Source organism: Equus asinus, chromosome 27 (genome assembly GCF_041296235.1).
Source record: "Equus asinus isolate D_3611 breed Donkey chromosome 27, EquAss-T2T_v2, whole genome shotgun sequence".
NCBI lineage: Eukaryota > Metazoa > Chordata > Mammalia > Perissodactyla > Equidae > Equus > Equus asinus.
This window is the reverse complement of record NC_091816.1, coordinates 40533273-40605361: the sequence shown is the minus strand read 5'-3', so window position 1 is coordinate 40605361 and position 72089 is coordinate 40533273.

The following is a 72089-nucleotide window of genomic DNA, read 5'->3' as shown; positions in this document are numbered from 1 at the left end:
TTTCACTGTGGATTATTCAGTTGTGATTTCTGTTTGCCTTACATTTTCTGGGACCTTTTTTCTTTTCCATAGGCTAATCATCATGGTATTGCTAAGCTATCTCCCTTCGATATGCTTATCAGTTTGTTCAATTTTCATTCCAAGTTATAAATTTTGCATTTCTTTGATCACGATATGCTCTGTTGGCCGTTGTGAGAGTGCTTTCGTGATTGTTGGGTGTTGTCTTTGAATTTCCATCGGTCACTTGAAGGAATCTGTGCTATCCTGGCCGAGGTGACACTGAGCACTGAGAACATGTGGTCATCTTCCTTGGTTAGAGATTCTGAGATCAGAAACTCCAGATTTGAGGTTGTCCTGGCAACCATCTTCACGGAAACAATGGTTCCGCAACAAATTAGATGAATCTGATGAATTTCTCTTTCCAGGTGAGCGATCCTTCTGTCGATTTCTGGATTTGGAAAGTTCGAACTTCACCCCTGATCCTTGAACACTCTCCTAGATTATGTCTAGATACTGGCTTACTTTGTTTCCACAGGGTTTCTTATTTGTTTGATTTATATCCTTACCTGTGGCATGTTTATTTTTCTTTAAATATAATGATAATGTTCTAATTTTCAGGCAACATCGTTACATGTGGTGTTGAAACACATAATCAATACTCCTTCTACGGCAAGAGAAGGGGGAGAGATTCTCATTGATCCCAACTTAGGACTCCAGCCTTGGAGTGCAGCATTCACCAAGGAATGAACCCCTCTGCAAAAGGGTGCTTTTGAGCAAGTTCTAGAGTCCTTCCAAACCAAGAGACATACCCCAAGCATGACAGGGGTCCATTCCTTCCAGGCTTCAAAGAGGTGTCTTGTGACACATTAGCATGTAGCCAGTGGGCACCCGTGATGCCAGAGCTATGGAAAGTGAGACTTCTCTTTAAAAAATGCTAGTGGCCTAGGACGGCGGCCTTGATTCTTCTCTACAATGACCTCAAGAGATCATTCTTGACTTTGGATTATGAGTGAGGCAGAGGGACAACATAGGTCTCATAGTTCCAACCTCTTGTTTCAAATCAAGTTTCAAGCTTGAATCAGAACAGCCTCCTCTTCGACATGAGGAGATGGCAATGTTCTCCTCTCAGTGCTTGTCCCTCTATTATGGCTTCTTCCCAATGATTCCTGTCTTATTCCTTGAATTAGCGTATCTTTGATCTCTTCAACTTTCTGTGCCCTGTTTCTGTGGGCAAAAGCTGTTTCTGAGTATCCCTCACTTGAATATCCTAGCATATGCCAATCCTCGGGCTGGAAACCTGTGGCCATCTTGGGTGACATGTTCACCGTGATGTCATAAACCCCTCAGAATTCGAAGTTGTCCTGATGACGTCCATGCACACAGTTCTTCAGAACCATCTCATCGCAGTCTGATTACTCCCCCTTTCCAGGTAGGATAGTTTTCGTCGTTATGTATTTCTTGTCTGTTTCTAACTTTCTCCTCAAACTTGAAAAGGTCTGCTACCTTCCCTCTAGACACTGGTTTCTTTCCTTTCGGATTAATCTGGGTTTTCTCTCTTATCTTTTGTGGATGAGGCCAAATGGGTGGACTTTCCCAAGAGAAAGTCAGGGAGGCCCTCCCAAGATGACTTTTCCCAGGCAATCCTCTGATGCGCAATGATCATGTCATCTCCTAGCAGTCTGACAATTCCACTTTGGCAGGTCACATGTTTTCCTTCCTTCATTATTTGGGGAAGTTTTCCTGATGCGTTCATAGTTTGTAATATTCCCATGGTTCTTTTTCTGGTGTGTACTCATAACGTCTCTTCAAAATTTCGATTTCTTTAGGATGTCTGTCCGCACTATACCGTGAAATCTATATTTGCTAATGCTACTAATCTGATCCACACCCATGGTGCTAACCAATGAAGCCATGGCCGCCCAGGCGGAACGTGGGCACATACCCAGTACACCGCAGGGCCGGCACTGAAATGGACTTTTGGATCAAACTTTTGCCTGAATTAGGGATGATGTTGGCCTGCTTTGGTTATTCGTAATGGTAATTAGTAGAAATTCTCTCCCATTATCTCTTGCCGTAGAAAAAGTACTGACTCTGTGTTTTGACATCATATGGAAGGGGGTTGGCTGAAAATTAGAACACTACCATTATATTTAAAGAAAACTACACATGCCAGAGCTGAAGATGTAAGTCAAACCAATAGAAAACCCTGTGGAAGTAAAGTAAGCCAGTATCTAGACCTAATCTGGTGGAGCGCCCAAGGATCAGGGGTTAAGTTCGAAATTTCCCAAATCCAGAAAAGAGACAGAAAAATCTGTTACCTGGAGAGAGGAGTTCATCAGATTTTGCTAACTTGTCTCAGAAACATAATGTCCATGAAGGCGGTTGCCAGGACCCCCACGAATCTGGAGTTTCTGATCTCAGAATGTCAACCCAGACAAGACGACCACGAGTTCTCAGGGCGCAGTGTCAACTCGACCAGGATAGCAAAGATTCCTACAAGTGACCTATAAAAATTCCAAGACAACACCCAACAATCACGAAAGGACTCACACTTCTGCCTACAGAACCTAAGGTGATTAAAGAAATGCAAAATTCATAACTTGGAATGAAGGAGAATGCACTGATAAGCATACCAAAGGGAGATACCTCAGAAAGACCATGACGATTGGACTATGGAAAACAAAATAAGGTCCTGTCGAATGGAAGGCCAACAGAAATCACAAGTGAATAGTCCACAGTGATAGACGTCAGTCTTTAGACAGATTCTGCTTGAACACTATGCAGTAGTGTTTCCGAGTTCTTTGGATCAACACGCCGCAGAGGAATAGCTGGATCATATGGGACATGGATTCTTAAAGTTCTGAGGCAGTTCCACACCGCTTGGCGTTGTGGCTGCACCGGTCAGCACTCCCACCAACGGTGCAGGAGGCTTCCCTTCTCTCCACCTCCTCTCTGACACTTGTTGCTTCCTGTCTGCTTCCTTATAGCCATTCTGACCACAGTGAGCTGCTGTGCCCTTGCAGTTTGCATTTGCATTGGCCTGAGACTTAATGACGGTGAACAAGTGTTCATGCACCCGTTGGCCCTCTTTTGATCTTCTTGGCAGAAATCTCTGTTTCCATCTTCTGCCCAGGTTTTCATTGGCTTGTTGTTTTTTTTTTTTCTTGTGGGGACGTGTGAGTTGATTGCATCTTTGTGCTTTTCACCCCTTGTCCGATGTGTGGTTTGCAAACATCCTCCCCCAGTCGTTGTGCTATCTTTGCATTCAGTCGATGGTTTCCTTCACTGGGCAGAAGCGTCCGCATTTGACGTGGTCCCGTTGGTTTCTTGTTGACTTGGTTGCCCTGGCCCAGTCGGACTTGCTTCTTCCAAACAGGCGGCTCAGACAGATGGCAAAGAGCACTCTGCCTAGGTCTTCTGCTACAAGGTTCACGGTTTCAAGTCTGCCATTCAAGGCTTTGATCCATTTCAGGTGGTGTGTGTGCCAGGTGTAACATCATGGTGTACTCTCGTTGTGTTCCATGTGGCTGTGCAGGCTTCCCAGCACCGTTTATGGTAGAGACTCTCCTTTCTCCGCTGTCTCCTCTTGGCTCCCTGGTCGAAAATGGGCTGTCCATGTACGTTTGAGTTGGGCTCTGGGTTCTCGATTCTGTTGCATGGGTCTGTGTGCCTGTTTTGGGGCCCAGACTGTGCCGTCTCGGTACCTAGTGCTTCGTCCTCTATGTTGAAATCGGAAAGTGTGCCACGTCCTGCTTTTATCGTTTTCCTGAGGATTCCTTTGCCTAGTCAGGGTCTCTTGTTGCTGGCTAGAAAGTTTAGGATTCCCTCTTCTGTCTCTGTGGGAAACATTGCTGCAACTCTGAGAGGGATTGCATGGAATTCAGAGATTCCTTGCTCTGGTAGGGACGTTTCAAGTGTGTTGATGCTTCCATTCCTAGATCCTGGAATCTACTTCTTTCTCCTTGTGTCTTCTTGAATTTCATTCCCCCAACGTTTGTTAGTTTTCCATTGACATGGCCTTCGCCTGTTTTGCTAAGTTTCTTCCTAGAGATCTTATCCTTCTCACTGGCATGCAGTTTTTCATTTTGTCTTTTCAGCTTGTTTTTCTATTCTTTGCAACTTTGAATCGGTTTTGATTTGGCAGAAGTGCATTGCTGAGCTCACATCTGCTGGCAATGCTCCTGTATTTGCTGTGGAAGTCTGGCCCTGTCTAACGTCCCTTCCCATCTGCCTCTGCACTACCTCGGATGCCTGCCCCAGAATGACTGAAGCAGTTTTGAGCAGGCTCACCCGAGGGCCCACCCGGCCCACCACGGGCCACCGACCCAGAAGGTGCGGACCTCACCGCTGCACCACCGGCCGGCCCCTTTCATGTTCCATTGGCAACCTGCAGTTGAGGGCAATGGGACTTGAATATGCTACTTGAGCCCAACTCTGGAACTGTATAGATGAGGCCAGGCTGTTGTTCGGGTCCACTGTGATGTCAGAGGATTTGTCATAATCGTGTCTCTGCTGTCCCGGCAAGCTTCATGGGCACACGGTTTCATGGCCCGCTTGGAGCAGCCTCATAACTCACCCTTCCCACTTAGCCCAGGCTTGACCTTCGCTGCCGTCTTTTGGCTTCTGAATTTCTCTGATTTTCAAACGTTCCAGCAGAGTCTGTCTAAAGACGGACATCATCTTTCATTGTGGATTATCCAGGTGTGATTTCTGTTCACCTTCCATTTTCTGGGACCTTATTCTCTTTTTCATAGTGTAATCGTCATGGTATTTCTCAGCTATCCCCCTTAGACATGCTTATCAGTCCGTTCCCCTTCATTCCAAGTGATTAATTTTGCATTTCTTGAATCACCGTATGTTCTCTAGGCCGAGGTGTGAGTGCTTTCATGACTCTTGGATGTTGTCTTTGAATTTGCACCAGTCACTTGAAGGAGTCTTTGGGGTCCTAGCCCAGGTCAAACTAAGCACTGAGAACACGTGGTCATCTGGGTTGGTTTGACATCCTGAGATCAGAAACTCCAAATTCGAGGTGGTCCTGGCATCCCCCTTCACGGACACAATGTTTCCAAGACAAATTAGACAAATCTGATGAATTCCTCTCTCCAGGAAAGATATTTTTCTGTCTCCTTTCCGGATCTGGGAAGTTTCGAACTTCACCCCTGATCCTGGAACGTTCCCCTAGATTCCGTCTAGATACGGGCTTACTTTATTTCTATAGGCTGTGCCATTTGTTTGCCTTACATCCTCAGCCCTGGCCTGTTTATTTTTCTTGAAACAGAATTCTAATGTTCTAATTTTCAGGCCACTTCCTTAGATATGGTGTCAAAACACATAATCAAATATCCTTCTATGGCAAGAGGTAGGGGGAGAGAATTTCATTGGGGGCAAACTGAGCACACCAGCCTGGGAGGGCAGCCTTCATGAAGGAACGAAGCCCTGTGGAAAAGGGTGCTTTTCAGCACCCTTGTAGAGCACTTCCAAACAAAGAGACATACCCCAAGCGTGACAGGGGTCCATTCCTTCAAGGCTTCCAAGACATCTCTTTGGACACATTAGCTATGTGACGCCAGAGCTATGGAAAGTGAGACTGATCTGCAAAGAAAGCCAGGGGCCTAGGAAAGGAGGCATCGATTCTTCTCTTCAACGTCCTCAAGACATCATTCTTGACTTTGGCTTATGCTTAAGGCAGAAGGACCACGTAGGTCTGATAAGGCCCAAGTCCGGCCTCTTGCTTCCAATCAAGTTGCAAGCTTGAATCAGCATGGCCTCCCCATAGACTTGAATAGATGACAACGTTCTCCTCTCGGGGCTTGTCCCTCTATTCTCGCTTCTTGCCAAGGATTCCTTTCTTACCCCTCGAATCAGCGTCTGTTTTATGTCTTCCAGTTTCTGTGCCCGCTTTCTGTTTTTCAAAGCTGTTTCTGGGTATCCCTCCCTTTAATAGCCTAGCCTAGGCCAATCCTCAGTCTGTAACCGTGCGGCCATCTTGGCGGACATGATCCTCGTGATGTCATAAACAACCTCAAAATTCGAAGTTGTCCTGACAACCTGTGTGCACACAGAGTTTCAGAGCCATCTCAGGCCAGTCCGACTCCTCACCCTTTCCAGGTAGGATAGTTTTCCTTTTTCTCGATTTCTTCTCAGTTTCTGACTTTCTCCTCCAACTTTGAAAGGCCTGCTACATTCTCTCTAGACACTGGTTTCTTTCCTGTAAGATTATCCTGGGTTTTATCCCTTACATTTTATGTAGATGGGCAAGTGGGTGGACGTTCCCCAGAGAAAGTCCTGGAGTCCCTCCCAAGTTGAAGTTGCCCGGGCAATCCTCTGATGCGCAATGATCGTGTCATCTCCTAGCACTCTGCCGATTCCACCTTGGCAGGTCCCATGTTTTCCTTCCTTCTTCCTTTGGGGAAGTGTACCATATGCGTTCATGGATTGTAAAAGCCTCACGGTTCTTTTTCTGGTGCATATTGATAAGGTGACCTCACCATTGCTACTTAGTTTATGATCCCTGTCCGCACCGTACCATGAAATCTATATGTCCTAACACTGCTAATGTGATCTGTACCCGTGATGTGAAACAGTGAGGCCTGTGCCGGCCAAGCGGAACGTGGGCACTTACCCTCTCCACCACAGGGCTGGCCCTGAATTGGACTTTTGGACCAACCTTTTGCCTGAGCTTGGGAACACGTGGGCCTGTTTGGATTATTCGTGAAGGTGATTAGTAGTATCGTCATGGACGGTAACCTTTTCCGTTGGTGCATGGGTTTAGCACGCATCATGTTCTGTGGGTAGTATTCCTCTTCATCTATTTGGAATGGTCTACCTTTCTGTAGCATCTGTATGCATTTTGAGGTGATTTTCCAGCCTTGGAAGTTCACCTTCTCCAATCTCTTTCAGCCCCAAAGCTTTATACCGTCATTCTGGACCCCATTTTGGATTTTTTGCTTTTAGGTGAATTTATTGCCATAACCCTGCATTAGAACATCCCATATCTTTCCGATTTGCATCCTCATCGATGTAGACTTCCGTGTAGCTTACATCATCTTCACCTGCGTAAGCCTAATAGCAGGCCCTCACCACACACTTGTGCCTCATCATCTGTTTCACCCTCTCACACCTCCCCGCTTTGTCTCTGGGAACCCCCAATCAAATGTCCTGTGCCACCTGTTCCTGACCGCTTGTTTTTTCTTCTCCTCTTAAGTGAGGTCCTACGGTATTTGACTTTCTCCCTGGGGCTTGTTTCACTTCCCTAAAGCCCTCACAGCCATTCTGGTGGTCACAAATGGCTGGGTTGCATCCTTTGATCCGGCTGACTGGTATGCCATTGTGTGGCTATAGCCCATCTTCCTGTTAATTCTTCCATTCCTAGATCCCGTAATATCCTTCTTTTTCCTTGTGTCTTCTATAATTCCTTTCTCCAAAGATTTGCTTGTTTTCGAATTGACATGGCTTTCACCTATTTTGCTAAGTTTCTTCATAGAGATCTTATTCTTCTTACTGGCAATGTGTTTGTTTTCTTTTGTTTTGTTTTTTTTGAGCTTCAGTTTTTGTATTCTTTGCAACTTGTAATCGGTTTTGTTTTGGCAGAAGTGCATCACTGAGCTCACATCTGCTGGCAATGCTCCTGTATTTGCTGTGGAAATTTGTCCCTGTCTAATGTCCCTTCCCCTCTGCCTCTACACTACCTCGGCCGCCAGATCCAGGATGACTGAAGCAATGGTTAGGAGGCTCACACTCAGGATTCCACCAGGCCCATCCCGGATCACCGACCTGGAAGTTGTGGACTTAACCACTACATCACTGGCAGGCCGCTTTCATGTTCCTTTGGCCACCTGCAGTTGAGTACAATGGGATTTGAATATGCTACTTGAGCCCAAGTCTGGCACTGTGTAGATGAGAACAGGTTGTTTTTTGGGTCCACCCTGATGTCAGGGGATTTGTCATAATTGTGTCTCTGCTGTCCTGGCAAGCTTCATTGAAACAGGGCTTCAGAGCCTGCTTGGAGCAGTTAGCGCAGGTTTGACCTTTGCTGCCGTCTTTTGGCTTGTGAATTTCTCTGACTTTCAAACGTTCAAGCAGAGTCTGTGTAAAGACTGACATCTCTCATTGTGGATTATTCAGGTGTGATTTTTGTTCACCTTCCATTTTCTGGGACTTTTTTCTTTTCCATATTATACTCATCACGGTCTTTCTCAACTATCTCCCTTAGATATGCTTATCAGTCTGTTCTCCTCAGTTTGTAATGATTAATTTTGTATTTCTTGAATCACTGTATGTTCTCCATTCCAAGGTGTGATTGCTTTCGTGACTCTTGGTTGTTGTCTTTGAATTTGCACCGGTCACTTGTAGGACTGCTTGCTATCCTAGCTGGGTCAAACTAAGCACTGAGAACATGTGGTTATCTGGGTTGATTTGACATCCTGAGATCAGAAACTCCAAATTCGCGTGGTCCTGGCAACCCCTTTCACGGACATACTGCCTTCACAAAGAAATGAAGCCCTGTATAAAAGGGTGTATTTCAGCACACTTGTAAAGCCCTTCCAAACAAAGAGACACATTAACATGTACCCAGTGGGAACCCATGACGCCAGAGCTTTGGAAAGTGAGACTGATCTTCAGAGAATGCTAGAGGCGTGGGAAAGGTGGCATCGATTCTTCTCTTCAATGTCCTCATGAGAACATTCTTGATTTTGGATTATACTAAAGATAGAAGGACACTGTGTCCATGAAGGGGGTTTCAAGGTCCACCTCGAATTTGGAGCTTCTGATCTCAGGATGTCAAACCTACCCAGATGATGAACAGGTGGCATGGAACATTTGATTGGGGATTCCCAGAGGCAAAGCAGGTCGGTGGGGGGGTGGGGGAAAGAGATGGTGAGGCACAAGAGTGTGGTGAGGGCCTGTGATTAGGCTTATGCTGGTGACTATGATGTAAGCTATCTGAAAGATATAGGATGTTTTAATGCAGGTTTATGGAAATAAATTCAGCAAAAATCAATGATCCAAAAAGGGGTCCAGAATGATGGCATAAAGGTTTGGGGGCTGAAAAAGAATCGCTAAGGTGACCTTCCAAGGATGGAAAATCACCTTAAAATTCTTACTGATGCTACAGAAAGGTAAACCATTCCAAACAGATGAACAGGAATACTCCCCAAAGAACATGATCCGTGCTAAACCCATGAACAACAGGAAAAGGTTACTGTCCATGATGTTACTACTAATCACCTTCACAAATGATCAAAACAGGCGCACGTTTTCCCAAGCTCAGGCTAAAGGTTGGTCCAAAAGTACAATTCGGGGCCGGCCCTGTGGTAGACGGGGTAAGTGCCCACGTTCTGCTTTGGCGGTCCGGGCCTCACTGATTCACATCAGGGGTGCAGGTCTCATTAGCAGTGTTAGTAAATATAGATTTCATGGTACGATGCGGACAGAGATCATAAATAAGTAGCCCTTGTGAGGATAGCTTATCAATACGCAAGAGAAAAAGAACCACGAGACTATTACAATCTATATACGCATTTGGTACACTTCCCCAAAGGAAGAAGGAAGGAAAACATGTGACCTGCCAAGGTGGAGTTGGCAGAGTGCTAGGAGATGACACGATCATTGTGCATCAGAGGATTGCCTGGGCAACTTCAACTTGGGAGGGAGTCCAGGACTTTCTCTGGGGAATGTCCACCCACTTGGCCGCCTACACAAGATATAAGAGATACAACCCAGGATAATCTGATAGGAAAGAAACCAGTGTCTAGGGAGATTGTGCTAGGCCTTTCAAAGTTCGAGGAGAAAGTTAGAAACCGACAAGAAATCCAGAAAAAGGAAAACTCTCCTTTCTGGAAAGGGTTAGGAGTCAGACTGGTCTGAGATAGCTCTGAAATTCTGTGTGCATGGAGGTTGTCAGGACAAATTAGAATTTTGACGTTATTTATGACATCATTGTGAACATGTCTCCCAAGAGGGCCGCATGGTTACAGTCTGAGGATTGGCCTAGGATAGGCTATTAAAGGGAGAGATAACAAGAAACAGCTTTGACAAACAGAAAGCGGGCACAGAAAGTAGAAGAGATCAAACCGACTCTGATTGAAGGGATAAGGAAAGAATCCTTGGCAAGAAGTGAGAATAGAAGGACAAGCACTGAGAGAACATTGTCATCTGTTCAAGTCTATGGGGGCGGCATGCTGATTCAGGCTTGAAACTTGATTGGAAACAAGATGCCACACTTGGGCCCTATCAGAACTACGTTGTCCTTCTTTCTTAAGCATAAGCCAAAGTCAAGAATGATGTCTTGAGGACATTGAAGAGAAGAATCGAGGCCTCCTTTCCTAGACCCCTAGCATTCTTTGAAGATCAGTCTCACTTTCCATAGCTCTGGCGTCACGGGGGCCCACAGCGTACATGCTAATGTGTCCCAAGAGATGTCTTGGAAGCCTTGAAGGAATGGACCCCTGTCATGCTTGGGGTATGTCTCTTTGTTTGGAAGTGCTCTATAAGTGTGCTGAAAAGCACCCTTTTCCAGAGGGCTTCATTCCTTTGTGAAGGCTGCCCTCCCAGGCTAGTGTGCTCAGTTTGCCCCTAATGAAATTCTCTCCCCCGACCTCTTGCTGTACAAGGATTATTTATTATTTGTTTTCACACCATATGTAAGGAAATTGGTTAAAAATTAGATATTAGAATTCTGTTTCAAGAAAAATAAACAGGCCAGGGCTGAGGATGTAAGGCAAACAAATGGCACAGCCTATAGAAATAAGTTAAGCCCATATCTTGACGGAATCTAGGGGAACGTTCCAGGATCAGGGGTCAAGTTTGAAACTTCCCAGATCCGGAAAGGAGACAGAAAAATATCTTTCCTGGAGAGAGGAATTCATCAGATTTGTCTAATTTGTCTCGGAAACATTGTGTCCATGAAGGGGGTTGCCAGGACCACCTCGAATTTGGAGTTTCTGATCTCAGGATGTCAAACCAACCCAGATGACCACGTGTTCTCAGTGCTTAGTTTGACGTAGGCTAGGGTACTAAAGATTCCTACAACTGACCTGTGAAAATTCAAAGACAACAACCAAGAGTCACCAAAGCACTCACACCTCGGCCTAGAGAACATACGGTGATTATAGAAATGCAAGATTAATCACTTGGAATGAAGGAGAACGGACTGATAAGCATGTTTAAGGGAAATAGCTTAGAAAGACCATGACCATTATACTATGGAAAAGAAACAAAGCTCCCAGAAAATGGAAGGCGAACAGAAATCACACCTTGATAATCTACAATGGAAGATGATGTCAGTCTTTAGACGGACTCTGCTTGAACGTTTGAACGTTTGAAAGTCATAGAAATTCACAAGCCAAAAAAGGGCAGCGAAGGTCAAGCCTGGGCTAAATGGGAAGGGTGAGTTATGAGACTGCTCCAAGCGGGCTCTGAAATGGTGTGTCCATGAATCATGCAGGGACAGCAGAGACACGATTATGACAAATCCTCTGACATCACAGTGGACCCGAACAACAACCTGGCCTCATCTACACAGTGCCAGAGTTGGGCTCAAGTAGCATATTCAAGTCCCATTGCCCTCAACTGCAGGTTGCCAATGGAACATTAAAGGGGCCAGCCGGTGGTGCAGTGGTGACGTCCGAACCTTCTAGGTGGGTGGCCTGACGTGGGGCACGTGGACCAACACGGTGTGCCTGCTCACCACTGCTTCAGTCATTCTGGGGCCGGCATCCGAGGTAGTCTAGAGGCAGATGGAAAGTGACATTAGACAGGGCCAGACTTCCACAGCAAATACAGGAGCATTGCCAGCAGATGTGAGCTCTGCGAGGCAGTTCTGCCAAAATAAAACCAATTAAACGTTGTGAAGTATAAAAAAACTGAAGCTAAAAAAAAATAAAAACCAGCTTGCCAGTGAGAAGACTAAGATCTCTATGAAGAACCTTAGCAAAACAGGGGAAAGCTATGTCAATCAACAACTAGGAAACGTTTGGGAAAGAAATTCAAGAAGAAACAAGGGGAAAGAAGGATATTCCTGGATCTAGGAATGGAAGCATTAACACACTTGAAACGTCCATACCAGAGAAAGGAATCTCTGGATTCCATGCAATCCCATTCAATGTTGCAGCAATATTTGGCACAGAGATACAACACAGAACCCGAAAGTTTCTAGCCAGCAACAAGTGACCCTGAATAGGCAAAGGAATCCTAAGGAAAACGAACTAAGCAGGACGTGTCACACTTTATGCTTTCAACATAAAGGACGAAGTGCTAGGTTCCAAAACGGCACAGTCTGGGCCCTAAAACAGGCACACAGACCCATGCAACTGAATTGAGAGACCAGAGCCCAACTCAAACTTACATGGACATCCAATTTTCGACCAGGGATCCACTAGGAGACAGTGGAGAAAGGAGAGTCTCTACAATCAACGGTGCTGGCAAGCCTGCACAGCCACATGGAACACAACGAGAGTACACCATGATGTTACACCTGTCTCACATACATTCTGGAAATCGATTAAAGCCTTGAATGGCAGACTTGAAACCATGAACCTTGTAGGAGAAGACCTAGGCAGAGTGCTCTTTGCAATCTGTCTGAGCCACCTATTTGGAAGAAGCAAGTCCGACTGGGCAAGGGCAACAAAGGAAACAAGAAACAAATGGGACCACATCAAATGCACAAGCTTCTGCCCAATCAAGGAAACCAACGACTCAATGCAAAGACAGCACAACAACTGGGAGACGATGTTTGCAAACCACACATCGGACAACGGGTGAAAAGCCCAAACATACATTCAACTCTGACCTCTCCACAAGAAACAAAACAAAAAGCCAATTAAAACCTGGGCAAAAGATGGAAACACAGATTTCTCCCAAGAAGATCGAAAGAGGGCCAACAGGTGCATGAATATTTGTTCACCATTAAGTCTCAGGCCACTGCAAATGCAAACTGCAAGGGCACAGCAGCTCACTGTGGTCAGAATGGCTATAAGGAAGCAGACAGGAAACAAGTGGCAGCGAGGAGGTGGAGAGAAGGGAAGACTACTGCACTGCTGGTGGGAGTGGAAACCGGTGCAGCCACTACGCCAAGCAGTGTGGAACTGCCTCAGAAATTTAAGAATCCTTGTCCCATATGATCCAGATATTCCTCTGCGGTGAGTTGATCTAAAGATCCTGGAAACACTATTGCATAAAGACATGTACACTGCCGAGTTCAGCACAGCCTTACTCCCACTAGCCAAGACTTGGAAGCCGCCCTGGTGCTTAGCAAGGGACGAATGCAGAAGGATGGGCTATAGCCACACAATGGTATACCACTCAGCCGGGACAAAGGATGCAATACAGCCATTTTGATCACCAGAATGGCTGTGAGGGTTTTAGGGGAAGGGAAACAAGCCCCAGGTTGAGAGTCAAAAACCCTAGGATCTCACTTACAAGGAGAAGAATAAACAAGCACTAACCAACAGGTGGCACGGGACATTTGATTGGGGGTTCCCAGAGGCAAAGCGAGGCAGTGAGGGAAGGAGAAAGAGATGATGAGGCACAAGTGTGTGGTGAGGGCCTGTGATTAGGCTTCTGCTGGTGAAGATGATGTAATGTACACAGAAGTCTAAATAGATGAGGATGTAAATCGGAAAGATATAGGATGTTCTAATGCAGGGTTATGGCAATAAATTCACCAAAAATCAAAAATCCAAAAAGTGGTACAGAATGACGGCATAAAGCTTTGGGGGCTGAAAGAGATTAGATAAGGTGAACTTCCAAGGATGGAAAATCACCTCAAAATGCTTACGGATGCTACAGTAATGTAGACCATTGGATTAGATGAAGAGGAATACTACCAAGAGAACATGATCAGTCCCAAAACCATGAACCAACGGTAAATCTTACAGTCCATGATGTTGCTACTAACCACCTTCACGAGTAATCCAAACAGGCCAAAGTCTTCCCAAGTTCAGGCAAAAGGTTGGTCCAAAAGTACAATTCAGGGCCTGCCCTGTGGTGGAGCGGGTAAGTGTCCATGTTTCACTTGGGCGGCCCAGGCCTCTCTGTTTCACATCACGGGTGCAGATCACATTAGCAGTGTTAGGAAATATAGATGTCATGGTACAGTGCGGACAGGGATCATAAATAAGTGTCAATTGTGAGGATACCTTATCAAGAATACCCAGAAAAAGAACTATGAGACTATTACAATACATGAGCGCATCTGGTACACTTCGCCAAGGAAGAAGGAAGGAAAACATGTGACCTGCCAAGGTGGAATTGGCAGAGTGCTAGGAGAAGATGCAATCATTGAACATCAGAAGATTGCCTGGGAACTTCAACTTGGGAGGCAGTCCATGACTTTCTCTGGGGAAGGTCCACCCACTTTGCCATCTACCCAAGATATAAGAGATAAAACCCAGGATAATCTTACAGGAAACAAACCAGTGTCTAGAGAGAATGTAGCAGGCCTTTCAAAGTTCGAGGAGAAAGTTAGAAAAGGACAAGAAATCCAGAAAAAGAAAACGTATCCTGCCTGGTAAAGGTGAGGAGTCACACTGGTCTGAGATGGCTCTGAAACTCTATGTGAATGGAGGTTGTCAGGACAACTTAGAATTTTGAGGTCATTTATGACATCACGGTGAACATGTCCCCCAAGATGGCCGCATGGTTACAGTCTGAGGATTGGCCTAGGATAGGCTATTAAAGGGAGAGATACCCAGAAATAGCTTTGACAAACGGAAAGAGGCCATAGAAAGTAGAAGAGATCAAACTGACTCTGATTCAAGGGATAAGAAAGGAATCCTTGGCAAGAAGCGAGAATGGAGGGACAAGCACTGAGAGCAGAACACTGACATCTATTCAAGTGTAAGGGAGGCCGTGCTGATTCAAGCTTGCAACTTGATTGGAAGCAAGAGCCTGCACTTGGGCCTTTTCAGACCTAGGTTGTACTTCTTCCTTAAGCATAATCCGAAGTCAAGAATGATGTCTTGAGGACATTGAAGACAAGAATCGATGTCTACTTTCTTAGGCCCCTAGCATTCTTTGAAGATCAGTCTCACTTTCCATAGCTCTGGCGCCACGGGCCCCACTGGGTACATGCTAATGTGTCCCAAGAGATGTCTTGGAAGCCTTGAAGGAATGGAACCCTGTCACGCTTGGGGTATGTCTCTTTGAGTGGAAGGGCTCTACAAGGGTGCTGAAAAGCACCCTTTTCCAGAGGGCTTTGTTCCTTTGTGAAGGGTGCCCTCCCAGGGTAGTGTGCTCAGTTTAGCTCCAATGACATTCTCTCCCCATACCTCTTGCTGGAGAAGGATTATTGATTATGTGTTTTGACACCATATGTAAGGATGTGGGCTGAAAATTAGAACATTACAATTCTGTTTCGAGAAAAATAAACAGGCCAGGGCTGAGGATGTAAGTCAAACAAATGGCACAGCCTATAGAAATAAAGTAAGCCCGTATCTAGACGGAATCTAGGGGAAAGTTCAAGGATCAGGGGTCAAGTTCGAAACTTCCCAGATCCAGAAAAGAGACAGAAAAATATCTTTCCTGGTGAGAGGAATTCATCCAATTTGTCTAATTTGTCTCGGGAACATTGTGTCCTTGAAGGGGGTTGCCAGGACCACCTCGAATTTGGAGTTTCTGATCTCAGGATGTCAAACCAACCCAGATGACCACGTGTTCTCAGTGCTTAGTTTGACGTAGGCTAGGGTACTAAAGATTCCTACAACTGACCTGTGAAAATTCAAAGACAACAACCAAGAGTCACCAAAGCACTCACACCTCGGCCTAGAGAACATACGGTGATTATAGAAATGCAAGATTAATCACTTGGAATGAAGGAGAACGGACTGATAAGCATGTTTAAGGGAGATAGCTTAGAAAGACCATGACGATTATACTATGGAAAAGAAAAACAGGTCCCAGAAAATGGAAGGCGAACAGAAATCACACCTGAAGAATCCACAATGAAAGATGATGTCAGTCTTTAGACAGACTCTGCTTGAACGTTTGAAAGTCAGAGAAATTCACAAGCCAAAAAACGGTGGTGTAGGTCAAGCCTGGGCTAAGTGGGAAGGGTGAGTTATGAGACTGCTCCAAGCGGGCTCTGAAACCGTGTGCCCATGAAGCTTGCCTGGACAGCAGAGACACAATTATGACAAAATCACTGACATCACAGTGGACCCGAAAAACAACCTGGCCACATCTACACAGTGCCAGTGTTGGGCTCAAGTAGCATATTCAAGTCCCATTGCACTCAATTGCAGGTTGCCAATGGAACATGAAAGGGGCCGTCCGATGTTGCAGCGGTGAGGTCCGCAGCTTAAGGGTTGGTTGCCCGGGGTGGGCCTCGTGGATTCCTAGGGTTGAGCCTCCTCACCACTGCTCAGTCCTTCTGGGGCAGGCTTCCTGGGTAGTGTAGAGGCAGATGGGAAGGGACGTTACACAGGGCCAGACTTCCCCGTCAAATACAGGAGTCCCAGAGTGTGCCATTTCAGTACCTAGTGCTTCATCCTATATGTTGAAATCAGAAAGTACTCTCGTTGTGTTCCATGTGGATGTGCAGGCTTCCTAGCTTCCAATCAAATGTCCCGTGCCACCAGTTGGCTAGTGCTTGTTTTATCTTCTCCTAGTCAGTGACATCCTATGGTATTTGACTTTCTCCCTGGGGCATGTTTCCCTTCCCCTAAAACCCTCACAGCCATTCTGGTGGTCACAAATGGCTCGAGCTGTCAGTGCTATTGTGACTCTTGGTTGTTGTCTTTAAATTTGCACCGGTCACTTGTAGGAATCTTTGCTATCCTAGCCTAGGTCAAACTAGGCACTGAGAACACGTGGTCATCTGGGTTGCTGTGACATCCTGAGATCAGAAACTCCAAATTCTAGTTGGTCCTGGCCACCCACTTCACGGACACAATGTTTCCGAGACAAATTAGACAAATCTGATGAATTCCTCTCTCCAGGAAAGATTTTTTTCTGTCTCTTTTCTGTATTTGTGAAGATTGGAACTTGTCCCCCGATTCTTGAACGTTCCCTTGATTCCATCTAGATACGGACTTACCTTATTTCTGTAGGCTGTGATATTTGTTTGCCTTACAACCTCAGCCCTGTATCTGGGTATCTCTCACTTTTTTATTTCTTGTCAGTTTCTAACTTTCTCCTCGAACATTGAAATGCCAGCTACATTGTGTCTAGACACTGGTTTCTTTCCTGTAAGATTATCCTGGGTTGTATCTCTTATATTTTGATTAGATGGCCAAGTGGGTGGCCTTTCAACAGAGAAAGTCCTGGACTCCCTCCCAAGTTGATGTTGCCCAGGAAATCCTCTGATGCACAATGATCGTGTCATCTCCTAGCACTCTGCCAACTCCACCTTAGCAGGTCACATGATTTCCTTCCTTCTTCCTTTGGGGAAGTGTACCTGATGCGTTTGCAGATTGTAATATTCTCATGGTTGTTTTTCTGGTGCGTATAGATAAAGTATCCTCACAGTTGCTACTTATTTATGATCTCTGTCCACACCGTACCATGAAATCTATATTTCCTAACACAGCTAATGTGATCTGCACCCGTGATGTGAAGCAGTGAGGCCCGGCCGCCCAAGCGGATCGTGGGCACTTACCTGATCCACCACAGGGCCGGCCCTGAATTGGACTTTTGGACCAACCTTTTGCCTGAACTTGGGAAGACGTGGGCCTGTTTGGATTATTCGTGAAGGTGATTAGTAGTAACATCATGGACTGTAACCTTTTCCATTGGTGCATGGGTTTAGCAGGCAGCATGTTCTGTGGGTAGTATTCCTCTTCATCTATTTGGAATGGTCTACCTTTCTGTAGCATCAGTACGCATTTTGAGGTGATCTTCCAGCCTTGGAAGTTCACCTTCTCTAATCTCTTTCTGCCCCCAAAGCTTTATGCAGTCATTCTGGAACCCTTTTTGGATTTTTGATTTTTGGTGAATTTATTGCCATAACTCTGCATTACAACATCCTATATCTTTCCGATTTGCATCCTCATCGATTCCAACTTCTGTGTAGCTTACATCATCTTCACCAGCGTAAGCCTAATCAAAACCCTCACCACACGCTTGTGCCTCATCATCTCTTTCACCCTGCCCCACCTCACCGCTTTGCCTCTTGGAACCCCACATCAAATGTCCCGTGCCACCTGTTGGTTCGTGCTTGTTTTTTCTTCTACTCTTAAGTGAGGTCCTACGGTATTTGACTTTCTCCCTGGGGCTTGTTTCACTTCCCTAAAACCCTCACAGCCATTCTGGTGGTCACAAATGGCTTGATTGCGTCCTTTGCTCTGGCTGAGTGTATGCCATTGTGTGGCTATAGCCCACCTTCCTTCTGCATTCGTCCCTTGCTGGGCACCAGGGTGGAATCCAAGTCTTGGATAGCGGGAGTAAGGCTGTGATGAACTGAGCAGTGCACATGTCTTTATGCAATAGTGTTTCCGAGTTCTTTGGATCAACACGCTGCAGAGGAATAGCTGGATCATATGGGACATGGATTCTTAAGTTTCTGAGGCAGTTACACACAGCTTGCCGTAGTGGCTGTACCGGTTTCCAATCCCACCAGCAGTGCAGGAGGCTTCCCTTCCCTCCACCTCCTCTCTGACACTTGTTTCCTGTCTGCTTCCTATTACCCATTCTGACCACAGCGACCTGCTGTGTCCTTGCAGTTTGGATTTGCATTGGCCTGAAACTTAATGATGGTGGCCAACTTTTCATACACGTGTTGGCCCGCTTTCGATCTTCTTGGGAGAAATCTCTGTTTCCATCTTTTGCCCAGGTTTTCATTGGCTTCTTGTTGTTTTTCTTGTGGAGACGTGTGAACGGATTGTATCTTTGGGCTTTGCACCCCTTGTCCGATGTGTGGTTTGCAAACATCCTCTCCCAGTTGTTGTGCTATCTTTGCATTCAGTTGATGGATTCCTTGAGTGGGCAGAAGCATCTGCATTTGACGTGGTCTCATTTGTTTCTTGTTTCCTTTGTTGCCCTTTCCCAGTCAGACATGCTTCTTCCAAATAGGAGGCTCAGACAGATGGCAGAGAGCACTCTGCCTAGGTCTTCTCCTACTAGTTTCACGGTTTCAAGTCTGGCATTGAAGGCTTTAATCCATTTCAAGGTGGTGTGTATGCCAGGTGTAACATCATGGTGTACTCTCGTTGTGTTCCATGTGGCTGTGCAGGCTTGCCAGCACTGCTTATGGTAGAGACTCTCCTGTCTCCACTGTCTCCTTTTGGCTCCCTGGTCAAAAGTAGGCTGTCCATGTACCTTTGAGTTGTTCTCTGGGCTCTCGATTCTGTTGCATGGGTCTGTGTGCCTGTTTCCGGGCCCAGACTGTGCTGTTTTGGTACCTAGCGCTTTGTCCTCTATGTTGAAATCAGAAAGTGTGGCACGTCCTGCTTTGTTCGTTTTCCTGAGGATTCCTTTGCCTATTCATGGTCTCTTTTTGCTGGCTAGAAACTTTAAAATTCTCTCTTCTATCTCTGTGACAAATATTGCTGCAACTTTGACTGGGATTGAATGGAATCCAGAGATTCCTTTCTCCGGTATGGACGTTTCAAGTGTGTTACTCCTTCTATTCCTAGATCCTGGAATATCCTTCTTTCTCTTTGTGTCTTCTTGAATTTCTTTCCCCAAACGTTTGCTAGTTTTTGATTGCCATAGCTTTCACCTGTTTTGCTAAGATTCTTCATAGCGATCTTATTCTTCTCACTGGCAAGCTGCTTTTATTTTTTTCAGCTTCAGTTTTTCTATTCTTTGCATCTTTTAATTGGTTTTGTTTTGGCAGAAATGCAATGCTGTGCTGACATTTCCTGTCAATGCTCCTGTATTTGCTGTGGAAGTCTGGCCCTGTCTAACGTCCCTTCCCATGTGACTCTACACTACCTCGGACGCCTGCCCCAGAATGACTGAAACAGTGATGGGGAGGCTCACCCCCAGGATTCCACCCGGACCACCCTGGCCCACTGACCCAGAAGGTGCAGACCTCACCGCTGCACAACCGGCCTGACCTTTTCATGTTCCATTGGCAACCTGCTGTTGAGTGCAATGGACCTTGAATATACTACTTGAGCCCAACTCAGGTGGTGGGGGCCGTGGCTACATCATTTCATCAGCTGTTTGACACTGTCCAGCCAATTAGCGCCTAGGTTTTCAGGGTCGCCCCTTGGTGAACAATAACCGTCCAGCCCCTCACATAGTTCTGAAACTTTTGCTGCTTCTAATTGACCTTCATTCCTTTTGCTTTCTTATCCTCTAGTTTTCACTCCTTTGGGTGGCTGCTTGGGAGGCACTACCTCCTGGGAAATTTAGATATAGTAAGAGAATGTGACCACCTGCAGGTAGCTATCAAGATATTTTCAGTTAATTATTGGAGTAGCACACAGTCCCATTTGAGACAATCAGAAAGGAATCCTGCCCAGATAAGATGCCTAATTAGGTTTATGGCCTCTGTCTGGTTAATGTTTCCTTCTCCCTCCAGTTCTTTGTCTAAATATATATGCATCGTCCTTCAAAGTTTGTTGGTTAATTGGATGATCAAGAAGTAGCTATATATTATTCTTGACCTTCTGCTTTCTGTTAAAATGTTATAGAGGTTTTCTCCTAAAAGCAATAAATAATAAATAATTGATGAGTAGAAGGGCCGAGGGGTGCAGGGATGCCCCTAGGTGAAGAATGGCCGGCCGACACCCCTGATGTTTTCTGAATTATATGCATGCTTTCTATCAAGGTTATGTCTATACTGATTTCTGTTTTTTATTCTTGAAGATATATAGTTTAGCTTAGCTTTTCACCCCTTTACTTTACTAACAAAATGTTACTTTCTCCGGCACTGTGTTTAAGGGACTGTTAGCTCCACAATTTAAAAGACAAAGGAATGCTTTCACCCCATAAAGGGAGCGTAAATGTAAAGATGTTTAACTGCCCACTGAGAATGCAGACAGCCCTGAGGATAAGATACCCTGGAGTCGCCTTTTGTTCCCATTAACCATCTACACTAATGGCATAAATGATTGAGGGATGCAGGCATGGCTCCCCCAGGATGTAAACAGCTGTCCTGTCCAGAGGTCTGGACCTTCTCTCTTTGATTTAACTTTACCATGAATTACAACGGGTGTCTAGGTACCTATCTCTTTTAGCTTAGAGACAACAAACACTAGTTAGTTGTGAAGAAGACGATCATTCACCTTATGCTATATAGAATGAAATGCTAATAAATATTCTTGTGCTCGTTTTTTTTTACTTCCTTATCTCTGTGAGAATATATGTAGAACCATTTCTGTACTATTCGTGAAAGATATATAAACGACACTTCTGCACAGTAAAGTCGGACATGCTAACACCAACCCAAGTCTCGCGTCACCTTTAGTTTTCCCTCATTGCGCCGACGCCGTCTATCCCTCAGGAAGCTGGACTCAGCCGGGGCAGGACTCTGGCACTCTGGCACTGTGTAGATGAGGCCAGGTTGAGTCTCGGGTCCCCTGTGATGTCAGAGGATTTGTCATAATCGTGTCTCTGCTGTCCCAGCAAGCTTCAGGGACACAGGGTTTCAGAGCCCGCTTGGAGCAGTCTCATAACTCACCCTTCCCAGTTAGTCCAGGCTTGACTTTCGCTGCCGTTTTTTGGCATGTGAATTTCTCTGACTTTCAAACGTTCAAGCAGAGTCTGTCTAAAGATGGAGATCATCTTTAATTGTGGATTATTCAGGTGTGATTTCTGTTCACCTTCCATTTTCTGGGAACTTTCTTTCTTTTCCATAGTATAATCGTCATGGTCCTTCTCAACTATCTCCCTTAGATATGCTTACCAGTCCATTCTCCTTCAGTCCAAGTGATTAATTTTGTTTTTCTTTAATCACCGTATGTTCTCTAGGCAGAGGTGTGAGTGCTTTCGTGATTCTTGGTTGTAGTCTTTGAGTTTTCACCGGCCAGTTGTAGGAATCTTTGCTATCCTAGCCTAGGTCAAACTAAAAACTAAGAACAGGTGGTAATCTGGGTTGGTTGGACATCCTGAGATCAGACACTCCAAGTTCGCGGGGGCCCTGGCAACCCCCTTCATGGACACAATGTTTCTGAGACAAATTAGACAAATCTGATGAATTCCTCTCTCCAGGAAAGATATTTTTCTGTCTCTTTTCTGGATTTGAGAAGTTTCGAACTTGACCCCTGATCCTGGAACGTTCCCCTAGATTCCGTCTAGATACGGGCTTACTTTATTTCTATAGGCTGTGCCATTTGTTTGCCTTACATCCTCAGCCCCGGCATATTTATTTTTCTTGAAACAGAATTGTAAAGTTCTACTTTCCAGCCAACTTCCTGACATATGAAGTCAAAACACATAATCAATAATCCTTCTACGGCAAGAGGTAGGGGGAGAAAATTTCGTTGGAGCCAAACTGAGCACTGTAGTCTGGGAGGGCAGCCTTCACAAAGAAACGAAGCCCTCCGGAAAAGAGTGCTTTTCAGGGCACTTGTAGAGCACTTCCAAAGAGACATACCCCAAGCATGACAGGGGTCCATTCCTTCAAGGTTTCCAAGACACCTCTAGGAACACATTAGCATGTACCCAGTAGGCCCCCATGACGCCAGACCTATGGAAAGTAAGACAGTTCTTCAAAGAATGTTAGGGGCCTGGGAAAGGAGGCCTGGATTCTTCTCTTCAATGTCCTCAAGACATCATTCTTGACTTTGGCTTATGCTTCAGCCAGAAGGACAACATAGGTCTGATAAGCCCCAAGTCTGGCCTCTTTTTTCCAATCAAGTTGCAAGCTTGAATCAGCATGGCCTCCCCATAGACTTGAATAGATAACAACGTTCTCCACTCAGTGCTTGTCCCACTATTCTCGCTTCTGGCCAAGGATTCCATTCTTATCCCTTGAATCAGAGTCTGTTTGACCTCTTCCAGTTTCTGTGCCAGCTTTCTGTTTGTCAAAGCTGTTTCTGGGTATCTCTGCCTTTAAGAGCCTAGCCTAGGCCAATCCTCAGACTGTAACCATGCAGCCATCTTGGGGGACATGTTCACCGTGATGTCATAAACGACCTCAAAATTCTAAGTTGTCCTGACAACCTGCATGCACACAGAGTTTCAGAGCCATCTCAACCAGTCTGACTGCTCACCCTTTCCAGGTAAGATAGTCGTCCTTTTTCTGGATTTCTTGTCGGTTTCTAACTTTCTCCTTGAACTTTGAAAGGGCTGCTACATTCTTTCTAGACACTGGTTTCTTTCCAGTATAAGATTATCCTTGGTTATATCTCTTATATCATGTGTACATGGCCAAGTGGGTGGACCATCCCCAGAGAAAGTCCTGGACTCCCTCCCAAGTTGAAGTTGCCCAGGCAATCCTCTCATGCGCCACGAATGTATCATTTCCTAGCACTCTGCCAATTCCACCTTGGCAGGTCACATGTCTTCCTTCCTTCTTACTTTGGGGAAGTGTACCAGATGCGTTCATTGATTGTAATATTCTCATGGAGCTTTTTCTGGTGCGAATTGATAATGTATCCTCAGAATTGCTACTTATTTATGATCTCTGTCTGCACCGTACCATGAAATCTGTATTTCCTAACACTGCTAAAGTGATCTGCACTCGTAATGTGAAACAGTGAGGCCTGGGCCGCCCAAGTGGAAGGTGGGCACTTACTCACTCCACCACAAAGCCAGCCCTGAATTCTTATTTTGGACCAACCTTTTGTCTGAACTTGGGAAGACGTGGGCTTGTTGGGATTATTCGTGAAGGTGATTTCTATTAACATCATGGACGGTAACATTTTCCCTTGGTTCATGGGTTTAGCATGCATCATGTTCTGTGGGTAGTATTCCTCTTCATCTGTTTGGAATGGTCTACCTTTCTGTAGAATCAGTAAGAATTTTGAGGTGATTTTCCATCCTTGGAAGTTCACCTTCTCTAAACGCTTTCAGCCCCAAAAGCATTATGCCGTCATTCTGGACCCCGTTTTGGATTTTTGATTTTAGGTGAATTTATTGCCATAACGCTGCATTAGAACATCCTATATCTTTCAGATTTGCATCCTCAGCGGTTTAGACTTCTGTGTAGGTTACATCATCTTCACCAGCTAAAGCTGAATCTCAACCCCTCACCGCACACTGGTGCCTCATCATCTCTTTTACCCTCCCCCACCACCCTGCTCTGCATCTGGGAACTCCCAATAAAATGTCCCGTGCCACCTGTTGGTTAGTGCTTGCTTTTTCTTCTCCTTGTAAGAGAGATCCTACGGTATTTGACGTTCTCCCTGGGGCTTGTTTCACTTCCCCTAAAACCCTCACAGCCATTCTGGGTGTCACAAATGGCTGGAATGCAACCTTTGTTCCAGCTGAGTGGTTTGCCATTGTGTGGGTATAGCCCATCTTCCTTATGCATTCTTCCCAGCTGGGCACCAGGGCGGCTTTCAAGTCTTGGATAACGGGAGTAAGGCTGTTGTGAAATCAGCGGTGCACGTCTCATTATGAGGTAGTGTTTCTGAGCTCTTTGGACAAACACGCCTCAGAGGAACAGCTGGATCATATGGGACATGGATTCTTGAATTTCTGAGGCAGTTCCACACCGCTTGCCATAGTGGCTGCACCGGTTTCCACTCGCACTTGCAGTGCAGGAGATGTCCCTTCTCTCCACCTCCTCTCTGACACTTGTTGTTTCCTGTCTGCTTCCTTCTAGCCATTCTGACCACAGTGAGCTGCTGTGTCCTTGCAGTTTGTATTTGCATTGGCCTGAGACTTAATGATGGGAACAAGTTTTCAGGCACCTTTTGGCCCTCTTTCAATCTTCTTGGGAGAAATCTCTGTTTCCATGTTTTGCCCAGGTTTTCATTGGCTTCTTGTTGTTTTTCTCGTGGAGCTGTGCGAGTTGATTGTATCTTTGGGTTTTTCACCCCTTGTCCGATGTGTGGTTTGCAAACATCATCTCCCAGTTGTTGTGCTGTCTTGGCATTGAGTCGATGGTTTCCTTCACTGTGCAGAAGCTTGTGCATTTGATGTGGTCCCGTTTGTTTCTTGTTTCCTTTGTTGCCCTTGCCCAGTCAGACATGCTTCTTCAAAATAGACAGCTCAGACAGACGGCAAAGAGAACTCTGCGTAGGTCTTCTCCTACAAGGTTCATGGTTTCAAGTATGCCATTCAAGGCTTTAATCCATTTCGAGGTGGTGTGTGTGCCAGGTTTAACATCATGGTGTACTCTCATTGTGTTCCATGTGGCTGTGCAGGCTTCCCAGCACCATTTATTGTAGAGACTCTCCTTTCTCCACTGTCTCCTATTGCCTCCCTCATCGGAAAGGGGCTGTCCATGTACGTTTGAGTTGTTCTTTGGGCTCTCGATTCTGTTGCATGGGTCTGTGTGCCTGTTTTTGGGTGCAAACGCTGCCCTTTTGGTACCTAGCGCTTCGTCCTCTATGTTGAAATCAGAAACTGTAACACATCCTGCTTTGCTCATTTTCCTGAGGATTCCGTTTCCTATTCAGGGTCTCTTGTTGCTGCCTAGAAACTTTAGGATTCTCTCTTGTATCTCTTTGGAAATATTGCTGCAACTTTGACTGGGATTGCATGGAATCCAGAGATTCTTTTCTGCAGTATGGACCTTTCAAGTGTGTTAATTCTTCCATTCCTAGATCCCGGAATATCCTTCTTTTTCCTTGTGTCCTCTTGAATTTCTTTCCCAAAACGTTTGCTAGTTTTCGATTGACATGGCGCTCACCTGTTTTGCTAAGGTTCTTTATAGAGATCCTCTTCTCCTCACTGGCAAGATGTCTCGACCTGTCTAACGTCCCTTCCCTTCTGCCTCTGCACTACCTTGGATGCTGGCCCCACAATGACTGAATGTCTTGAGGACATTGAAGAGAAGTATCGATGCCTCCTTTCCCAGCCCCGTAGCATTCTTTGAAGATCTGTCTCATTTTCCATAGCTCTGGCGTCACGGCAGACCACTGGGTACATGCTAATGTGTCCCAAGAGATGTCTTGGAAGCCTTGAAGGAATGGAGCCTTGTCATGCTTGGGGTATGACTCTTTGTTTGGAAGGGCTCTACAAGTGTGCTGAGAAGCACCCTTTTCCAGAGGGCTTTGTTCCTTTGTGAAGGCTGCCCTCCCAGTCTAGTGTGCTCAGTTTGGCTCCAATCAAATTCTCTCCCCCTACTTCTTGCTGTAGAAGGATTATTGATTATGTGTTTGGACACCATATGTAAGGAAGTTGGCTGAAAATTTGAACCTCACAATTCTGTTTCAAGAAAAATAAAGAAGCCAGGGCTGAGGAGGTAAGGCAAACAAATGGCAGAGCCTATAGAAATAACGTAAGCCCATATCTAGAGGAAATATAGGGGAACATTCAAGGATCAGGTGTCAAGTTCGAAACTTTCCAAATCCGGAAAAAGACAGAAAAATATCTTTCTTAGAGAGAGGAATTAATCAGATTTGTCTAATTTGTCTCGGAAACATTGTGTCCAGGAAGGGTTTGCTAGGACCCCCGCGAATTTGGAGTTTCTGATCTCAGGATGTCTAACCAAACCAGATGACCACATGTTCTCAGTGCTTTGTTTGACCTATGCTAGGGTAGCAAAGATTACTACTAGTGACTGGTGAAAATTCAAAGAGAACCACCAAGAATCATGAAAGCAGTCATACCTCGGCCTAGAGAACATACAGTGATTAAAGAAATACAAAACTAATCACTTGGACTGAAGGAGAACGGACTGATAAGCATGTCTAAGGGAGATAGCTGAGAATGACCATGACACGTATACTATAGAAAAGAAAAAATGCTCCCATAAAATGGAAGGCGAACAGAAATCACACCTGAATAATCCACAATGAAAGATGTCACTCTTTAGACAGACTCGGCTTGAACCTTTGAAAGTCAGAGAAATTTACTAGCCAAAAAACGGCAGCGAAGGTCAAACCTGTTCTAACTGGGAAGGGTGAGTTATGAGACTGCTATAAGTGGGCTCTGAAACCCTGTGTCCATGAAGCTTGCTGGGACAGAAGACACACAATTATGACAAATCCTCTGACATCACAATGTACGCGAAAATCAACCTGGCCTCATCTACACAGTGCCAGAGTTGGGCTCAAGTAGCATATTCAAGTCCCATTGCAGTCAACTGCAGGTGGCCAATGGAACAGGAAAGCGGATGGCCAGAGGTGCAGAAGTGAGGCTCGCACCTACTGCGACGGTTGCCTGGGGTGGGCCAGGTGGAATCCTGGGCGTGAGCCTGCTCACCACTGCTTCAGTCAGTGGGGGGCAGGCGTCCAAGGTAGTGTAGAGTCACATGGGAAGGGACGTTAGACAGGGCCAGACTTCCACAGCAAATACAAGAGCATTGCCAGAGGATGTGAGCACAGCGATGCACTTCTGCCAAAATAAAACCAATTAAAAGTTGCACAGAATAGAAAAACTGACTCTGAAAAAAAAAAAAAAACAGCTTGCCAGTTAGAAGAATAAGATCTCTATGAAGAATCGTAGCAAAACAGGTGTTAGCTATGTCAATCAAAAACTAGCAAACGTTTCGGGAAAGAAATTCAAGAAGACACAAGGAGAAAGAAGGATATTCCAGGTTCTAGAAATGGAAGAATTAACACACTTGAAACGTCCATTCCGGAGAAAGGAATCTCTGGATTCCATTCAATCCCAGTCAAAGTTGCAGCAGTATTTGCGACAGAGATCGAAGAGAAAATCCTAAAGTTTCTAGGCAGCAACAAGAGACCCTGAATAGGCAAGGGAATCCTCAGGGAAACGAACAAAGCAGGACGCGCCACACTTTCTGATTTCAAATAGAGGACGTAGCGCTAGGTACCGCAACGGCACAGTCTTGGCACAGAAACAGGCACACAAACCCATGCAAAAGAATCGAGAGCCCAGAGCCCAAATCAAAAGTACATGGACAGCCCCTTTTCGAGCAGGGAGCCCAGAGGAGACAGCGGAGAAAGGAGAGTGTCTACAATAAGCGGTGCTGGGAAACCTGCACAGCCACATGGGACACATCGAGAAAAGACCATGATGTTACACCTGGCACTCACACCACCCCGAAATGGATAAGAGCCTTGAATGGCAGACTTGAAACCGTGAACCTTGTAGGAGAAGACATAGGCAGAGTGCTCTTTGCCATCTGAGCCGCCTATTTGGAAGAAGCATGTCTGACTATGAAAGGGCAACAAAGTAAACAAGAAACAAACGGGACCACATCAAGTGCACACGCTTCTGCCCAGTGAAGGAAAGCATCGACTCAATGCAAAGACACCACAACAACTGGGAAAGGATGTTTGCAAACCACACATTGGACACGGGGTGAAAAGCCCAAGGATACACGTCTCCACAAGAAAAAAAACAAGAACCCAATGAAAACTTGTGCAAAAGATGGAAACAGAGATTTCTCCCAAGAAGAACTAAAGAGGGCCAACAGGTGCATGAAAACTTGTTCACCATCATTATATCTCAGTCCATGGCAAACCCAAACTGGAAGGACATAGCAGCTCACTGTGGTCAGAATGGCTATAAGGAAGCAGACAAGAAACAACAAGTGTCCAGGGGAGGTGAAGAGAAGGGAAGCCTCCTGCAGTGCTGGTGGCAGTGGAAACAGGTGCAGCCACTACTCCAAGCGGTGTGGAACTGCCTCAGAAATTGAAGAATCCATGTCCCATATGATCCAGCTATTCCTGTGCGGCGTGTTGATCCAAAGAACTCGGAAACACTACTGCATAAAGACATGTGCACCACTGAGTTCAACACAGCCTTACTCCCGCTATCCAAGACTTGGAAGCCGCTCTGGGGCCCATCAAGGGACGAATGCACAAGGAAGATGGGCTATACTCACTCAATGTCATACCACTCAGCTGGAACAAAGGAGGCAATCCAGCCATTTGTGACCACCAGAATGGCTGTGAGGGTTTTAGGGGACGTGAAACAAGCCCCAGGGAGAAAGGCAAATACCATCGGATCTCACTTACAAGGAGAAGAAAAAACGAGCACTAACCAAAAAGTGGCACGGGTCATTTGATTGTTGGTTCCCAGAGGCAAAGCACAGGGGTGGGGAAGGGTGAAAGAGATGATGAGGCTCAAGTGTGTGATGAGGGCCTGTGATTCAGCTTACGCTGGTGAAGATGATGTAACCTACACAGATGGTTAAATCCATGAGGATGCAAATCTGAAAGATATAGGATGTTCTAATGCAGGGTATGGCAATAAATTGACCAAAAATCAAAAATCCAAAAAGGGGTCCAGAATGACAGTATAAAGCTTTGGGGGTTGAAAGAGATTAGAGAAGGTGAACTTCCAAGGATGGAAAATCACCCCAAAATGCTTAATGATGCTACGGAAAGGTAGACCTTTCAAAATAGATGAAGACAAATACTACCCTGAAACCATCATCCATGGTAAACCCATGAACCAAGGGAAAATGTTACCGTCCATGATGTTACTACTAATCACCTTCAAGAATAGTACAAACAGGCCCACGTCTTCCCAAGATCAGGCAAACGGTTGATCCAAAAGTATAATTAAGGGCCGGTTATTGGTGGAGCAGGTAGGTGCCCACGTTCTGCTTGGGCGGCCCGAGTCTCACTGTTTCACATCACGGGTGTAGATCACATTAGCAGTGTTAGGAAATATAGATTTCATAGTACGGTGCGGACAGGGATGATAAATAAGTAGCCATTGTGAGGATACGTTAATAATATGCACCAGAAAAAGAACGATGAGAATATTACAATCGATGAAGGCATCTGGTACAATTCCCCAAAGGAAGTGGGAAGGAAAACATGTGACCTGCCAAGGTGGAATTGGCAGAGTGCTAGGAGATGACACAATCATTGCGCATCAGAGGATTGCCTGGGCAACTTCAACTTGGGAGGGAGTCCAGGACTTTCTCTGGGGAAGGTCCACACACTTGGCCATCTACAAAAGATATAAGAGATACAATCCAGGATAATCTTACAGGAAAGAAAACAGTGTCTAGAGAGAATGTAGCAGGCCTTTCAAAGTTCGAGGAGAATGTTAGAAAACGACAAGAAATCCAGAAAAAGGACAACTATCCTACCTGGAAAGGGTGACGAGTCAGACTGGTCTGAGATGGCTCTGAAGATCTGTGTGCATGGAGGTTGTCAGGACAACTTAGTATTTTGAGGTTGTTTATGACATCACAGTGAACCTGTCCCCCAAGATGTCTGCATGGTTACAGTCTGAGGATTAGCCTAGGCTAGGCTATTAAAGGGAGAGATACCCAGAAACAGCTTTGACAAACAGAAAGCGGGCTGAGAAACTGGAAGAGAGAAAACAGAGTCTGAATCAAGGGATAAGAGAGGAATCCTTGGCCAGAAGCGAGAATAGAGGGACAAGCACTGAGAGGAGAACATGGTCATCTATTCAGTCTATGGGCAGGCCATGCTGACTCAAGCTTGCAACTTGATTGGAAGCAAGAGGCCAGACTTGGGGCTCATCAGAACTACAGTGTGCTTCTGCCTTAAGCATAATGCAAAGTCAACAATGACGTCTTGAGGACGTTGAAGAGAAGAATCGATGCCTCCTTTCCTAGGCCCCTAGCATGCTTTGAAGATCAATCTCACTTTCCATAGCTCAGGTGACATGGGGGCCCACTGGGCACATGCTAATGTGTCCGAAGAGATGTCTTGGAAGCCTTGAAGGAATGGAGCCCTGTCACGCTTGGGGTATGTCTCTTTGAGTGGAAGGGCTCTACAAGTGTGCTGAAAAGCACCCTTTTCCAGAGAGCTTCGTTCCTTTGTGAAGGTTGCCCTCCCAGGCTAGAGTGGTCAGTTTTGCACCAATGAAATTCTCTACCCCTACTTCGTGCCGTGGAAGAATTATAGAGTGTGTGTTTTGACACCATATGTAAGGGAGTGGGCTGAAAAGTAGAACATTACAATTCTGTTTCAAGAAAAATAAACAGGCCAGGGCTGAGGATGTAAGGCAAACAAATGGCACAGCCTATAGAAATAAAGTAAGCCTGTATCGAAAGGAAATCTAGGGGAACGTTCTAGGATAAGGGGTCAAGTTTGAAACTTCCCAAATCCAGAAAAGAGACAGAAAAATATCTTTCCTGGAGAGAGGAATTCATCAGATTTCTCTAATTTGTCTCGGGAACATTGTGTCCGTGAAGGGGGTTGCCAGGACCAACTAGAATTTGGAGTTTCTGATTAGGATGTCAAACCAACCCAGATGACCATGTGTTCCCAGTGCTTAGTTTGACCTAGGCTAGGACAGCAAAGACTCCTTCAAGTGACCAGTGCAAATTCAAAGACAACAACCAAGAGTCATGAAAGCACTCACACCTCGGCCTAGAGAACATACGGTGATTCAAGAAATGGAAAATTAATCACCTGGAATGTAGGAGAAGGGACTGATAAGCATGTCTAAGGGAGATAGCTGAGAAATACCATGAGGATTATACTATGGAAAAGAAAAAATGGCCCCAAAAATGGAAGGCAAACAGAAATCACACCTGGATAATCCACAATGAAAGATGATGTCAGTCTTTAGACAGACTCTGCTGGAAGGTTTAAAAGGCAGAGAAATTCACAAGCCAAAAGACGGCAGCGAAGGTCAAGCCTGGGCTAAGTGGGAAGGGTGAGTTATGAGGCTGCTCCAAGCGGGCCATGAAACCATGTGTCCATGAAGCTTGCCGGGACAGCAGAGACACGATTCTGACAAATCCTCTGACATCACAGTGGACCCGAAAAACAACCTGGCCTCATCTATACAGTGCCAGAGTTGGGCTCAAGTAGCATATTCAAGTCCCATTGCCCTCAACTGCAGGTTGCCAATGGAACATGAAAGGGGCCAGCCGGTGGTGCAGCGGTGAGGTCCGCACCTTCTGGGTCGGTGGCCCGGGGTGGGCCAGTTGGACCCTCAGGTGAGCATGCTCACCACTGCTTCAGTCATTCTGGGGCAGGCGTCCGAGGTAGTGTAGAGGCAGATGGGAAGGGACGTTAGACAGGGCCAGACTTCCACAGCAAATACAGGAGCATTGCCAGCAGATGTGAGCTCAGCGATGCACTTCTGCCAAATCAAAACCAATTCATAGTTTCAAAGAATAGAAAAACTGGAGGTGAAAAGAAAAAAAAAATAAAACAACTTGCCAGTAGGAAGAACAAGATCTCTATGAAGAACCTTAGCAAAACAGGTGAAGGCCATGTCAATGGAAAACTAACAAACGTTGGGGGAAAGAAATTCAAGAAGACACAAGGAGAAAGAAGGAGATTCCAGGATCTAGGAGTGGAAGCATCAACACACTGGAAACGTCCCTACCAGAGCAAGGAATCTCTGGATTCCATGCAATCCCAGTCAAAGTTGCAGCAATGTTTCCCACAGAGACAGAAGAGGGAATCCTAAAGTTTCTAGCCAGCAACAAGAGACCCTGACTAGGCAAAGGAATCCTCAGGAAAACGAAAAAAGCAGGACGTGGCACACTTTCCGATTTCAACATATAGGACGAAGCACTAGGTACCGAGACGGCACAGTCTGGGCCCAAAAACAGGCACACAGACCCATGCAACAGAATCGAGAACACAGAGCCCACCTCAAACGTACATGGACAGCCCATTTTCGACCAGGGAGCCAAGAGGAGACAGTGGAGAAAGCAGAGTGTCGAAAATAAACGGTGCTGAGAAGCCTGCACAGCCACATGGAATACAATGAGAGTAGACCATGATGTTACACTTGGCACATGCGCCACCTCGAAATGGATTAAAGCCTTGAATGGCAGACTTGAAGGCATGAAACTTGCAGCAGAAGACCTAGGCAGAGTGCTCTTTGCCATCTGTCTGAGCCACCTATTTGGAAGAAGCATATCTGACTGGGCAAGGGCAACCAAGTAAAGAAGAAACAAAAGGGACCACATCAAATGCACACGCTTCTGCCCAGTCAAGGAAACCAGTGACTCAATACCAAGACAGCACAACAACTGGGAGAGGAGGTTTTCAAACCACACATCGGACCAGGGGTGAAAAGCCCAAAGATACATTCAACTCACAGGTCTCCACAAGAAAAACATGCCAATGAAATCCTGGGCAAAAGATGGAAACAGAGATTTCTCCCAAGAAGATCAAAAGAGTGCCAACAGGTGCATGAAAACTTGTTCACTATCATTAAGTCTCAGGCCAATGCAAATGCAAACTGCGAGGACACAGCAGCTCACTGTGATCAGAATGGCTATAAGGAAGCAGACAGGAAACAAATGTCAGAGAGGATGTGGAGAGAAGGGAAGCCTCCTGTACTGCAGGTGAGAGTGTAAACCGGTGCAGTCAGTACTCCAAGCGGTGTGGAACTGCCTCAGAAATTGAAGAATCCATGTCCCATATGATCCAGCTATTCCTGTGTGGCGTGTTGATGCAAAGAACTCGGAAACACTACTGCATAAAGACATGTGCACCACTGAGTTCACCACAGCCTTACTCCCGCTATCCAAGACTTGGAATCCGCCCTGGTGCCCAGAAAGGGACAAATTCAGAAGGAAGATGGGCTATACCCACACAATGCAATACCTCTCAGCCGGAACAAATGATGCAATCCAGCCATTAGTGACCACCAGAATGGCTGTGAGGGTTTTAGGGGAAGTGAAACAAGCCCCAGGGAGAAAATCAAATACTGTAGGATCTCACTTACAAGGAGAAGAAAAGACAAGCAGTAACCATTGGCACGGGACATTTGATTAAGGGTTACCAGAGGCAAAGCGGGGAGGTGGGGTAGGGTGAAACAGATGATTAGGCACAAGTGTGTGGTAAGGGCCTGTGGTTCAGCTTACTCTGGTGAAGACGATGTAACCTACACAGAAGTCTAAACCGCTGAGGAGGCAAATCTGAAAGATATAGGATGTTCTATTGCAGCGTTATGGCAATAAATTCACCTAAAATCAAAAATCCAAAAAGGGGTTCAGAATGAGGGCATAGAGCTTTGGTGGCTGAAAGAGATTAGAGAAGGTGAACTTCCAAGGATGGAAAATCACCTCAAAATGCGTACTGATGCTACAGAAAGGTAGACCATTCCAAATAGATGAAGAGGAATACTACCCACAGAACATGATGCGTGCTAAACCCATGAACCAAGGGAAAATGTTACCGTCCATGATGTTAATAGAAATCACCTTCACGAATAATCCAAACAGGGCCACGTCTTCCCAAGTTCATGCAAAAGGTTGGTCCAAAAGTCCAATTCAGGGCCAGCCCTGTGGTGGAGCGGGTAAGTGCCCACGTTCCGCTTGGCTGGCCAAGGCCTCACTGTTTCACATCACGGGTGCAGATCACATTAGCAGTGTTAGGAAATATAGATTTCATGGTACGGTGCGGACAGGGATCATAAAATAAGTAGCAATGGTGAGGTTACATTATCAATACGCACCAGAAAAAGAACCGTGAGGCTTTTACAATCCATGAACGCATCTGGTACACTTCCCCAAAGGAAGAAGGAAGGAAAACATGGGACCTGCCAAGGTGGAATTGGCAGAGTGCTAGGAGATGACACGATCATTGCGCATCAGAGGATTGCCTGGGCAACTTCAACTTGTGAGGGAGTCCAGGACTTTCTCTGGGGAACGTCCACCCACTTGGCCATCTACACAAGGCATAAGAGATACAACCCAGGATAATCTTACAGAAAAGAACCCAGTGTCTAGAGAGAATGTAGCAGGCCTTTCAAAGTTCGAGGAGAAAGTCAGAAACTGACAAGAAATCCTTAGAAAGGAAAACTATCCTACCTGGAAAGGGAGAGGAGTCGGACTGGTCTGAGATGGCTCTGAATGTCTGTGTGCATGGAGGTTGTCAGGACAACTTAGAATTTTGAAGTTGTTTATGACAACACGGTGAATATGTCCCCCATGATGGCCGCATGGTTACAGTCTGAGGATTGGCCTAGGCTAGGCTATTAAAGGGAGAGACACCCAGAACAGCTTTGACATACAGAAAGCAGGCACAGAAACTGGAAGAGATGAAACAGACTGTGAATCAAGGGATAAGAAAGGAATCCTTGGCAAGAAGCGAGAATAGAGGGACAAGCACTGAGAGGAGAACGTTGTCAGCTATTCAAGTCTATGGGGAGGCCATGCTGATTCAAGCTTGCAACTTGATTGGAAGCAAGAGGCCGGACTTGGACCTTATCAGACCTACGTTGTCCTTCTGCCATAAGCATGATCCAAAGTCAAGAATGATGTCTTGAGGATGTTGAAGAGAAGAATCGATGCCTCCTTTCCTAGCCCCCTGGCATTCTTTGCAGATCAGTCTCATTCCATAGCTCTGGCGTCACGTGGGCCCACTGGCTGCATGCTAATGTGTCCCAAGAGATGTCTTGGACGCCTTGAAGGAATGGACCCCTGTCACGCTTGGGGCATGTCTCTTTGTTTGGAAGGGCTCTACAAGGGTGCTGAAAAGCACCCTTTTCCAGAGGGCTTCGTTCCTTTGTGAAGGCTGCCACCCACGCTGGAGTGCTCAGTTTGGCTCCAATGAAATTCTCTCCCCGTACCTCTTGCCCTAGAGGGATTATTGATTATGTGTTTTGACACCATATGTAAGGAAGTGGGCTGAAAATTAGAACATTACAATTCTGTTTCAAGAAAAATAAACAGGCCAGGGTTGAGGATGTAAGGCAAACAAATGGCACAGCCTATAGAAATGAGGCAAGCCCGTATCTAGACGGAATCTAGGGGAACGTTCAAGGATCAGGGGTGAAGTTTGAATCTTCCCTAATCCAGAGAAGTGACAGAAAAATATCTTTCCTGGAGAGAGGGATTAATCCTATTTGTCTTATTGGTCTCAGACATATTGTGTCCCTGAAGGGAGATGCCAGGACCACCTCGAATTTGGAGTTTCTGATCTCAGGATGTCAAACAATGTTACCGTCCATGATGTTACTAGTAATCAACTTCATGAATAATTCAAACAGGCCCACGTCTTCCCAAGTTCATGCAAAAGGTTGGTCCAAAAGTCCAATTCAGGGCCAGCCCTGTGGTGGAGCAGGTAAGTGCCCACGTTCCGCTTGGGCACCCCGGCCTCACTCTTTCACATCAGGGTTGCAGATCACATTAACAGTGTTAGGAAATATAGATTTCATGGTACTATGCGGACAAGGATCATAAATAAGTTGCAATTGTGAGGATACATTATCAAAACACACCAGAAAAAGAACCATGAGAATAATACAATCTATGAACGCATCTGGTACACTTCCCCAAAGGACGAAGGAAGGAAAACATGGGACCTGCCAAGGTGGAATTGGCAGAGTGCTAGGAGATGACACGATCATTGCACATCGGAGGATTGCCCGGGCAACTTCAACTTGGGAGGGAGTCCAGGACTTTCTCTGGGGAACGTCCACCCACTTGGCCATCTACACAAGGCATAAGAGATACAACAAAGGATAATCTTACAGGAAAGAAACCAGTGTCTAGAGAGAATGTAGCAGGCCTTCAAAGTTCGAGAAGAAAGTTAGAAACTGACAAGAAATCCAGAGAAAGGAAAACTATCCTACCTGGAAAGGGTGAGGAGTCAGACTGGTCTGAGATGGCTCCGAAACTCTGTGTGCATGGAGTTTGTCAGGACAAGTTAGAATTTTGAGGTTTTTTATGGCATCACAGTGACCATGTCCCCATCGTTTTCTAACTTTCTCTTCTAACTTTGAAAGGTCTACTACATTCTCTCTACACACCGGTATCTTTCCTTTAAGATTATTCTTGGTTTTATCTCTTATCTTTTGTGGATATGGTTAAACTGGTGGACTTTCCCCGGAGACAGTCCTGGAGGCCATCCCAAGTTGAAGTTGCCCATTCAATTGCCTGATGCACAATGATCATGTGATCTCCCAGCAGTCTGACAATTCCACCTTGGCAAGTCACATGCTTTCGTTCCTTCATCATTTGGGGAAGTGTACCTGATGCGTTCAGAGATTGTAATATTCTCATGGTTCTCTTTCTGGTGTGTATTGATAAGGTCTCCTCACCATTTCTACTTCTTTATGTTCTTTGTGCCCATCAGACCGTGTAATCTGGATTTCCTAATGCTTGTAATATGGTCTACACCCGTGATGCTAACCTTTAAAACCCGGTCAGCTCAAGCAGAACATGTGCACTTACCCGCTACACCACAGGGCTGGCCCTGAATTGGACTTTTGGATCAAACTTTGGCCTGAACTTCGGAATATGTTGGCCTGCTTCGATCATTTGTGAAGGGAATCAGTAGTAACATCATGGATGGTAAGATTTTCCATTGGGTCATGAGTTTGGCTCGGACAATGTTCTCATGATAGTATTCCTCTTCATCTCTTTGCAAAGGTCTACCTTTCAGTAGCATCATTAAGCATTTGGAGGTGATTGCCAATCCTTGGAAGCTCATCTTCTCTAATCTCTTTCAGCCTCCAAAGCTTTAGGCCGTAAATCTGCACCCCTCTTTGGAGTTTTGATTTTATGTGAATTGATTGTCATAACCCTACATTGTAAGATCCTATAGCTTTCAGATCTACATCCTCATAGATTTAGACTTCTGTGTAAGTTACATCATCTTCACCACCGTAAGCCTAATTACAGGCCCTCACCACACACTTGTGCCTAATCAGCTCTTTCTCCCTCCGGTGGCCGCCCCCATTTCCCTCTGGGAACTACCAATCCTATGTCACGTGCTACCTGTTTGTTGGTCCATTTTTCCTCTTCTCCTTGTGCATGAGATCCTGTGGTATTTGATCTTGCCCAAGGGCTTTTTTCAGTTCCCCTAATACACTCAGGAGCCTTTGTGGTGTTCACAAATGGCTGCACTGCCTCCGTTCCTACAACTGAGTGTTATGCCATTGTGTGGCTATAGCCCATCTTCCTTCTTCTTTCGTCACATGATGGGGACCAGGGCGGCCTCGAAGTCTTGGATATCGGGAGTAAGGCTGTGGTGAGCACAGTGGTGCACGGATCTCTATGTGTTAGTGTTTCCAAGTTCTTTGGATAAATATGCTGCCAAGGACTACCTGGATCTTATGGTAGATGGATTCTGACATTTCTGAGGCTGTTCCACACAGCTTTGCCTAGTGGCTGCACCGGTTTACACTCCCACCAGCAGTGCAGGAGGCTTCTCTTCTCTCCACCTCCTCTCCAAAACCTGTGGTTTCCTGTCTTCCTCCTTATAGCCCTCTGACCACTGTGAGCTGCTATCTCAGTGCCGTTCGGATTCACATTGACCAGAGACTTAATGATGATGAGCATGTTTTCATATAGCCTGTTGGCCCTCTTTCTATCTTCCTGGGAGAAATGTCTGTTTCCATCTTTTTAACAGGTTGTATTGGGCTCGTTGTTTTATTTCCTCTGGAGACATATGAGTTCATTGGATCTTTTGGCTATTCACCTCTTCTCCGATGTGTGGTTTGCAAACATCCTGTCGCAGTTGTGCTGTCTTTGCATTGAGCCGATGGTGTCATTGGCTGGGCAGAAGGTTCTGCGTTGGATGGAGTCCTGCTTGTTTCTTGTTTCCTTTGTTGCCATTGCTCAGTCACACATGCTTCTTCCAAACAGGCGGCCAAGCCAGATGGCAAAGAGCAAGCTGCCTGCGTTTTCTCCTCGAAATGTCACGGTTTCAAGTCTTCCATTCAAGGCCTGAATCCATTTCGAGGTGGTGTGTGTGCCTGGTGTAACATCATGGTCTACTCTCATTGTGTTACATGCGGCTGTGCAGTCTACCCAGCACCATTTCTTGTCGAGACTCTACTTTCTCTGCTGTCTCCTCTTTGCTCCCTGGTCGTAAATGGCTGTCCATGGATGTGTGAGTTGACGTCTGGGGTCTCGATTCTGTTGAATGGGTCTGTGTGCCTATTTTGGGGTCCAGGCTGTGCTGTTTCGGGACCTAGCTCTTTGTTCTATATGTGGCAATCAGAAAGGGTGATAATTGCTGCTTTTTTCGTTTTCCTCAGGATTCCTGTGTCTATTCAGTGTCCTTTGTTGCTGGATAGAAAGTTTAGGATTCTCTCTCCCATTTGTGTGGGAAAGATTGCTGCAACTATGACTGGGACTGCATGGAATCCAGACATTGCTTTGTCGTCAAAAATAATCCATAACCAATCTATAAATGAAACTTTGGTGAGCTTACTCTGAGCTTAAATCTGAGGATTATAACCCGGGGCCTTTCTTCCCAAAGGAAGAAAGAGCATCAAAGAAGTGGGGTGCACAGACTGGTTATATGCTCCCAGAGAGGATGTTTCACATAGGATTAAAATCTCCCATTTACAATAGTCATGAGACTGCTCTGTTGGCACAGTGATTGATGGAAATAGCAGGTAGGTCTTCTGTCTCAGTGAACACAGCAGGGTGGCAGTCTGTTGTCTCCAGCTGACTGGTCACAGGTGGGCTGGGTGGTCAAAGTTGAGTGCAGCAATCTGTTCATAGCCTAGGACAAAATGCTTATCCCTAAGGAAATGTTAATGTTGTGGGAAGTTGCACCTTTATCTCAAGGGCCATAGGAAATGTCTAAGCAGATATGCAATGCGTGCTAAATAGCCATAGTCAGGCCCTTTTGGAAAAAAACAAAATCAGGCCGAATTAGGTCTATACCAAATGGCTTCCTCATATACTCCAATATATCCTGTTGCTTCCCATTTTTATTTGTCAGCTTTATGCCGTATGGACGTTTCAAGTGTGTCCGTTGTTCCATTCGAAGGGCACAGAATAGCCTTGCGTTTCCTTGTGACTTGTGGAATTTCTTTCCCCAAAACTTTGCTAGTTTTTGTTTTCCATCACTTTCTCCTGTTTGCCAAAGGTTATTCTTAGATATAATTTTCTTCTCACTGGCATGGCTCTTTTTTATTTTGAGGTTCAGCTTTTCTATTCTTTGCAACTTTTAATTGGTTTTGTTTTGGCAGATGTTTATGGCTGTGCTCAAATCTGCTGGCCATGCTGCTGTATTCTCTGAGGAAGAGTGGTGCTCTCTAAAGTCGCTTCCCATCTGCCTCTACACTAGGTCACACGCCTGGCACAGAATGGCTGGAAGATCATTGAGAAGGCTGACCCCCAGGATTCCACGTGGCTGACCAAGGGCTATCGACCCAAAAGAAGTGGACTCCACACTGTCCCACTGGCCAGCCCCTTTCATGTTCCATTGGCAACCTGCAGTTGAGTGGAATGGGACTTGAATATGCTACTTGAGCCCAAATCTGGCCCTGTGTAGATGAGGCCAGCCTGTTTATCTGGCACACTGTGATGTCGGAGGATTTGTCAGAATCGTGTCTCCTCGGTCCAGTCTAGCTTCGTGGACAAAGGCTTCAGAGCCTGTGGGGAGCAGTCTCATAACTCACCCTTCCCAGTTTGACCAGGTTTGACATTCGCTGTAATTTTTGGGGTTGTGACTTTCTCAGACTTTCAAGCGTTCAAGCAGAATCTGTCTAAAGACTGACGTCTATCACTGTGGATTATTCACTTGTGATTTCTGTTGGCCTTCCATTTGACAGGACCTTATTTTCTTTTCCATCGTCCAATCGTCATGGTCTTTCTGAGGTATCTCCCTTTGGTATGCTTATCAGTGCGTTCTCCTTCATTCCAAGTTATGAATTTTGCATTTCTTTAATCACCTTAGGTTCTGTAGGCAGAGGTGTGAGTCCTTTCTTGATTGTTGGGTGTTGTCTTGGAATTTTTATAGGTCACTTGTAGGAATCTTTGCTATCCTGGTCGAGTTGACACTGCGCCCTGAGAACTCGTGGTCATCTTGGCTGAGTTGACATTCTGAGATCAGAAACTCCAGATTCGTGGGGGTCCTGGCAACCGCCTTCATGGACATTATGTTTCTGAGACAAGTTAGCAAAATCTGATGAACTCCTCTCTCCAGGTAACAGATTTTTCTGTCTCTTTTCTGGATTTGGGAAATTTCGAACTTAACCCCTGATCCTTGGGCGCTCCACCAGATTAGGTCTAGATACTGGCTTACTTTATTTCCACAGGGTTTTCTATTGATTTGACTTACATCCTCAGCTCTGGCATGTGTAGTTTTCTTTAAATATAATGGTAGTGTTCTAATTTTCAGCCAACCCCCTTCCATATGGTGTCAAAACACAGAATCAGTACTCCTTCTACGGCAAGAGATAATGGGAGAGAATTTCATTGGAGTCCAACTGAGCATGCGAGCCTGTGGGGGCAGCCTTGACACAGGAACGAAGCCCTCTGGAAAAGGGTGCTTTTCAGCACACTTCCAGTGCCCTTCCAAACCAGCAGACATATTCAAAGAATGACAGGCGTGCATTTCTTCAAGTCTTCAAAGAGATGTCTTGGGACACATTAGCATGTACCCAGTGGGCCCCCATGACTCCAGAGCTGTGGAAAGGGAGACTTCTCTTCAAAGGATGCTAGGAGCGTAGGACGGAGGCTTCGATTCTTCTCTTCAATGTCCTCAAGAGATCATTCTTGACTTTGGATTATGAGTAAGGCAGAAGGCCAACGTAGGACTGATAAGTGACAGGTCCGGCCTCTTTTTTCAAATCAAGTTTCAAGGTTGAATCAGCACGGCCTCCCCATCTATTTGAGTAGATGACAATGTTCTCCTCTCAGCGCTTGTCCCTCTATTATTGCTTCTTCCCAGTGATTCCTTTCTTATCCCTTGAATCAGCGTCTCTTTGATCTCTTCAAGTTTCTGTGCCTGATTCCTGTTGGGAAAAGCTGTTTCTGGGTATCTCTCACTTCACTATCACAGCCTAGGCAAATACTCGCCCTGGAAACATGCGGCCATCTTTGGTGACATGTTCAGCGTGATGTCATAAACACCCTCGGATTTTTCTAAGTTATCCTGACAACGTCCATGCACACAGTGTTTGAGAGCCATCTCATACCAGTCTGAAGACTCCATCTTTCCAGGTAGGATAATTCTCCTTGTTCTGCATTTCTTATCAGTTTCTAAGATTCTCCTTGAACATTGAAAGGTCTTCTACCTTCTCTCCAGAGACCGGTTTCTTCCCTTAAGATTATCCTGGGTTTTACCTCTTACCTTTTGTGGATATGGCCAAATGGGTGGATTTTCCACAGAGAAAGTCCTGGAGTCCCTCCCAAGTTCAATTTGCCAAGACAATCCTCTGACTCGTGTGATCACCTGACAGTCTGACAATTCCACCTTGTCGGGTCACATGTCTTCCTTCCTTCATCATTTGGGGACGTGTACCTGATACGTTCCTAGATTGTAATATTCTCATGGTTCCTTTTCTGGTGCGTATTGATAAGTTCTCCTCACAATTTCTACTTCTTTATGATCTCTGTGCCGACCAGACCATGAAATCTGGATTTCCCATTGCTATTAATCTGATCTCCACCCGTGATGCTAGGCGGTGATGCCCGGGCCGCCCAAGAGGAATGTGGGCACTTACTTGCTACACCACAGCACCGGCCCTGAATTGGACTTTTGGAGCAATCTTTCGCTGAACTTGGGAAGAAGCTGGCCTTTTTCGATCATTCGTGAAGGTAATTAGTAGTGACCTCATAGAGGGTAACATTTTCCCTTGGTTCATGAGTTTAGCACGGAACACATTCTCTGTAGTATTCATCTTAATCTATTTGCAATGGTCGACCATTCTGTAGCATCATTAAGCATTTTGAGGAGCTTCACAACCCTTAGAAGTTCATCTCTCTAATCTCTTTCAGCATCAAAAGCTTTATGCTGCAAATATGCACGCCTTTTAGGATTTTTTCTTTCCCTCTGGGAACCACCAATCCAAAGGGAAGGCTGGTATCCAAAGATAGAATGCTCAGTTTGGCAACAATGAAATTCTCTCCCCCTATCCCTCGCCATAGAAGAGTATTGCTTATGTGCTTTGACACCATATGTGAGGAAGTTGACTGAAAATTAGAACATTACACTTATATTTAACGAAAAATAAACATGACAGAGATGACTATGTAAGTCCAACAACTAACGAATCCTACAGAAATAAAGTAAACCAGCATCCAGACGTAGTCTACTGAAATGATCAAGGATCCAGGGTCCACTTCGAGCGTCCCCAAATTCAGAAAAGAGACATAAAAATATCTTATCTGGAGATAGGAATCCATCAGATTTCTCTAATTTGTCTCGGAAACATTATGTCCATATGGTGGTTGCCAGGACAACCTAGAATCTGGAGATTCTGATCTCAGAATGTCAAACCAACCAAGATGACCTCGTGTTCTCAGTGCTTAGTTGGACCTAGGCTAGGATAGCAAAGATTCCTTTAAGTGAACGATTGAAATTCAAAGACAATACCCAAAAATCATGAAAGCACTCACACGTCGGCCTAGAGAACATATGGTGACTAAAGAAATACAAAATTAATAACTTGAATGAAGGAGAACGGACTGATAAGCATATCTATGGGAGACAGCTGAGAAAGACCATGACAATTGATGTGGATTAAGGCGGTCCCACCTCGAAAAGCCGAAGGTTATCTGGTGTACATGCAGAACTATATGACCCGGTGAATTTCTTTTGGTATGAATTAGAGGTGCCCCAGTGAGAGAAGCCCAGGTCATGCTCACCTACATGTCTATCTATATGGCCAGATTAGTATCTAATATTATATGACCACACAATAACCAGACCCCATCTGAACTGAAATCATTTAATGACGTTTACATCATATTTTCTTTTTCCAGTAAAAATAAATCATGTACCCATGACTCATAAAATTAGCCCTTCCCTTCAACTCAGGGCAGCAGCAGGAGCTCTTACTGCCCATGGGTCCTTTGCGCCTTCAGCAGCAGCAGCAGCTCTTCGCTGCCCATGGGTACTGTCCCCATGCATGCAGCTCTACACTGCCCATAGATCCTGTCCCCATGCAGCAACTCTTTACTGCCCGTGGGTCCTGTCCCCATGTTATCCTGTAACGTTCTCTAAATAAAAGAGCACCACTACCAGACGTTGAGAGTCCAAGAAATCTTTCAACTCTTCAGCTCGCTGAGCCTGCATCATATCTTGTGTCCTGTATGGGGAACTTGCTTCGTCAGTTTTTGAGCTCGACTTCTGGTAAGTGCCCCTTTCTTCCTGGTGCCTCTCTCTTTTTCGAGGATGGATCTAAACTCACTTCTCCATCAGGAACTTTCTTGGTTAGCTCTATGAATCGATGTTTGTTGCCCATGGCTACTCTATGGGGCAAATCATGGCATTCAGCTTGAAGAGAATCAGTAGCTTAAGCCTCAGGGTGATGTAGCATGAATTAATCCATTCCTTCCTGAGTCTATCTCTAATATATAAATATTACCTGGGCACGCATAGGCCACTCAAGTCATTAGGATGGTTGGCAATCTGCAAGACTCCAGTGGAAGGTTTCTTCTCCCAAGGCTGGATTGGGATACCTCCCATGGCACCTGACCAGGCTCTGAACTGTGCAAATGTCCCAATCGGTAATCGAGTTCAAGGAAACTACCAAAGTCTAACCTTTGCTTGAGTATGGGAAACCCTTCTTCAGAGAATGACTCCAACACGCAATTGAGTAGAATGTCCCTCAGAGCAGCGGAAAGTTCCTCACACTTTTTCTCCATTATGTTCTCTCTTAAACTTCTCCTTTTGTCTCGGGGACGATTCACCAGGCACCTATTACTGCCAGGCAGAATAGGAAAGATGTTCACCAGGCACCTGTTACTGCCAGGCATCCGAGGGAAGGTATACAAGGGATACAATGCTGGCAGACACCCCCGTCACCCCTTGCTATAGGAACCCCACAGTAGGAACAACAGGTGGGATGCTGCCGTAGGTTCAGGGGGCATTTTCAAGGTAATGGACGTGTCTCTTTCATCTTTGTTAGAGATACAATGGCCATTTTCGTCTCCTTTTGAGCTTTGCAACCGGGAAACAAAGAAATCTGTCAAGAGTCAAGTCCTCCAACACTGGGAGCCCCAACTTTGGCTTTCTGGGCCTGCTCACCCTGGCGACCCCAAGTAGGGTGCCCTCTGTTGGCGGTTGAATCATTGAGTATTTTAGTCACCTACTGAGCTGGCTATGAGGGTAGGAAATCTGTGGTTTTTTCTGTGAACAGTCATGCTACAGTAGTGTGCCACAGCACGGGAACTGTTGTGTGACTCTTATCTTGAGAACCCTCTGAGCGGCCATGAGGGTGAGGTCTGGCGTCTTCTTTTCCTTTCTTTGTTTTGGTCATCATCTCCTCTGTTGTCACCAAGTCGAGGTTAAGATAAGGCTGGACCTGATCAGAACCTGCACCTTCTGTGAAATCGAAAAACTTGACAACATTTTTCAAGGACTGAACTCTCAAACCGGGTACTTGGAGCCCCGGCCCCCAGTCAGTTCCAGACCTTTGTAGGAACTCATAAAACTCATAAAAGTGAATACAACTCCACCCTTCTCCACTCCACTGTCAGTCGCACACTGGCTTTACTGCCATGGGGAATGCCATGAGCATCCCCAGAGACTCACCACTCAGGGTCATTCTAAATAATTAGAAACACTTTCATTGTCTGGATTATGGCACAGAAACTGCAGCTGGGAGAAAGTTTGTGAGGTTTCTCTGTGCCTTTATGGTGCAGTTGGACAGGTAGATCAACCTAGAACGTCCTTCAAGTTACAGTCCAGTTTCTGAGAAATCAAGAGCAACCGTCCTTAGAAAGTCCTTGCAAGACTGGAAAGACAGTTCTAGAGGCAGCTCAGTTTCGAACTAGTTCCTTTATCATGAAAAGGATTATCTTCCCCCCTCTCCAGGAACTACTATCTAGCCAATAACTCAGTCTTAAGACTCAAAAAAAAAAAAAAAAAAGAAAGGAGGGGAAAGGATAAATGGCCATAAGTGTGTCATTGCAAAAAGTATAGCATCTAGAGAGTCTTCTCCATAAGCATTAGTAAAAAGGCTCAAAACAAAGTTTACCTTCATAACTGGTGAGCTTTATATTATTCTACCTGATTCACGGCAGTAGCTTTTAAAACAATAGTTGTACATTCTCTGTGTATGTGTGTCTATGTGTACGTTATACATGTGATATTTTTACCCCTGGATGATATGGCCAAAATAAAGATCTCTGTTTAGTTGGCTTAGAGTAAGTGCTTTCTTAAATTCTAAATGTAGTAGAAATTAACTCAGTGCCTTTCAAAGTTAATAGCATGTGAATTAACCTTTGGTAAATGAAAGCTTCTTTAAGTTTGTTGGTTTGATTGAAAATAGTCTTGTCAGAGTTGTCAGTATTCGCATAGGATGCAGGCATTCGGCCTCTGTTTACTAGTCATATAAGTTCACATTCTCTGTTAAATTTGTCAGCGAAATAATATATTTAAATGATGACCAGTTTTGTCTAATGCCTCATGAGGTTTCCGTAGGTAATCTGAACATAATTTTTGGAAACAAATGGTGTAAATACATAAAACTCATAAAAGTGAATACAATAACATTTATGGTCTCTATACTTGGGGGAAAAAAACAGCTTCAAATTCTTTTGGTAACAATCTTGAATTTTGCCAAGTAAAGTTAAATAATAAATATATGAATATCTGGATCATTTTTGGATAGGATGAAACACTGAATCATTATTAATAAACACATCTAAGTTATCTACTTTTGGCTTCTTATGGAAAAGGCTAAAAGCGTGTGGGTGTATTAAAAAGCACGCCTTGTGTTTTGTTGTAAAGTGGCGTGTTTCTAAACTTAGGAAGTGTTTAGAATGCTGATATAAAAGACAATCCATAACTGTTTACCTTTTTAGTGTTTACTAGGTCTGTTAAGGGTTAAAGTTCTAATTACCTTATGGAATTAAACCTACTGGAAACTACTAAGGAAAAGAGCTTTGTATTCAAGGAGGTTAAAATGGATGCTTTCAGTAAAAAAGGTATAAAGAATGGAAATATTTTTGTTTGATGGGTTAAGAAAGATAAATTTCTCGTGATGTACTAGAAAGGAAAAAAGAAAGACTTTGGGTCAAATTCTGAAAACAAAAAAGAAAGTTGTAGAAGGTTTGTGAAGGAGAAATTCTGAAATGAGTTTTATGCCTGGTCAAGTAGACTAAAGTAAGTTCAATTAAGTGTATGAGTTTGAAAGTTCAAAATAAGTAGGTGCAGAAATTCAAATTTGGTTTTCTCTAAAAGGATACATTTTCTTGAACTTTTGATCTGCTCTTGGTAAAGAGGTCATAAAAGCTATTCCTTTGAGTAAGTCTACCTAAGAGACAAATCTGTTTTGTGAAAATAATGACTGAGGTCACTCTTAAGATTTTTGACTCTGTTATAACTTTGAATAGATACCCGAGCATTGCTTCACAGCGAGTGTTGCTTTCTATTTGAACAAGCATTTGAAAAGCTTTTGATATGTTTTGACAAGCTTCTCCCTCAAAAATATTCAAATGCTGAATGAATGCTTTCTGTTGACATGGTAGGCAGAAGAAAAATTACTCTGAGGATTTTTAGAGGGCCCCTGAGACTTCTCGAAGACATTTGCTCTCTCTTCCTATAAGAAGGAAGATATTAAACTAATTAGGCTTACTTGGTCTATTAAATTACATGGGAAACATTGTGAAATAAGTGATGATAGACTTCCTTAGGTGGTATAAGATGGGTAAATGTTATTAATATAGGTGTCTTAAAATTATATAGCATTCCTAAGAGTCTGATCTTTCCTAGTTAACAGTCATAAGTCCAATTATTATCAGCAAGTGTTATATGTCACTGAAGTAGTCAAGTTTCTTTGTCAATTGCCCTTTTGAGTCGTTTGTCCATTTCCAGGTAGTTGTTGTTTTACTCTGATGCTTTTTTTCTTTTGCAAATATGCTTCATCTTCAGAGAAATTCCAGGAAAGGGTTCTGACACAAAGGTTCTAAACGACAGGCTTCTGATAAACTTTCAGATTGTAAAACTGAATGGAGTAAGAAATTACAGAATTCTAACAGAAACTAAGCTCATCGATCTGCTAACAGAAAACTCAGCTCAAGGATTGATTATACAGGACTGTGTGAACTGATGAGGATGCTTGCAAGTTTTTAGAACTTCTGTTTGAAATATTGTTGAGTTTTGATGTGTTGTTTTGTTTTCTCGTAATGAAGGAAAGCTTTTTCTCTTTTCCCTTATGCTAACAATGACTCACAGCCATTTGGTGAAATTATACCTTCATGAGCAAAACTGAAACATTTATCTTTTTCTCCCTACCTTATCCCTAAGGAATTTGGAAACCCTTTGTCACTGAGTATGGCTATTTCGTGGCAATATTTGCATAAGTTCCATAAGAATCTGTTCTCCTTATAATAGGCCACATTGGTTATACTACCAAGGCTTTGACTGGAATGTCATATTTGAAACATACAGGCTCAGATATGACAAGACAGCATTTCAGGAACCAAGATTGGACTTTCTGGAATACAGTCCCTAGGAAATATGGGCCTGGTACCTTGTTTACAGAGATTCTGGCAATCTTGCCCAGTCACTAAGGAATCTTGCTTATCTGGCAGGTGCAGGGAACCTCCGAATATTTTGGTGGAACTCAAAGTGAACTCAACTCACATCTGTAGGTACTGCAGACCAAATCTGATGGCAAGTCCTTGGCTTGACTTTTCTGGCATCTAGAGGCATTCACAGATCAATGTGAGATTACTCTCCCTGGGGCAGCCCCAATTCATACTAGAAAAATATCCACCAGGTCATGTAGTTTGGCATGTAGGCCAGGTCACCTTGGGCTTCTCTAGCTTGGGCAGCATTAATCCACATCATAAACCACCCCTGAACCCATTATGACCGGAAATCTTTGGGGATATGAATGATGGTCAGTGTTCTGTAACTACTTCTGGCTGTTCAAGGTCATAGAGCTGCCCCAAAATGGGGCCATAGGTACAGGTAGGAAGTTCAGTGGACCAGAAGTCTTCACCGGTGGAGTTCAAGGGTGACAAGTTGTACAGAGCCTCTGGAGACGAGAGAATCCTTTGACGAGAGGTGGTCCAGGAGGTGAAACATTTTTGACATGCTAAAGACAAACAACGAAAGAGACAACAAATTATAATAAGAAATACAAGCAGTATGTTTAACCCAATGAATAAGATTTTGAAGTACTGCAGAAACCTGGTCCTGACTAGGAGTTCAACCAGTCGTTTACAGTTAGGGTTGGTCAGACATGGATTTAATTTGGTGGCTGGGATAGGAAGCCAGAAATATTTTGATGGTAGTCAGGAATATAGACACAACATTGTTTTTATAATGACACTGGTGCCCCCTTGTGCTGCTGTCAAGACATCCAGTGCCATTTGGATTTGGAGGACTGCCTTACACACTTGGGATACTTCTAAATTGAGTAGCGAAAGGCTATGTTGTGTATCATTTAATGCCTTCATATTAAATTTGTTTAGGACTTCCGTGTGCAAGACGATATTTTCGATTCCTAATTGGGGAAGGAAAATTGCGGAAAGATGGTTATACCAGTGGAAGACAGAGCGGGTCCAGTGCTGTTGCAGGTTGGGTAGCTTAGCAGGAGGAGATATAGTAAATGTAGTTCTACCTTGCATCCAGACAAAGCCTAGGGTGCATCATCCAATCCATCCAGGTGGCAGCCAAGGTAATAAATTGGAGCCACATATCCACTGAGCACCGTTAGCGGCTAACCAATGCATTCTGGGCCGTCTATCCCAGTCAGTCCCAAACTAACCAGTATTTTTTTTTTAAGGCTATGACATAAGAACACATATAAAAAAGATTTTTTCCCAAGGTCAGCTGCTATTAGGCCATGTATCACAGGTGTGGTTGGTTTCTTCCCAACAGAGAGTGGCCTTTTACTGAGTTTCCCACTAGTAGGAGTGAACCAAATATATTCATCACAAATTTGATATGGTCCATCCTGTGTGTATCGATAAGTTGGGGACTTTACTCTTGGAACTTGTTTTGTTTGATACACCTGTGACAAGGCAAATCTAGTTAGTATTTGGACAGTAGTATTGAAGGCAAATGTTTGATTGTGACCAGGGAACTCCGAGGTGTCAGAGATAGATGGCCACAAGGAGACATTACGAGTAGTAATAGATGAATCTTGCGGAAGAAAAGAGCTAGAATCTAGTATCCATGAATGGCTACTATAGCTTCTACAGAAGCGTAATTTTTTGCTCTCTTAAATCATCCTGATTTTTACAAAATATAGCCAAATCAGGATTAACAGGTTTGCAAATCAAGTGTAGTTTCAATACAACTTGCTCCAATTATTTACATAAGAGCAGAAAGAATCGGAATTGCTTATACAGGTTTTTAAAAATCTGCTTTGCTGGAATTTTTTCTGAGGAGTCTCAGATTGAACTGTGAAGGCCTCTAGAGGCCAGAAAAGCCAAGCCACGGACTTGCCATCAGATTTGGCCTGCAGTACCTACAGATTTGAGTTGTGTTCTCTTTGAGGTCACCCAATATATTTGGAGGTTCCCTGCACCTGCCAGATAAGCAAGATTCCTTAGTGACCAGGCAAGATTGCCAGAATCTCTGTAAACAAGGTACCAGGCCCATATTTCCTAGTGACTGTATTCCAGAAAGTCCAATCTTTGTTCCTGAAATGCTGTCTTGTCATATCTGAGCCTGTATGTTACAAATATGACATTCCAGTCAAAGCCTTGGTAATATAACCAATGTGTCCTGTTATAAGGAGAACAGATTCTTATGGAACTTATGCAAATATTGCCACGAAATGACCATACTCAGTAACAAAGGGTTTGACAATTCCTTAGGGATAAGGTAGGGAGAAAAAGATAAATGTTTCAGTTTTGCTCATGAAGGTATAATTTCACTAAATGGCTGTAAGTCATAGTTAGCATAAGAGAAAAGAGAAAAAGCTTTCCTTCTTTACGAGAAGACAAAACAACACATCAAAACTCAACAATATTTCAAATATAAGTCCTAAAAAATTACAATCATCCTTATCAGTTCACACGGCCCTGCATAATCAGTTCTGGGGCTGAATCTTCTGTTAGTAGATTGATGAACTTAGTTTCTGTTAGAATTCTGTAATTTCTTACTCAGCTCAGTTTTACAATCTGAAAGTTTATCAGAAGCCTGTCAGAACCTTTTTGTCAGAACCTTTTCCTGGAATTTCTCAGAAGACGAAACATATTTGCAAGAGGAAAAAGAATCAGAGTAAAACAACAACTACCTGGAAATGGACAAAGGACTCAAAAGGGCAATTGTCAAAGAAACTTGGCTACTTCTGTGACATATTAAACTTCCAGATAATAAGTGGTCTTATGATTGATAACCAGGACAGATCAGAATTTTAGGAATGCTATATATTTTTAAGACATCTATATTAATAACATTTACCCATCTAATAACACCTAAGAAAGTCTATCATTACCTATTTTACAATGATTCCCGTGCAATGTAATAGACCAAATAAGTCTAATTAGTTTAGTATTTTCCTCCTTATAGGAAGAGAGAACAAATGTCTTTGAGAAGTCTCAAGGGCCCTCTGAAAAGCCTCAGATTAATTTTTCTTCTGTCTACCAGGTGAAAAGACAGCCTTCATTTATGATTTGAATATTTTTGAGGGATAATCTTGTCAAAACATATCAAAAGCTTTTCAAATGCTTGTTCAAATGTGAAACAACACTCACTTTGAAATATGCTCAGGTATCTATTCAAAGTGATAACAGTTAGAGTCAATAATCTTAAGAGTGACCTAAGTCATTATATTCACAAAACAGGTTTGTCTCTTAAGTAGACTTACTCAAAGGAATAGCTTTTATAACCTCTTTATCAAGAGCAGATCAAAAGTTCAAGAAAATGTATCCTTTTAGAGAAAAGCAAATTTGAATTTCTCACCTACTTATTTTTAACATTCAAACTCATTCACTTAATTGAACTTACTTTAGTCTTCTTGACCAGGCATAAAACTCCTTTCAGATTTTCTTCTTCACAAACCTTCTAAAACTTTCTTTTATGTTTTCAGAATTTGTCCCAAAGTCTTTCTTTTTTCCTTTCTAGTACATCAGGACGAATTTATCTTCCTTAACCAATCAAACAAAAATATTTCCATTATTTATACCTTTTTTACTGAAAACGTACATTTTAACTTCCTTGAATACAGAGCTCTTTTTCTTAGTAATTTCCTCTGGCTTTAATTACGTAGGTTAATTAGAACTTTTAACCCTTAACAGACCTACTAAACACTAAAAAGGAAAACAATTATGAATTGTCTTTTATACCAGCATTCTGAACACTTCATAAATTTAGAAACACGCCACTTTACAATAAAACACAAGGCATGGTTTTTAATACACCCACACGCTTTTAGCCTCTTCAAGAAGAAGCCAAAAGTAGATAACTTAGATGTGCTTATTAATAATGTTTCAGTGTTTCATCCTATCCAGAAACGACCCAGATATTCAGATTTTTATCATTTAACTTAACTTGGCAAAATCAAGATGGTTACCAAAAAGCATTTCAAAGCTGTTTTTCTTTCCCAAACTATACAGACCATAAAAGTTTTTGTACTCACTTTAATGAGTGTTATCTATTTAAACCATTTGTTTCCATCAATTATGTTCAGATTACCTACTGAAACCTCATGAGGCCCTAGACAAAACTGGTCATCATTTAAAGCTATTACTTTGCTGACAAATTTAGCAGACAATGTGAACTTATATGACTAGTAAACCCAGGCTGAAGGCCTGCATCCCTATGCAAATACCGACATCCCTGACAACAAGACTATTTTCAATCAGACCAACAAACTTAAACAGTCTTTCATTTACCAAAGGTTAATTCACATGACATTAACTTTGAAAGGCACTGAGTTAATTTCTACTGCATTTAGCATTTATGTAAACACTTACTATAAGCCAACTAAACAGAGATCTTAATTTTGGTCATACCACCCAAGGCTGAAAATATCACATGTATAACCTACACATAGACACGCATAGAGACTGTACAACTACTGTTTTAAAAGCTACTGCCATGAATCAGGTACAATAATATAAAGCTCACCAGTTATGAAGGTAAACTTTGTTTTGAGCCTTTTTACTAATACTTATGGAGAAGACCCTCGAGATGCTAGACTCTTTCAATGGCATATTTATGGCCATGTCTCCTTTCCCCTCCTTTCTTTTTGTCAGTCTTAAGAGTGAGTGATGGGCTAGATAGTAGTTCCTGGAGAGGGGGGAGGATAATCCTTTTCATGATAAAGGAACTAGGTGGAGTCTGAACTGCCTCTAGGGCTGTCTTTCCAGTCTTGCAAGGATTTTCTAAGGACAGTTGCTCTTGATTTCTCAGAAACTGGACTGTAACTTGAAGGACGTTCTAGGTTGATCTACCTGTCCAACTGCACCATAAAGGCAGAGAGAAACATCACACATTTTCTACCAGCTGGAGTTTCTGGGGCATAACCCATACAATTGAAAGTGTTTCTAATTAGTTAGAATGACCCTGAGTGGTGAGTCTCTGGGGATGCTTATGGCATTCCCCATGGCAGTAAAGCCAGTGTGTGACTGGCAGTGGACTGGAGAAGGGTGCAGTGGCTACAAACACCTGGAACTGGCTGGAGGCTGGGGCTCCCAGTACCCGGGTTGAGAGTTAAGGTCCTTGCAAAATATTTTCAAGTTGTTCGATTTTAAAGAAGGTCCATGTTCTGGTCAGGTCCAGCCAGAACTTAAGCTCGACTTGGTGACAACAGATGACATGATGAGCAAAACAGAGAAAGGAAAAGAAGACACCAGACCTCACCCTCATGGTTGCTCTCAGAGGGTTCTCAAGATAAGAGTCACACAACAGTTCCTGTGCTGTGGCACACTACCGTAGCCCAACAGTTCTCAGAATAAATCACAGGTCTCCTACCCTCATAGCCAACTCAGTAGGTGAATAAACTACTCAATGAGTCAACCGCCAAGAGAGGGCACCCTACTTAGGGTCACTGGGGTGATCAGTCCCAGAAAGCCAAATTTGCGGCTCCAGTAGTGGAGACCTTGATCCTTGAAAGATTCCTTTGTTTCCCCAGTTGCAAAGTTCAAAAGGAGATGAAAATGGCCATTGTAACTCTAACAAAGATGAAAGAGACATGTCCATTACCTTGAAGATCACCCCTGACCCTACGGCAGCATCCTACATGTGGTTCCTACTGTGGGGTTCCTATAGCAAGGGGTGATGGGCGTGGCCCCCAGCATTGCATCCCTTGTGTACCTTCCGTGGTATGCCTGGCAGTAACAGCTGCCTGGTGAACATCTTTCCTATTCTGCCTGGCAGTAATAGGTGCCTGTTGAATGGTCCCCAAGAGAAAAGGAGAAGGTTAAGAGAGAACAGGATGGAGAAAAATAGTGTAGAATTTTCCACCGAGCTGGGGGACATTCTACCCAAACGCGTGTTGGAGCCATTCTCCGAAGAAGGGTTTCCCACATGCAACCAAAGGTTAGACTTTGGTACTTTCCTTGAACTATAGTCCCGATTGAGACATTCACACAGTTCAGAGCATGGTCAGGTGCCATGGGAGGTATCCCAATCCAGCCTTAGGAAAAGAAACCTTCCAGGGGAGTCTTACAGATTGCCGGCCATCCTAAGGACTTAAGTGGCCAACCCGTGCCCACCTAAAATTTGTATATTAGAGACAGAGTCAGGAAGGAATGGAGTAATTCAGTCTACATCGCCCTTAGGCTTAAGGTACTGATTCTCTTCAAGCTGAATGCCATGATTTGCCCCATAGAGTAGCCATGGGCAGCAAACGTGGATTCGTACAGCTATCCAAGACAGTTCCTGATGGAGAAGTGAATTTAGATCCATCCTCGAAACAGAGAGAGGCACAAGGAAGAAAAGGGCACTTACCAGAAGTTGAGCTCAGAAACCGATGAAGCAAGTTCCCGGTAGGGGGGCCACAATATATGATGGTGGGTCAGCGAGCTGATGAGTCGGAAGAAAGATTTCTTGGTCTCTCAAGGCCTGGCAGAGGTGCTCTTTTATTTAGAGAATGGTACAGGATAACATAGGGACAGGACCCATGGGGAGTTAAGAGTTGCTTCATGGGGACAGGACCTATGGGCAATGAAGAGCTGCTGCTGCTGCTGCATAGGGAAAGGTTCCATGGGCAGTCAGAGGTCCTGCTTCTGCCCTGAGTTGAAGCTAAGGGCTAATTTTATAATGCATTGGTGCGTGACATTTTTACTGGAAAAACAAAAGATGATGTTAAAAGTCATTAAATGATTTCAGTTCAGATGGGGTCTGGTTATTGTGTGGTCATATAGCATTAAATACCAATCTGGCCATATAGATAGGCATGTAGGTGAGCATGAAATGGGCTTCTATCACTGGGACACCTCTAATTCATACCAAAAAAAACACAAAAAAACTCACCGGGTCATGTAGTTTGGTATGTAGGCCAGGTAACTTTGGGCTTTTCGAGCTGGGGCAGCCTTATTCCACATCATTCGTCATGGTCTTTCACAGCTATCTCCCATAGATATTCTTATCAGTCTTTTCTCCTCCATTCCAAGTTATGAATTTTGTATTTCTTTATTCACCATATGTTCTCTAGTGGTCCAGATTTACGGCCTAAAACTTTGGAGGCTGAAAGAGATTAGAGAAGATGAACTTTCAAGGATTGGTAATCACCTCAAAATGCTTGATGATGCTACAGAAAGGAAGACCATTACAAAGAGTTGAAGAAGAACATTACCAAGAGAACACGTTCCGTGCTAAACTCAGGAGCCAAAAGAAAAGGTTACAGTCCACAATGTTACTACTAATTACTGTTACGAATAACCAAAGCAGGCCAACATCATCCCTAGTTCAGGCAAAAGTTTGATCCAAAAGTCCATTTCAGTGCCGGCCCTGTGGTGTACTGGGTATGTGCCCAGGTTCTGCCTGGGAGGCCAGGGCTTCATTGGTTAGCACCACGGGTGTGGATCAGATTAGTAGCATTAGCAAATATAGATTTCACGGTATGGTGCGGACAGACATCCTAAAGAAATCGAAATTTTGAAGAGACGTTATGAGTACACACCAGAAAAAGATCCATGGGAATATTACAAACTATGAACGCATCAGGAACACTTCCCCAAATAATGAAGGAAGAAAAACATGTGACCTGCCAAAGTGGAATTGTCAGACTGCTAAGAGATGACACGATCATTGTGCATCAGAGGATTGCCTGGGAAGTCATCTTGGGAGCGCCTCAGGGACCTTCTCTTGGGAAAGTCCACGCATTTGGCCTCATCCACAAAAGATAAGAGAGAAAACCCAGATTAATCCGAAAGGAAAGAAACCAGTGTCTAGAGGGAAGGTAGCAGACCTTTTCAAGTTTGAGGAAAAAGTTAGAAACCGACAAGAAATACATAACGACGAAAACTATCCTACCTGGAAAGGGGGAGTAATCAGACTGGGATGAGATGGTTCTGAGGAACTGTGTGCATGGAGGTCTTCAGGACAACTTCGAATTCTGAGGGGTTTATGACATCACTGTGAATATGTCACCCAAGATGGCCACAGGTTTCCAGCCCGAGGATTGACATAGGCTAGGATATTCAAGTGAGGGATACTCAGAAACAGCTTTTGCCCACAGAAACAGGGCACAGAAAGTTGAAGAGATCAAAGATATGCTAATTCAAGGGATAAGACAGGAATCATTGGGAAGAAGCCATAATAGAGGGACAAGCACTGAGATGAGAACATTGCCATCTCCTCACGTCGAAGAGGAGGCCATTCTGATTCAAGCTTGAAACTTGATTTGAAACAAGAGGCTGGAACTATGAGACCTATGTTGTCCTTCTGCCTCACTCATAATCCAAAGTCAAGAATGATCTCTTGAGGTCATTGTAGAGAAGAATCAAGGCCGCCGTCCTAGGCCACTAGCATTTTTTAAAGAGAAGTCTCACTTTCCATAGCTCTGGCATCACGGGTGCCCACTGGCTACATGCTAATGTGTCACAAGACACCTCTTTGAAGCCTGGAAGGAATGGACCCCTGTCATGCTTGGGGTATGTCTCTTGGTTTGGAAGGACTCTAGAACTTGCTCAAAAGCACCCTTTTGCAGAGGGGTTCATTCCTTGGTGAATGCTGCACTCCAAGGCTGGAGTCCTAAGTTGGGATCAATGAGAATCTCTCCCCCTTCTCTTGCCGTAGAAGGAGTATTGATTATGTGTTTCAACACCACATGTAACGATGTTGCCTGAAAATTAGAACATTATCATTATATTTAAAGAAAAATAAACATGCCACAGGTAAGGATATAAATCAAACAAATAAGAAACCCTGTGGAAACAAAGTAAGCCAGTATCTAGACATAATCTAGGAGAGTGTTCAAGGATCAGGGGTGAAGTTCGAACTTTCCAAATCCAGAAATCGACAGAAGGATCGCTCACCTGGAAAGAGAAATTCATCAGATTCATCTAATTTGTTGCGGAACCATTGTTTCCGTGAAGATGGTTGCCAGGACAACCTCAAATCTGGAGTTTCTGATCTCAGAATCTCTAACCAAGGAAGATGACCACATGTTCTCAGTGCTCAGTGTCACCTCGGCCAGGATAGCACAGATTCCTTCAAGTGACCGATGGAAATTCAAAGACAACACCCAACAATCACGAAAGCACTCTCACAATGGCCAACAGAGCATATCGTGATCAAAGAAATGCAAAATTTATAACTTGGAATGAAAATTGAACAAACTGATAAGCATATCGAAGGGAGATAGCTTAGCAATACCATGATGATTAGCCTATGGAAAAGAAAAAAGGTCCCAGAAAATGTAAGGCAAACAGAAATCACAACTGAATAATCCACAGTGAAAGACGGCCGTGTTTAGACACATTCTGCTTAAACGTTTGAAAGTCAGAAAAGTCACAACCCCAAAACCTGCAGTGAAGGTCAAACCTGGGCTAAATGGAATGGGTGAGTTCTGAGACTGCTCCAAGCGGGCTCTGAAACCTTGTGCCCATGAAGCTTGCTGGCACAGCACAGACACAATTCTCAGAAATCCTATGACATCACAGTGGACCAGGAAAACAACATGGCTTCATCTACACAGGGCCAGAGCTGGGCTCCAGTAGCATATTGAAGTCACATTCCAAAACAGCAGGTTGCCAATGGAACATGAAAGGGGCTGGCCACTGCTGAAGCTGTGAAGTCCGTGCCTTCTGGGTCCGCAGCCCGTGGTCGTCCATTTGTGCTCTTGGGGTTGAGCCTCCTCACCGCTGGTACAGCCATCCTGGGAGAGTCCTGGGAGGTAGTGTAGAGGCAGATGGGAAGTGACGTTAGACAGTGCCACTCTTGCTCAGCAAATACAGCAGCACGACCAGCAGTTGTGAGCACTGCCATAAACTTCTGCCAAAACAGAACCAATTAAAAGTTGCAAAGAATAGAAAAGCTGAGCCTCAAAAAAAGTAGCATGTCACTAAGAATAATAAGGTATCTAGGACTAACCTTCACTAAACAGGTGGAAGGATTATAAACCGATACAAGCAAAGCTTTGGCTAAAGAAATTCCAAAAGACACAAGCAAATGGAAGACTATTCCTTGCTGTTGGAATGGAAGAACTAACACACTTGAAACGTCCATAGAGGATAGAGGAATCTGTGGATTCCAAGCAATCCCAGTCAAAGTTGCAGTGATCTTTCCCACAGAAATAGAAGAGAGAATAATAAAGTCTCTATCCAGAAGGAAAGGACCCTGAATACCCAAAGGAATCCTGAAGAAAATGAACAAAGCAGGACGTATCACACTTTCTGATTTCCACATATAGGACGAAGCACTAGGAACCGAAACGGCACAGTCTGGGCTCAAAAACAGGCACACAAATCCATGGAACAGAATCGAGAGCCCAGAGGTCAACTCATGCATATATGCACATGCATACATGCACAACACATTTTCAACCAGGGAACCAAGAGTACACAGCGGAGAAAGGAGAGTCTCGACAAGAAACGGTGCTGGGAAGACTGCACAGCCAAATGTAACACAATGAGAGTAGAGCATAATGTTACACTAGTCACACACACCACCTCGAAATGGATTAAAGACTTGAATGGAAGACTTGAAATCATGAGACTTCTAGGAGAAAACCTAGGCAGCATGCTCATTGCGATCTGTCTTAGCAGCCTATTTGGAAGAAGCGTGTGTGACAGGAATGGGCAACAAAGGAAACAGGCAGATGGGAAGCGACGTTAGACTGGGCCAGTCTTCCTCAGCAAATACAACAGCATTGCCAGCAGATGTGAGCACAGCAGTAAACATCTGCCTAAATAAAACCAATCAAAAGTTGCAAAGGATAGAAAAACTGAACCTCAAAAAAGAAAAAAAAGCATGCTACTAGGAAGAACAAGGTATCTAGGAATAAGCTGTGCCAAACAGGTGAAAGCTATGTAAACCGAGAAGTAGCAAAGCTTTGGGGAAAGAAATTCCACAAGATACAAGGAAATGGAAGGGCATCATTGCGCATGGAATGGAAGAAAACGAAGGAAGAATGAAGTATCATCACAATGGTACCTTTCTTATCCCTGGAATCAGCATCTCTTTGATCTCTTCAAGTTTCTGTGCCTGGTTTCTGTTTGGAAAAGCTGTTTCTGGGTATCTCTCACTTGAGTATCTCAGCCTAAGCCAATTCTGGTACTGTAACCATGCAGCCATCTGGGGTGACACGTTCACTGTAATGTCATAAACACTCTCAGAATTCAAAGTTGTCCTGACAACCTCCATGCACACAGTGTTTCAGAGCCGTCTCCTCCCAGCCTGACTAATCCCCCTTTCCAGGAAGGATAGTTTTCCTTGTTCTGGATGTGTTGTCGGTTTTCAACTTTGTCCTCTAACTTGGAAAGGTCTACTACATTCCCTCTAGACACCGGTTTCTTTCCTTTAAGATTATCCTGGGTTTTATCGCATATCTTTTGTGGATATGGCCAAATGGGTGGACTTTCCCCAGAGAAAGTCCTGTACTCCCTCCCAAGTTGACGTTGCCCAGGAAATCCTGTGATGCACAATGATCGTGTGATCTCATGGCAGTCTGACAATTCCACCTTGGTGGGTCACATATTTTCCTTCCTTCATGATTTGGGAAAGCCTACCAGATGCGTTCATAGACTCTAATATTCTCATGGTTCTTTTTCTGGTGAGTATTGATAAGGTCTCCTCACAATTACTACTTCTTTATGATCTCTGTGCCAACCATACCTTGAAATCTGGATTTCCTAATGCTAGAAATCTGATCTGTACCCATGATGCTAGCCCCTGAAGCCCGGGCCACGCAAGAGGAAGTTGGGCACTTACCTGCTGCACCACAGGGCCGGCAATGAATTAGACTTCTGCACCAACCTTTGGCCTGAACTTGGGAAGATGTTGGCCTGCTTCAATCATTCGTGAAGGGAATCAGTAGTAACATCATGGAAGGTATTATTTTCCATTGGTTCATGAGTTTAGCACGGAACATGTTCTCTTGCTAGTATTCCGCTTCATCACTTTGCAAAGGTCTACCATTCTGTAGCATCATTAAGCACTTTGAGGTGATTACCAATCCTTGGAAGTTCATCCTCTCTGATCTCTTTCAGCCTATAAAGCTTTAGGCCATAAGTCTGCACCCCTTTTTGGAGTTTTGATTTTATGTGGATTGATTGCCGTAACCCTACATTCTAACATGCTATAGCTTTCAGATCTACATCCTCATAGATTTGGACTTCTGCGTAGGTTACATCATCTTCACCACCATAAGGCTAATTACAGGCTCTGACGATACTTGTTCCTAATCAACTCTTTCTCCCTCTGGCCCTCGCCTACTTTTCCGCTGGGAACTACCAATCCCATGTCACATGCTACCTGTTTGTTGGTCCGTTTTTCCTCTTCTCCTGTACGTGAGATCCTGTGGTATTTGACCTTACCCCGGCGATTGTTTCAGTTCCTCTAGTACCCTCAGGAGCCATTCTGGTGGTCACCAATGGCTGGACTGCATCTGTTCCTACAGCTGAGTGCTATGCCATTGTGTGGCTATAGCCCATCTTCCTTCTCCATTCGTCCCTTTATGGGCATCAGGGAGGCTTCCAAGTCTTGGATATAGGGAGTAAGGCTGTGGTGAATACAGCAGTGCACGGATCTCTGTGCATTACTGTTTCCATGATCTTTGGATACATACGTCACGGAGGAATAGCTGGATCATATGCTAGGTGGATTCTGAAACATTCTGAATTTTCACTCCTTTGTGTAGTGGCTGCATTGGATCAAACTCCCACCTGCAGTGCAGGAGGCTTCCCTTCTCTCCACCTCCTCTCTGAAACTTGTTTCCTGTCTTCACCCTTATAGCCATTCTGACCACTGTGAGCTGCTATCTCATTGCACTTCGGATTTGCATTGGCCTCAGACTTAATGATGAGGAACATGTTTTCATACAGCCTGTTGGCCATCTTTCTATCTTCCTGGGAGAAATGTGTGTTTCCATCTTTTTCCCAGGTTTTGTTGGGCTCATTGTTTTCTTTCCTGTGGAGATGTATGAGTTCACTGGATCTTATGGCTGTTCACCCCTTCTCCGATGTCTGTTCTGCAAACATCCTGTCGCAGTTGTTGTCATGTCTTTGCATTGAGTCGATGGAGTCGTTGGCCGGGTAGAAGCTTCTGCGTTGGATGGAGTCACGCTTGTTTCTTGTTTCTTTTGTTGCCCTTACCCAGTCACACATGCTTCTTCCAAGTAGGCGGCTATGCCAGATGGCAAAGAGCAAGCTGCCTGCATTTTCCGGCAGCAGTTTCATGGTTTCAAGTCTTCCCTTCAAAGCTTTAATCCATTTCAATGTGGTATGTGTGCCTGGTGTAACATCATGGTCTAGTCTCATTGTGCCACTTGTGGCTCTGAAGTCTTCGCAGCACTGTTTCTTTTCGAGACTCTCCTTTCTCTGCTGTCTCCTCTTGGCTCCCTTGTCGAAAATGGGCTGCCCATATATGTGGCAGTTGACTGCTGGGCTCAATTCTGTTCCATGTGTCTGTGTGCCTATTTTGGGGGAAAGGCTGTGCTGTACCGGTACCTAGCGCTTTATCCTATATTTGGCAATCAGAAAGTGTGATACATGCTGCTTTGTTCGTTTTCCTCAGGATTCCTCTTCCTATTCAGGGTCCTTTGTTGCCACATAGAAACTTTAGTATTCTCTCTTCTATTTCTGTGGGAAAGATTGCTGCAACTTTGACTGGGACGACATGGAATGGAGACATTGCTTTTTGCGGTATGGATGCTTAAAGTGTGTATGTTCTTCCATTCAAAGAACATGGAATAGACTTCCGTTTCCTTGTGTCTTGTGGAATTTCTTTGCCCAAAGCTTTGCTAGATTTCGGTAGACATAGCTTTCTCCTGTTTGGCCAGTGTTATTCCTAGATGTTTTTTCTTTTTACTGGCATGCTTTCTTTTTTGCTGTTCCTTTTTTCTATTCTTAGCAACATTTAATTGGTTAGTTTTGGCAGAAGTTTATGGCTGTGCTCACATCTGCTGGCCATGCTGCTGTATTTGCTGAGCAAGAGTAGCGTGGTATAAGGTTGCTTCCCATATGCCTCTACACTAGGTCGCACGCCTGGCCCAGAACGGCTGGATGAGCGGTGAGGAGGCTCACCCCCAGGATTCCACTTGGCCGACCCTGGGATGCTGACTCAGAACACAGGGACTTCACGGCTGCCCCACTGGCTGGCCCCTTTCATGTTCCATTGGCAACCTGCAGTTGAGTGGAAGGTAGTTTAACATGTTACTTGAGCCCAACTCTGGCCCTGTGTAGATGAGGCCAGCTTCTTTTTCTGGACCACTGTGATGTCGGAGTATTTGTCAGAATCGTGTCTCTTTTCCAATCAGGCTTCGGGGACACAGGGTTTCAGAGCCCGCGTGGAGCAGTCTCAGAACTCACCCTTCCCAGTTAGCCCAGGTTTGACCTTCAATGCAAGTTTTGGGGTTGTGACTTTCTCGGACTTTCAAACGTTCAAGCAGACCCTAACTAAACACTGAAGTCATTCACTGTGGATTATTGAGGTGTGATTTCTGTTTGCCTTCCATTTTCTGGGAGCTTGCTTTCTTTTCCATAGTCTAATCGTCATGGTTCTGAGCTATCTCCCTTCGATATGCTTATCAGTGTGTTCTCCTTCATTTCAAGTTGGGAGTTTGGTATTTCTTTAATCACCATAGGTTCTGTAGGCTGATGTGTGAGTGCTTTGGTGATTGTTGGATGTTGTCTTTGAATTTCCATCGGTCATTTGAAGGAATCTTTGCCATCCTAGCCTAGATCCACCTGAGCACTGAGTAAACGTGGTCATCTTGGTTGGTTCGATATTGTGAGATCAGAAACGCCATGTTTGAGGTTGTCCTGGAAACCACCTTCCCAGACACAATGGTTCCGAGACAAATTAGATGAATCTGATGGATTCCTCTCTCCAGGTGAGAGATCCTTTGGAAAGTTCAGAACTTCACACCTGATCCTTGAACGCTCCACTAGATTACGTCTAGATACTGGCTTACTTTATTTCCACAGGTTTTGTTATTTGTTTAATTTACCTCCTCAGCTGTGGCATGTTTATATTCCTTTAAATAGAATGGTAATGTTCTAAGTTTCAGCAAACATCGTTATGTGTGATGTCAAACACCTAATCAATACTCCTTCTACGGCAAGAGATGGGGGAGGGAATCTCATTGATCTCAACTGAGCACTCTAGCATGGGAGGACAGCCTTCACACAGTAATGAAGCTTTCTGCAAAAGGGTGCTTTTGCACACTCTTCCTGAGTCCTTCCAAACCAAGAGACATACCCCAAGCATGACAGGGGCCCATTCCTTCCAGGCTTCAAAGAGATGCTTAGTGACACATTACCATGTACCCAGTGGGTGCCTATGACGCCAGAGCTATGGAAAGTGAGACTTCTCTTCACAGAATACTAGGGACCTAGGACCAAGGCCTCTATTCTTCTCTTCAATGTCTTCAAGAGATCATTCTTGACTTTGGATTATGAGTAAGGCAGAAGGCCAACATAGGTCTGATAAGCTCAAGGTCCGGCCTCTTGTTTCAAGTCAAGTTTCAAGCTTGAATCAGCATGGCCTCCCCATCGACTTGAGGAGATGGCAATGTTCTCCTCTCAGTGCTTGTCCCTCTGTTATCACTGCTTCCCAATGATTCCTTTCTTATCCATTGAATTAGCGTCTCTTGCATCTCTTCACGTTTCTGTGCCCAGATTCTGTTTGCAAAAGCTGTATGTGGGTATCTGTCACTTGAGTATCCAAGCCTAGGCCAATCCCCGGGCTGGAGACCTGCGGCCATCTTGGCTGACATGTTTACCGTGATGTCATAAACACCCTCAGAATTCTAAGCTGTCCTGAAAACCTCCATGCACACAGTTCTTCACGACCATCTCATACCAGTCTGACTACTTCCCCTTTCCAGGTAGGATAGTTTTCCTTGTTCTGGATTCCGTGTCTGTTTATAACTTTATCCTCGAACTTTGAAAGGTCTACTACAATCCCGCTGGACACCAGTTTCTTTCCTTTCAGATTATCCTGGGTTTTATCTCTTATCTTTTGTGGATGAGTCCAAATGGGTGGACTTTCCCCAGAGAAAGCCCTGGAGTCCCTCCCGAGATTGACATTCCTGGTCAGTCCTCTGATGCGTAATGATCGTGTCATCTCCATTTCCACCTTGGCAGGTCACATGTTTTCCTTCCTTCATCATTTGGGGAAGTGTTCCTGATGCGTTCATAGCTTGCAATATTCCCATGGTTCTTACTCTGATGTGTATTCATAACGTCTCTTCACAATTTCTACTTCTTTAGGATGTCTGTCTGCACCATACCGTGAAATCTATATTTGCTAATGCTACTAATCTGATCCGCACCTGTGATGCTCGCCGATGAAGCCTGTACCACCCAAGTGGAATGTGGGAACTTACCCAGTACACCACAGGGCCGGCACTGAATTGGATTCTTGGACCAACATTTTGCCTGAACTGGGGAAGATGTTGGCCTGCTTTGATTATTTGTAAAGGTAATTAGTAGTAACATCATGGACGGTAACCTTTTCCTTTGGATCCTGAGTTTAGCACGGAACATGTTCTCTTGGTAGAGTTGTTCTTCATCTCTTTGCCACTGTCTACCTTTCTGTAGCATTATTAAGCACTTGGAGGTGATTAGCAATGCTTGGAAGTTCATCTTCTCTAATCTCTTTCAGCCTCCAAAGCTTTAGGCCATAAACCTGCTTGCCTTTTTGTAGTTTTGATTTTACATGAATTGATTGCCATAACCCTGCATTATAACACCCTATTGTTTTCAGATTTACAACCTCCTAGATTTAGACTTCTTTGTATGGTACATCATCTTCACCACCGTAAGCCTAATGACATGCCCATACCACACACTGGTGCCTAATCAACTCTTTCTTCCACTGTCTTCTGCCACCGATTCCCTCTGGGAACCACCAATCCCTTGTCATGTGCTACCGGTTTGTTTCTCCTTATTTTACTCTTCTCCTTGTAAGTGAGATCCTACGGTATTTGACTTTCTCCCTGGGGCTTCTTTCAGTTCCCCTCATACCCTCAGGAGCCATTCTGGTGTCACAAATGGCTGGACTGCACCCTTTCTTGCAGCTGAGTGCTATCCCATTGTGCGGCTATAGCCAATCTTCCTTCTCCATTCGTCCCTTAATGGGCCCCAGGGCGATATCCAAGTCCTGGACATCAGGATTAAGGCTGTGGTGAACACAGCGGTGCAGGGATTCCTATGCGTTGGTGTTTCCAAGTCCTTCGGATAAATGCAACACAGAGGAATAGCTGGATCATATGGTAGATGGATTCTGAAATTTCTGCGGAAATTCCACACCGCTTTGCATAGTTCCCGCACCGGCTTACACTCCCACCAACGGTGCAGGAGGCTTCCCTTCTCTCCACCTCCTCTCCGACACTTGTTTCCTGTCTTGTTCCTTATGGGCATTCTGACCACAATGTGCTGTTATCTCATTGCCATTTGGATTTGCATTGGCCTTAGATGTAATGATTATGAACATGTGTTCATACAGCTGTTGGCCATCTTTCTATCTTATGTGGTAAAACTCTGTTTCCATCTTTTGCCCAGGTTTTAATGGGCTTGTTGTTTTTTCTCTTGTGTTGGCATGTGCGGTCGTTGGCTCTTTTGGCTATTCAGTCCTTCTCCGATGTGTGGTTTGAAACATCCACTCGCAGTTGTTGTGCTGTCTTTGCATTGAGTGGATGGTTTCCTCGGCTGGGCAGAAGCTTCTGCGTTGGATGCAATCCCATTTGTTTCTTGTTTCCTGTGTTGCCCTTGCCCAGTCACACATGCTTCTTCCAAATAGGCGGCTATGCCACATGGCCATGAGCAAGGTGCCTCGTTTTCTACTAGAAGTTTCACGGTTTCAAGTCTTCCGTTCAAGGCTTTAATCCATTTCGAGGTGGTGTGTGTGCCTGATGTAACATCATGGTCTACTCTCGTTGCATCACATACGGCTGTGCAGTTTTCCAGCACCTTTTCTTCTTGAGACTCTCCTTTCTCCACTGATCCTCTTGCCTTCCTCATTGCAAATGGGCTGTCCATATATGTGTGAGTTGACCTCTGGGCTCTCGATTCTTTTCCGTTGATCTCTGTGTCTCTTTTTGAGACCAGACTGTGCCATTTCTGTACGTAGCACTTCGTCCTACATGTTGAAATCAGTACATGTGATATGTCCTGCTTTGTTCGTTTTCCTCAGGATTCCTTTGGGTATTGAGGGTCCCTTGTTGCTGGATAGAGACTTAAGGATTCTCTCATATTTCTGTGGGAAAGATTCTGCAACTTTGACTGGGATTGCATGGAATCCAGAGATTGCTTTATCCGTTATGGACGTTTCAAGTATTTTAGTTCCTACATTCCTATAGCACGGAATACCCTTCCATTTGCTTGTGTCTTCTGGAATTTCTTTCCCCAAAGTTTTGCTAGTTTCCGATTTCCATAGCTTGCACCTGTTTGGCTAATCTTATGTCTGGAGACCTTATTCTTTTTTTGCTGAGGTTCGGTTTTTCTGTTCTTTTCAAGTTTTCATTAGTTTTGTTTCAGCTGATGTTTATGGCTGTGCTCAGATCTGCTGTCGATGTTGCTGTATTTGCTGAGGAATACTGACACTGTCTGACGTTGCTTCCCAGCTGCCTCTACACTACCTCCCATTCCTCCCCGAGAATGGCTGCACCAGCGGTGAGGAGGTTCACCCCCAGGATTCCGCATGGCCAGCCCCGGGCTGCCGACCCAGAATGTGCAGACTTCACCACTGCACCACGGGCCGGCTCCTTTCATGTTCCATTGGCAACCTGCAGTTGAGTGGAATGGGACTTGAATATGCTACTTCAGCCCAACTCGGGCACTGTGTAGATGAGGCCAGTTTGTTTTTCTTCTCCACTGTGATGTCAGAGGATTTGTCAGAATTGTGTCTCTGCTGTCCCTGCAAACTTCATAGACACAGGCTTACAGAGCCTGATTTTAGCAGTCTCATAACTCACCCTTATCAGTTACCCTAGGATTGACCTTCGCTTGGGTTTTTGGGATTGTGACTTACTCTGACTTTCGAACGTTCAGAGTATGTCTAAAACTGACATCTTTCTTTGTGTATTATTCATGTGTGATTTCTGTGTGCCTTCCATTTTCTGGGACCGTTTTTTATTTTCCGTGGTAGAATCGTTGATATGGGCTCAGCGAGCTGAAGACTCGAATGAAAGATTGCTTGGACTCTCAAGATCCTGCATTGGTGTTCTTTTATTGAGAGAACAGTACAGGATAGCATGGGGACATGACACATTAGCAGTGAAGAGCTACTGCTGCTGCTGCCTGGGGACAGGACCCATGGGTAGTCAGAGCTTTTGCTACTGCCCTGACTAGAGGGTTAGGGCTAATTTCATAAGGCATGGGTATATGACTTACTTTTACTCGAAAAAGAAATAATGATGTAAAATGTCTTTAAATGATTTCAGTACAGATGGAGTCTGGACATTGTGTTGTCATATTTTTAGATACGAATCTGGCCATATAGATCAGCATGTAGGTGAGAATTCCCTGGGCTTCTCACCCTGGGGCAGCCCTAATTCATACCATAAAAAAATCCACTGGGTCATATAGTTTGGCATGTAGTCCAGGTCACCTTCAGCTTCCCTAGCTGGGGCAGCCGTGATCCACATCATAAAACCTCCCTGAACCTATTTGGACTGGAAATCTTTGGGGATATGGATGATGGTCACTCTTCTGTGACTACTTCTGGCTGTACAGGGTCGTAGAGGCTGTCCCTAAATGGGGCCATAGGTACACTTAGGCAGTTTAGTGGACCAGAAGGCTTGCCCCATTGAGTTCAAGCATGACAAGTTATACAGATCCTCTGGAGATGAGAGAGTCATTGACAAGAGGTGGTCCAGGAAGTGAAACATTTTTGACATTCATAAGACAAACAATGAAACAGACAACAAAATATCATAAGAAATACAAGCAGTATGTTTAACCCAATGAATAAGGTTTTGAAGTAGTGCAGAAACCTTGTCCTGACTAGGAGTTCAACCAATCATTTAGATTTAGGGTTGGTCAGACATGGATTTAATTTGGTGGCTGGGATACCAAGCCAGAAATATTTTGACGATAGTCAGGAATATAGATACAACATTCAGTTTTTATAATGGCACAGGTGCCCCCTGTGCTGCTGTCAAGATATCCAGTGCCATTTGGATTTGGAGGACTGCCTTACACACTTGGGATACTTCTAAATTGAGCAGTGAAATGCTATGTTGTGTATCATTTAATGCCTTCATAGTAAATTTGTCTAGGACTTCCATGCAAGACTTGAATATGCTACAAAAGTCGATTCCTAATTGGTGAAAGAAAATTGCGGAAAGATGGTCATACCAGTGGAAGACAGGGCTGGTCACGTGCTGTTGCAAGTTGGGTAGGTTAGCAGGAGGAGATATAGTAAATGTAGTTCCACCTTGCATCCAGACAAAGCCTAGAGTGCATCGTCCAATCCATGCAGGTGGTAGCCAAGGTCATAAATTGGAGCCACCTATCCACTGAGCACCGTTAGGGGCTAACCAATGCGTGTTGAGCCATGTATCCCAATCAGTCTGAAACCAATCAGTATTTTTTTTAAGGCTATGATATGAGAACACATCTAACAGGGATTTTTTCCCATAGGTCGAGTGCTATAAGGCCATGTATCACAGGGGTGATTCTTTTTCCCCAAAGGAAAGTGGCCTTTTACTGAGTTTCCCACCAGTAGGAGTGAACCAAATATATTCATCCCAAATTTTGTATTGTCCATCCTGTGTGTATTAATAAGTTGGGGACATTACCTTTGGAACTTGTTCTGTATGATCCAAGTGTGACAAGGCAAATCTAGTTAGTATTTGGACAGTAGTATTGAAGGAAAATGTTTGATTGTGCCCAGGGAACTTCCAGGTGACAGAGGTAGATGGCCACAAGGAGACATTACTATTAATAATACATGAGTATTGCGGAAGAATAGAGCTAGAATCTAATATCCATGAATGCCTACTATAGCTTCTACAGAAACATAATTTTTTCCTCTCTTAAATCACTCTCATTTTTACAAAAGATAGCCAAATCAGGATTAACAGGTTTGCAAATCAAGTGTAGTTTCAATACAACTTGCTCCAATTATTTACATAAGAGCAGCAAGAATAGTAATTGTTCATACAGGCTTTTTTAAATGTGCTTCGCTGGATCTTTTCCTGCAGAATCTCAGATTGAACTGTGAAGGCCTCTAGAGGCCAGAAAAGCCAAGCCAAGGACTTGCCATCAGATTTGGCCTGAAGTACCTACAGATTTGAGTGGTGTTCTCTTTGAGGTCTCCCCAAATATTTGGAGGTTCCTTGCACCTGCGAGATAAGCAAGCTTCCTTACTTACCAGGAAAGATTGCCAAAATCTCAGTAAACAAGGTACCAGGCCTGTGTTTCCGAGTGGCTGTATTCCAGAAAGTCCAATCTTTGTTCGTGAAACGCTGTCTTGTCATATCTGAGGCTGTGTGTTTCAAATATGACATTCCAGTCAAAGCCTTGGTAATATAACCAATGTGTCCTGTTATAAGGAGAACAGATTCTTATGGAACTTATGCAAATTTTGCCACGAAATGACCATACTCAGTCACAAAGGGTTTCCAAATTCAGGAGGGATAAGGTAGGCAGAAAAAGATAAATGTTTCAGTTTTGCTCATAAAGGTATAATTTCACCAAATGGCTGTAAGTTTTAGTTAGCATAAGCGAAAAGAGAAAAAGATTTCCTTCATTATGAGAAGACAAAAGAACACATCCAAACTCAACAATATTTCAAACAGAAGTCCTAAAAATTTATAATCGTTCTAATCAGTGCACACAGTCCTGTATAATCAATTCTTGAGCTGAATCTTCTGTTAGCAGATCGATGAGCATAGTTTCTGTTAGAATTCTGTCATTTCTTACTCCGTTCAGTTTTACAATCTGAAGGTTTATCAGAAACCTGTCGTGTAGACTCTTTGTGTCAGAATCCTTTCCAGGAATTTCTCGGAAGTTGAAACATATTTGCAAAAGGAAAAAGCATCAGAGTAAAACAACAACTATCTGGAAATGGACAAAGAACTCAAAAGGGCAATTGGCAAAGAAACTTGACTACTTCTGTGACATATAACACTGCCAGATAATAAGTGAACTTATCACTGACAACTAGGGCAGATCAGAATTTTAGGAATGCTATCTAATTTTGAGACGTCTATATTAATAACATTTACCCATCAAATACCAGCTAAGAAAGTCTATTGTCGCTTATTTCACAATGTTGCCCATTTAATTTAATAGACCAAATAAGCCAAATTACTTTAGCATTTTCCTCCTTGTAGGAAGAGAGAGCAAATTTCTTTGAGAAGTCTCAGGGACCCTCTGAAAATCCTCAGACTAATCATTCTTCTGTCTACCAGGTCTAAAGAATGCCTTCATTCAGGATTTGAATATTTTTGAGTGAGAAGCTTGTCACAACATATCAAAAGTTTTTAAAATGTTCAAATAGCAAACAACACTCACTGTGAAACAATGCTCAGGTATCCATTCAAAGTGATAACAGAAAGAGTCAAAAATATTAAGAGTAACCTCAGCCATTATTTTCACAAAACTGATTTGTCTCTTAGGTAGACGTACTCAAAGGAACAGCTCTTACATCCTCTTTACCAAGAGCAGATCAAAAGTTCAAGAAAATGTATCCTTTTAGAGAAAACCAAATTTGAATTTCTGCACCTACTTATGTTTCACATTCAAACTCATTCACTTAATTGAACTTACTTTAGTCTACTTGACCAGGCATAAAACTCATTTCAGAATTCCTCCTTCACAAACCTTCTACATCTTTCTTTTTCATTTTCAGTACTTGTCCCAAAGTCTTTCTTTTTTCCTTTCTAGTACATCAGGAGCAATTTATCTTTCTTAACCCATCAAACAAAAATATTTCCATTCTTTATACCTTTTTTACTGAAAACATACATTTTAATTTCCTTGAATACAGAGCTCTTTTCCTTAGTAATTTCCAGTAGCTTTAATTCCATAGGTTAGTTAGAACCTTTAACGCTTAACGGACATAGTAAACACTAAAAAGGTAAACAATTATGAAATGTCTTTTATATCAGCATTCTAAACACTTCACAACTTAAGAAACATGCCACTTCGCAATAAAACACAGGGCATGCTTTTTGATACACCCAAACGCTTTTAGCCTCTTCCATAAGAAGCCAAAAGTAGATAACTTAGATATGTTTAACAATAATGTGTGAGTGTTCCTTTCTATCCAAAAGTGACCCGCATATTCAACTTTTTATCATTTAACTTAACTTGGCAAAACTCAAGATTGTTACCAAAAAGGATTTTGAAGCTGTTTTTTTCCCCAAGTATACAGACCATAAAAGTTATTGTACTCACTTTTATGAGTTTTATGTATTTAAACCATTTGTTTCCAACAATTATGTTCACATTACTACGGAAACCTCATGAGGCATTAGACAAAACTGGTCATCATTTAAAGCTATTATTTTGCTGACAAATTTAACAGACAACGTGGACTTATATGACTAGTAAACCGAGTGTGAATGCCTGCATCCTATGCAAATACTGACAACTCTGACAAGAAGACAATTTTCAATGAAACCAACAAACTTAAAGAAGCTTTCATTTATCAAAGGTTAATTCACATCACGTTAACTTTGAAAGTCACTCTGTTAATTTTGACTACATTTAGAATTTAAGAAAGCACTTACTTTAAGCCAACTAAACAGAGATCTTAATTTTGGCC